At 38.0% G+C, this 72,089-nt stretch overlaps 1 protein-coding gene across 1 annotated transcript; it reads left to right on the forward strand.

The window, feature by feature from the left end:
- The first annotated feature begins 9,473 nt into the window (after nt 1-9,473).
- Nucleotides 9,474-40,075, forward strand: LOC145064748 (putative MO25-like protein At5g47540). Its single transcript, XM_079012124.1, has 12 exons — nt 9,474-9,570; nt 31,991-32,004; nt 32,143-32,307; nt 32,406-32,524; nt 32,778-32,852; nt 38,160-38,253; nt 38,458-38,517; nt 38,602-38,670; nt 38,758-38,856; nt 38,957-39,001; nt 39,605-39,704; nt 39,801-40,075. The coding sequence occupies exons 1-12, from the start codon at nt 9,474-9,476 to the stop codon at nt 39,863-39,865; spliced, it is 1,002 nt and encodes a 333-aa protein (XP_078868250.1). The 3' UTR covers nt 39,866-40,075.
- Nucleotides 40,076-72,089: the final 32,014 nt, after the last annotated feature.

Raw genomic sequence — 72,089 nt, forward strand, 5'->3', positions numbered from 1 at the left:
TTCAAGAGAAGATTGATTTGATGTCGATCTATAAATCATTTTGAAAGCATAAGTTGATAAAACAATTTAAGTATAAGAAGCATTTGATTGAATCACAGTCTATAAGTAAGTTTGGATAGTAAAACAGTTGTAAAATATTTCAAAGTAAGGCATTTTGATAAACAGTTTGAACAGTGTGAAAATCGTTGTTTTCCTAGTTATTAATCACATGTGATTAAACACAATCACATGTGATTGAAGTAATAACTTATAAGTATTTGACTTGTATTCCCCCCCCCCCCCCATAAAGTGTTATAAAACATTTAAAATCATTTCAAAGGTTGATTCAAGGGGTATGAACTCACTTGTGGTGAGTCGTCTGAATTGCAGTGTCGGACACCGTGCTAGATGGCAAACGGAGACTGGTTTACACGCACGAGCCTAGTTATCATATAATAAGCATATATATAACTAATTAGACAAATAATAACTTAATAAATAAGTTAAGACACTTAGAAAAACATTTAAACACTTTTATGAGTGTTTAAGGTTCAAATGGTTGCATCTAAGTTGCTACGGGACAAGGCAAAAGGGTTTGAAACATCAAAGGGCCTTGTATAGGAGTTCACCACCCAACAAACCCCACACCTTGGAGTTTACGGCCGTAAACTCATGGGTTTATGGCCGTGAACTCCTCAAATGGTGTTTTTGGGTGTTTTGTGGTGCTATCTTGATCCTAGAACACTCCTAGCTTTATTGGAATAACACATGAAGTAGTTTAAGGCTTTAGAACACTCCATATGGGAGTTTACAGCCTAAGGTCCTTCATCCTAGAGTTTACGGCCGTAAACTCTTGGAATTTAATTGTTTTGAGGCCCTTAAACATCAAGGATGGCTTCCATGAATTTATCTAAGGCTAATGGGGGCAAGAGGCACACTTTGGTGCCTTCACTTGGAGTTTACGGCCCAAGTCATGTTCCTTGGCCGTAAACTCCTTTCAAGGAGTGGTTTAGATGTGTTCTACTCTCCATTCTAGTCCCATAGGTGCAAGGTAAATTGTCTAAAGGCCTTAGGTGTGCTTGGAATGATTTTTGTCCCACAAAAAGGGGTTTACGGCCCAAGAGGGGTTCTTGGCCGTAAACTCCTACTAACTTGTGATTTTGATGAGCTTTTGGTGTTCTAAACAAGCACAAGTACTAGTAGTTAAAGTCCTTAAGCATTTGGGGAAGATTTTAGGGCATTTAAGCCCTTGAAAAGGGGTTTACGGCCCAAGGGAGTTCCTTGGCCGTAAACTCCTACAACTTGTGTTTCTTGGATGCATTTTGGCCTATAAAGATCATATCCTAACTCCTAAACAAGTTGTCTAACAAGGAACCGGGACTAGGGAGCCATAATGTTCCATTTTGGAGTTTACTCCCCAAGAACGTTCTTGGGCGGTAAACTCCCGGATCTTGATATCTAGACATGAAATTGATGCTAATAAGCATTAAGCAAGTATTGAAACACGTATAGAAAAGTAGACTCACAATCTGGGATGAAAACCCGAAGATCCGTCAGAGAGAATATGGCTTTTCTCTATTTGGAATTGTGAATAATGAATTAATTTAATTCAGAAAACTATTTATAGTCCTGGAATATTTTGGCAGAAAATATTTTCATTCCTGATATTGGACTGCAACAGTATGAAACTTGAAATGCCCAAGTTTCACAAAACCAAGAGTATCCACTCTCCTGATATCATCTAAGACATAAACCCTAATGTACACAAACTTGTTCGGAAAAGCTTGAAAATCACTGAAACTGAACTAGCTTCTATTGAATAGATGATGTTTGTACAAATGGAATTTCGGGTTGTCACATGCGGAGTGAACGCATGTATAAGATCGAATTAGAAGCCGGTTTGACAACTAGTCGGGGGTCCGGGGCAGCACCCCTAGGTCCGGGGTTTCCAAAGGGGCAGTGTCCCTTTGGCGGGGTCTAGGGGCAGCTCCCCTAGCAGGGTCCATGGGGCAGAGCCCCTGGTTGGGGTCTCGATAATGATGGCCCAACCCTAATGAAACCCTAATCTTGAGGGTGATTATGGTACCGAATTTTACATATGGGAACATAGTAGAAAATTCAATTTCTTGAGGGTGATTATGGTAAAACTAATGAAACTCGTTAGTTTTGGTAACCCTAAATCCTCATTAAATCCGGATTGACATTACCTGCTTCCAAAGCAACTAATGATGGCCCAACCCTAATGAAACCCTAATCTTGTTTAAAATATAAACAACTCTTCCTCTATAGAAGAGGGTGACAATCTTAAGCTCTCGTTTTATCACACTTTCACAGAATCCTCTAGCATATTGGCTTACGATTTATGTGCCTAGAATCATAAGTGTACACTTGGATTATATTAGGCTGAATTTCTTGTAACCCAGGCATAGGGTAGAAATATCAGTTCGGAAAGTGATATCACAATCCAAGTTGGTATCCAGATCTCCACTACAAACCCTAATTTTCCCAACAATCTAACTGATATTTATTATTTCTGGAGATGGGTGACTCAATCCGCTAGATGACCACTAAGTTTGCCAAGCTGGAGAAGTTTGAAGGTGTCGACTTCTGGCGTTGGAAGAAAAAGATGCACTTCATGCTAACCACTCTGAAAGCAGCATACGTGCTGACTACTCCAAGACCATCAAAGCCTCTGGAAGGTGTTGTTGAGACGGCTGAAGAGACAAGAAGGAGACAGAAGTGGGACAATGATGACTACATCTACAAAGCTCACATTCTGAACGGTATTTTTGATGCTTTATTTGATATCCATAGTGAAGCCTTGTGTCCCAAGGAGTTGTAGGACACCCTTAAACTGAAATACATTAATCAGGATGCTTCTAGCTAGAAGTTTCTAGTCAATGACTTTAATAATTATAAGATGGAAGATTCAAGGTCTATCATTGAACAGTACAATGAACTCCTTGGCATATACGGTCAGTTTAAACTGCACCGTATTAATATGGATGAATCCATTGTTGTGTCCACTATCATTGACAAACTGCCTCCATCCCGGAAAGACTTCAAACATAACTTGAAACATCAAAAGGAGGAACTGTTATTGTTTCAACTTGCTAGTCACATTCATATTGAAGAATCTCTTCGTGCGAAGGAAAGTGACAAATCTGAAAAACCCAAAGGAAAAGTTGAACCTAGACAGCCCTTGGTTCATATGGTTGAAAAAAAACCAAGGAACCAGAATCACAAAGGACATGACAAATGCAAGCATGAACATGTCCTAAGATACTCCAACAAAAAGAGAAAGGATCTGGTTTGTTGGAGGTGCAATCAAGTTGGGCATTGCAAGCATGATTGTCGTGCGAATTTGGGCAACAATGGTGTTGGAAATAGTGGAGCCAATGGGAAAGTGAACGGGTCTTCGGCCCAAGTTAAAGGAGGTCAGTTTTTGACTAACTTTGATAATTATAATCCGAATTATGTTTATTACGTTTCATTTATCCCAAAATCATTCTATGTGCAGGATGATGATGTTGCTTGGTGGATCGACTCCTGAGCAACGAACCATGCATGCAAGGATAAACAGATGTTTGAAACATTAAATCCGCTTGAAGATGGGTCGGTGCTAAAAATGGGAGACGATTCTTTTATTCCTATTTTTGGTTTAGGTGTCGTGTGTCTTGAATTTACTTATGGAAAGACAATTGAGTTATTTGATGTTTTGTTTGTTCCCAAGATTCGCAAGAATCTTGTTAGTTCTAGTTGTTTGAATTCAGCTGGTTTTAAACAAGTTATTGAGTCGGATAGGTTTTTTTTGTCTAAGGGTGGAATGTTTATTGGGTTTGTATATTTAAATAATAGAATGTTTCATTTAAATCTTGTTGACAAATTGTTATCTGTTAAGAATTCTGCATTTGTATCTTTTGCTTCTACTGTTGATAAATCTTTGCTTTGGCATGTAAGATTAGGTTATGTCAACTTTAGAAGGATACATGAGATGTCAAAAGGTGGATTAATTCCAGCCTTTGATATGACATCTGATAAATGTTAAACATGCATGCTTACAAAAGTGACAAAACAACCATTTCCTAGTGTCACTAGAAATTCGGTTGTTTTGGAACTTGTACACAGTGACCTATGTGATTTTCATTCCACTCCTTCTTTGGGAAATAAAAAGTATGTAGTCACCTTTATTGATGACTGCACTCGGTTTTGCTATGTGTATTTGTTATATTCTAAGGATGCAGCCTTAGATAAATTCAAAATATACAAAATCGAGGTGGAATTGCAATTGGGCATTCCGGTTAAATGTCTCAGGACTGATAGGGGAGTTGAATATATGGATCCCATATACTTCCAATCAGTGGGTATCATTCATGATACCACGGCACCTTACACGCCCCAACAGAATTGTATTGTTGAACGTGAAAATCGAGTTTTAAAGGAAATGGTAAACTCGATGTTGCCTTACTCAGGATTGAGTGAAGGATTCTGGGGAGAGGCCATGTTAACGGCATGCTATTTGTTGAATAGGGTTCCAAATAAAAGGAACAAAACAGTCCCATATGAACTTTGGTTCAAGAAAAAACCAAATTTGAGTTATTTCCGGGTTTGGGGATGTCGGGCAGTTGTAAAACTTACTGAGCCCAAAAAGAAAATTTTAGGAGAACGTGGAATTAATTGCATATTCATTGGATATGCTGAACATTCCAAGGCATATAGGTTTTATGTAATAGAACCTAATGATTCGTTTCAATTAACATTGTTATCGAATCACGGGATATAATTTTTGGTGCTAATAAAGAGCAAAATTCAGAAAGTCAAAATGGTGGTATCGTGCAAGAACCACAAGATATTCATAGAAGCAAAAGTTGCCAAATTGCAAAAAAAATCGGATTTGACTTCCAACTGTACTTGGTGGAAGGTTCAAGGGATGAAATTAATCTTGAATACTCTTATTGCTATAGTATTGAAGATGATCCTAAGGCTTATCAAGAGGCCATAGAGTCTCATGATAGTGCCTTTTGGAAGGAAGTAATTGATGATGAAATGTAATCAATTCTTGAGAACAACACATGGGTGTTGTCTGATTTGCCTCCGGGTTCTAAACCTCTTGGTTGCAAATGGATTTTCAAAAAGAAATGAATGTTAATGGGACTATTGAAAAAATTCAAAGCCCGATTAGTCATTCAAGGTTTTAGACAAAAACCCGGTATTGACTATTTTGATACGTATGCTCCAGTTGCACGTATTTCTACTATTAGACTGTTGGTTGCCTTGGCATGTATCCAAAATCTGGTTATTCACCAAATGGATGTGAAAACAACCTTTTTAAATGGTGATCTAGACGAGGAAGTTTACATGAAACAACTAGAAGGTTTCATTGTGCCTAGTAAAGAGCATACGGTTTGTAAACTTCTCAAATCTTTGTATGGGCCGAAACAAGCGCCTAAACAATGGCATCAAAAATTTGATGAGGTGATTTTGTCTGTTGGTTTCAAGACAAACCAATGTGAAAAATGTGTTTATAGTAGATTTAATGATGCTAATAGAGCTCGTGTGATCATTTGCTTATATGTAGATGACATGTTGATTTTTGGTACCGACCAAAATCAAGTAGATGAAACAAAGAAATTATTATCATGCAAGTTTTCCATGAAAGATTTAGGAGAGGCTGATGTAATTCTTGGAATAAGAATTAAGAGGATGAACAAAGGATTGGTAGTGACTGAAAGTCATTATATTGAGAAAGTTCTCAAACAGTTTTATTTCACCGATTGTTCTCCTGTGAGTACTCCTATGGACCCAAGTGTGAAATTAATGCCAAATAATGGCGTTTCCATTTCACAACTGGAATACTCTAAGGCTATTGGTAGCTTGATGTATGCCATGATAAGTACCAGACCTGATATTGTTTTTGTTGTGGGTAAGTTGAGCAGGTACACTAGCAATCCTAGTGCTTAACATTGGCAAGCAATGAATAGAGTGTTTAAGTATCTCAAGGGAACCATGAATTATGGCTTGAGTTACTTGGGGAGTCCTTCGATTTTAGAAGGTCATTCAGATGCAAGTTGGATAACCAACATGGAGGATCATTCCTCAACTTCTGGTTGGGTTTTCTTGCTTTGAGGGAGGTGCCATTTCGTGGGCTTCCAAGAAGCAATCTTGCATTACAAACTCGACAATGGAAACTGAGTTTGTTGCGTTAGCAGCTGCTGGTAAAGAAGCAGAGTGGCTAATGAATTTAGTCTATGAGATTCCTTTGTGGTCTAAACCGATAACACCAATTTCTATCCTTTGTGATAGTGCTGCCGCTTTGGCTAAGGCATATAGCTAGGTTTATAATGGCAAGTCTAGAAACTTAGGTGTTATACATAGTATGATTAGAGAATTAATCATGAATAGTATGATATTGGTTGAGTTTGTGAAATTGCAACAAAATTTGGCAGATCACTTGACTAGAGGTCTGACAAGAGACTTAGTGCACAAGTCTGTAATCAGGATGGGATTAAAGTCCATTTAATTCTATAATGAAGAGACACCCAATTCCCTCCTAATATAATGTTAGGAGTTAAATTCAATGTGGAAAGCTCATACTTATATATTAGAACACATGAAGTATTCATCCTAGGTATGTGTTCGGTTCTGCAAGTTAGCCAAGTTGACGTTTAACTTCTTAATAATTCCTTTGATAAATGTATGTGCAAATACATGGAAAGGAGTTACCTACATGATTGTGAAGTGTAGCCGCATTTCAAGAGGTTGTGGACTTGACCTTGATACGATCATGAGAGGACTGGGACACACAGCTTTATAATAGTGTGAAGTTGTATTATGCTAAAATTCAATAAACTAGTATGTATTTTACTTTCTGGTATTCAAACGGGTTGATGGGTTCAATTCTTAGAACACCCTGATTCTTGAGTATTTGAAAATGTATGATACTAAGTGGAAATTCAATCGTTTCGATATTTTCATTATGTACTAGTTTGGTTTGTTTTGATATGGTTATGTTTGTTCAAGGGTTACGCTAAAATGGGGGAGGATTATTGGTGATTTTAGTGTCACCATGTCATTTTAAGTAACTATAACTAACATGTGAGCTAAGGGGCTTCATAATTCGCACTCTAATATATGTAAGGAGTTGTGCAGAGTGCATACATGTATAAGATCGAACTAGAAGCCGGTTCGACGACTAGTCGGGGGTCCGGGGGAAACGCCCCCGGGTCCGGGGTTTCCAAAAGGGCAGCGCCCCTAGCGGGGTCCAAGGGGAAAAGCCCCTAGCTGGGGTCCCAGTAATGACGGTCCAACCCTAACGAGGACCCTAATCTTGAGGGTGATTATGGTAAAACTAACGAAACCTCATCTAATTTTACATATGGGAACATAGTGGAAAATTCAATTTCTTGAGGGTGATTATGGTAGAACTAATGAAACTCATTAGTTTTGTTAACCCTAAATCCTTATTAAATCCGGATTAACATTACTTGCTTCCAAAGCAACTAATAAATGCCCAACCCTAATGAAACTCTAATCTTGTTTAATATATAAACAACTCTTCCTCTACAGAAGAGGGTGATAATCTTAAGCTCTCGTTTTATCACACTTTCATAGAATCCTCTAGCATATTGGCTTAGGATTTCTGTGCCTAGAATCGTAAGTGTCCACTTGGATTATCCTATGCTGAATTTCTTGTAACCCAGACATAGGGTAGAAATATCAGTACGGAAAGTGATATCACAATCCAAGTTGGTATCCAGATCTCCACCATAAACCCTAATTTTCCCAACAAAACCTTCGTTTGATAATCCTAAACCATTTATTATGTGCTATAGTTGTCAAGAACATAACCATCTTTTCTTCAACGCTTATATGCCTACTACTTTGCAGCCAATTGTTTCGTCTAAAATGATTGCATAAAAGTACATACGCTTCATGTGAAAGACGTATCAGCTCATGACATTGTGTAGAAGTTTCATGTAACAATTCTTGTGTATGTTAATGACTGATCATTTCGAATCGTTATCAATTACCCTTCCAATTATTTCATCTAAAATGATTTCATAAAAATACATACACTTCAACCTTCCAACTAATCATATCCTTATTTTCTCCCATTTCATTGATCAATTCAACAAACAAATGCATGTTTTAGCAACAAGTTAAGCATTGCAAATACACATTTTCAGCAACAATTTAAGCAATACAAAGGCACATTTTCAACAACTACTTCAACAAAATAAATTCACAATTTAGCAAAACTAATGAATATTTCATGATAACAGCAAGAACATATATGATTTCACTATAACATCAAACACAAATATGATTTCAGCAACAACATTTCAACATAATAATCGAACATAGAAACATTGAACATAAAAAATTGAGTATAAAAAATCAAGCATAACATCAACATTTCATCATATCCATTGAACACATTTGGATTCAATCATATAACATCAAAATTGAGCATATAACATCAAAATTGAGCACATAACATCAAAATCGAGCATAACATCAAATATTGATTTCCATTGAACAGATCAGAAACTGATAGCATAACATCAAGACTTGATTTCGATTTTTCATTTTTGAGTTTGGGGGAAAAGAAGGAAGAAACAGAAGAAGAGCAACGAACACATTCTAATTTCAATTTTCGATATTCAGAAGAAGAGAAACGAACCTGCTTTATGGCATAATCCGAAAAAAAGAGTTGGAGACGGAGCGGGTGCGGCGGCGTCGGCGTTGCAGGGGTGCAGGGGCATCGACGTTGGGTGGGCGGCGTCCTTTCAGGCGGCGTCGTCGGAGATACGCCGCCTGAGATTTAGTGATGAAGAGAAGCAGACGTGAAGGGAAGAAGAGAAGAGGAGGTATTTTGTTCGATCGTGGTTTAGGGAAGATAAGAAACATGCCCATTTTTTAATTTTTCAGTCTGTTCAATATCTGAAAAAATAAGAAGCATTTAAAATTTTAAGAGATAAAAAATAATATGCAAACAAACAATCTGAATCTAAATTTTTAAGACATTATCTCTTAATTTTACAATTAAAATGTAACAAACGTAATCTAAAAATGTGGCGGTCTAAAAGCAGCTAAACCAAAAACACAAGTAAGATAAAAGTGTCTATTGTTTTTAAAATTTGATACATTAAGACATATCAAAAGGCTTTTTTCCCTATGTGCCAACGGAAATAATTTATTATTATTATTATTTTTACTTTATAATAATTTGTTTTTACCGATAAAACTTTTTTTTTTTTAATATTTGCTAAAAAAATAATTAGTTTTTAGTACAAATCATACATAAATATTATAGATGATATACAAATAATTATTTCTTTTTAAACAAATCGACAAATTGTCATAAACATCTGTTTGTTAAAATTTATTGATTAATTGTTATCTAATTTTGGAATGTACTGAGTTAATATCAACAAAATCCATTAAAGAGTTTCATATATGGTTTTTTGAAGTTTTGTTTTCGGCACCTGGTTATGGGACTTGTGTCTTCCGCCCTTGGTAATTGGAGATGGAAGTGGGAAAATGAGGCATATGCACAATGGTCGACTGGAAGACGAAGACGGCGGGCCGGTACCTTTAGCCGAAGTATGAATGTAACCGGCGTAGATATCCATGAAATATTATAATATATTTGATAAATGTTTGGATGTAAATTAACCGACCGATATTGCATTGTTTGACATCAATGTAGTAGACAATTGTCATTTTATAGTTAAGAAGAATAAAATGTTTATTTTTAATCTCTATCTCTATTCTTAAAAAGGAATCATAAACTGCCATATGTCACCCTTTTACACCACCTTCTTGCCACGTGTTTTTACCACCGTTGTGTTACCCACGAAGTCAAAACTCATCTCTCCTATTAATCACAACAAATTACTTTTAAGATCTTATTCTGGCTTCCAACTACAATTAATCTATCATTGGTAACAAATTTCCTAATTTTTTGGGATTATTATCAATTGCACCCGATTATTATAGGCAACAACTTTTTCAATTTAATGTGTTCCATGAGAAATTAATCTTCTTCAATTTTATATCAATTGATTTATATATGTAACTACATTTTCCGATCTTCCTCTCCTCTCAAAATGGTATCTACTTCTGTTGATGAGATTCAATCTTGAAATACCTAATTCTCGGCTTCCCTAATTCTTGGCTCCCCAAATCTCACTTCTTTCTATATATTTAGGGTTTTGATGTTGATTTGGAGAAGTAATTGAACATGCAGAGTGTTAAGGAAGAAGCAGGACCAGACCAAAGACGATTATGAAGTTTTTCTTTTATGTCTTTTATTCTTGATGACTGTAATCGCTGATATTTGTTTATTTATGACCATCCTCATTTTTTTTGTAGAGCGTACAAAGTAAGTTGTAATTTTCACTGTTTACTCTTCATATACACAGCTTCTGCTATTATCCTCACCGGTTTTTATGGATGCGATTACTATTTTCAACGAAGAAAGTCGTTGATAAGGTTTCTCTCTAATACCGCAACTACTAATCTATAATCGATAATCCCTCAAATGTTATCTGACATTTTAATCTATTCAATTTTACAATTTATGTAAGCTCTGATTCTTAATAACGTTTGCTCAGGAGAAATGGATTATTTTTTTTTTTCCCAATTTTCACTTTTATTTTTGTTTCTATTTATTGACTCCTTCGTCAAAACCCTCAAGGCACTCTCTCATGGCTATATATAATTGGTATAAGGTACAAGAGTTCATGTCCTCGATTTCACATTTTATAGAGTTTCTGTTGTTTTATTCCTCTAACCACAGATTACCAGGTCTGATGTTGAATTTAGGTGGCTTCTTCTTTTCCCAATTTCATTATAGTGGTCTTTTTTTCCACTTCGTCGATGTAATATTTGAACCGCATATTGTATGTTTTTTTTTCTAATTTTGGAAAAGATTCGAGGACTTCAAATTTCTATGAGAGGTTCCCTGATACGTTTCTTCAACATCACTCTCTTTCCATATGTCTCATTGTTTTTTCATTAGGAATTTCTCGTTTTTTTTTCTTTATAATAAACAAAGTTGAATATGATCATTGTCAATGCATTTTTTTGGTTAGTTTTTTGTAGCTTTTATTAAAAAGTGATTTTAAGTTGACGAGAGTGGTTTAATAACCATAAAGTTAAAACTTAGATATTTGTGATCAATATTGAAGTTTCTGTGATATTTTTGTTTTCTTTGATTTTGATGCATGAAATGGTTGGAAAAAATAGAATATATGGAACTTGATTGTAAATCTAGTGGAAAGGTATAATCTAGACAAATAAGTGACAATAGTTTTCTAATTTCTGTTGAATAACTATAAGCAATAGTTTTCTGATTTCTAATTTATGTTTTATATGTTATTTTATTTTGCCAAGTAGGTTCTACGGGATATATCCTAGTAACATAATATATATTATCGTCATAAGTGTATTCAGCGCAACACAAATATATTCGACTTGCCCAGATTGTTCAGCATAAAGTTACAAACAACAAACAAATTGTGAATATTTAAAACAAACAGAAAAGGTGGTATTTAATAGCGTACATCACAATGTCTCTCTCTTTTGTATCATTACATTGTTCCCACAACAACAACAACAAGAACTAGTTACTTATTCCTTGAAACCTTCATGCATGAATACCAACAACAAAAGAAACAAGATGTTATGTCTTTCCACGCTGGGAAAAACACTCATCAACACCAAGAAGCTTCAGACCCCCACAGAGGTGGTTCACAAGACTCGATCTCTTCTCCTCTATTCCAAAAACTATCCCAATGCAGCCTCCCAGGTTTCTTCCAATGCAAGTTTTTTTCTTTGCTTTTGTTGTTTCCATTCCAAATATATGCTTTCTTTTTGTTCCTTAATTAAATGATCTTGATCAAAGTCTCATAGAGGAGTACTCCTTTACGGATGAAAGGTTGTACATATAATATGCAAACCACACAAGCTATACTTTGGTTTTATATAATATGCCAACCAAATACTCGTTGTTGACTTTAGGATTTTGTAATCTGTTTCGGGTTGTTAGAAAAAATCGACCATGGCCGTCGTTACCACGTACAGATGATTGCACAATCGGTTAGTGGAGTTCATTTATTGGTCCGTAACCGTGCAACATTGTGTCACGTTATTCCATATCACTTACGACTCATAAACCTTAACATGTGCTTAGTTGCTTACTATCCATAATCATTTTATAAAACTAACAATAGTGTCACATATTAAATTATTTGACATACATCTTTTATAATTATAAAGAAAATAAAACATATTTAAATATCAAAGTGTTACTGTCTATCACTTCATTGACCATTTTCACCTTTTTTTTTATAGTACTAATTAAGAGGAATATTCTCAAAAACATTTAATTTTTTCTTAAAAACTAAAAAAGTTATATCAACATTTTTTGCTATTGCTGTTATTTTAATGTAATGACAAGATATGTTAATATCGTAATTCATCTTATATATTAAGTTACATATCTTTAACAATTAGGTTAAAGCACTCCAAGTCATGAGCTGGTTATCGCGATGAAAATTTCAATAGCGGCCACATATTGTTATTTGAAATCATGGTTATCGTGGTGGTATAACTGAAATATAGCAGTTTTTAATATTACGTATAATTTATAATTTTTATTATATATTTATAGCAGTTTTTATTATATATTAACTTACATATATTTATGTTCCAAAATGCTAAATCTCGTATTCACAGTGAGTGATTGATTGCTTCAATGTTTCATAAAGTCACAAATTGTATTGATTGCTTCATAAATTAACAAGTTCATAAGTATGAAGCATTGAAAGAGAAACATATAACATTAAAAGATTAAAGAAAACATCATATTTAACATCTAACATAGATTCAGAGTGAGTGATTGAAGCATTTGACAGTCACGACTTTATAAGTGTGAATTGTGAAGCATTGTATGTCACAGTGTGTGTGTAGAAAGGAAAGGAATAAAGGAAACAACACATACTGTGGAGTAGCCAATGGCCAAAATGTGAGCGAAAATGAAAAATCGGTTGTAGTGTCGTTATAGCAGCAATGTTTATCGCGGTAAATAGCACTCAAGAGCATCGCTGATCGTAAACACTATTTTGAAATAACAGTTATGTACCTCCGATAAACACTATAGCATTACTTTAACGATAGCATACTTCATAAGTGATGCTTGTGGGATAAACCTAGTGGGCCTTATGTTAAAGTTTAGCGAAGCCGTCCATTCACTCCATTGTAAATTTGGTGCTTCAGTAGTTCCATGACATAGCTACGTAAGTCTCAAGTTATCTCAATTTCTCAAACTGAGGCAGTGTTTGATACGTGTCACTCCTAAAACAAAACAAAAAGCAAGACTTCTTAAGTTAGTTTATTTGTTAGAAAATTGGTTTTAACCCAATTAAAAAAGTTTTTTATTTTACATTTTTAGCATGAATATGGAAGCCTAAATATAATCAAAGTCGATAAATGATTATATGTTTGTTCTTTTCCGTGATATCTTCGTTTTAATATATCAAGCGTCAAAAAAGCGTCAAAAACTGATTGAAGATGGATGAAAAATTGTATGATAAAATAACATGCTTGAAAGAAATTAACGAACGAATTAGGTGACTTTTATTTCATCCCATATGGATGGGAGTACGAAAAAAATATGATTATAACTACAAAGGCTTCTTATCCTTGTAAGTCTTATGGCACAAAAGTTCTTTTTTCGTGCGCTAAGGGGTTGCAAATGCTAACTAAATTGGTTTGAGCTCCCTGAACTTGTGTGCGAGCACACGCATCCTGCGGATAGGAATGCACCATCAATCGACCAAAAAAGTTCGTTTTAGGGACATTTTATGATTAATTCTATAACTAATGTAGGGACGGAACACGATACCAGCCGTCCAAAAACTATTAAAGATGGATAAGAAATTGTATGGTAAAATAAGGTGCTTGGAAGAAATTAACAAATGAATTAAGTGACTTTTATTTCATCCCATATGGTGGGAGTATGAAAAAAAATGTTTATAGCTACAAAGGCTTCTTATCCTTGTAAGACTTATGACATAAAAGTTCTTTTGTTGCGCGTAAGGGGTTGCAAATGCGAACCAAACTCGTTTGAGTTTACTGAATTTGTGTGCAAGCATGCACATCCTGCAGATAGGATTGCACCATCGGTCGATTAGAAAAATTCTTTTCAGGGATATTTTATGATTAATTCGATAATTAATGTAGGGACGAAACACATGCAGTTGCAATAGGAAACGGAAACCAAAACTTTACGAAAAACCATATAGACAAGTTGTATTCAATTCTAAGTTAAATCTTATAAAAAAATAAACAAAAAAATTAATATGAAATATTCTAACATCTCTCATTAAAGTGGAACTTGTGGACTTTAAAGTATTGGACAATTGTTTTTAAAATAACAGAAATTAAATATCATCTTATTTTTTCTCCTTATCCATTCTTCTATCATTTTTAGATAATGACAAATATAATAAAATTTTATTAATTTTAAAATTAACTATGATAAGTATCACAATTTTAAATGTGCAAGAAGATAGCAGAAACAAAATAAAAGGATATTTTATTTCTCTAAAAATAAATCTTTTCCACAAGCTTTATTTTGAAATACAAAATTAATGACTCGTTCAAAAACTTGCATGTTTTTTCATGAAATCCAACAATTGTTGATTGTTTTTTTATTTATTTTATTTATTTATTTATTTTTTGTTCATTTTGATTCAAGCTATATAACATAATTAACTAATAGCAAACCAATAACAATTACAATTTCAGTTTGACACACAACTATTTAGTTCATTGCAATTTATTTTATAAAATTTTAGATTTTACCATAAACAATTAATAATATCAATTAAAACTTAATAAACACAAAAAAAAAACAACTAACCCATATAATATTATTGTTTTGTACTTATACATTAGATTTATGTGTAGACATAAAACCTATTCGTACTCTTCTATTTACTAGATCAACAAATAAAAAATTATATTGTATAAGTTAAAGTTGTAGCCTTTAATTTGACAGCTATATACATATATTTTTCTTTTAAGTTTCAAACCATTATTAAGTAGATAGAGAAAGATAGAGAGAAGAAGAAAGAAACAAAAAGCTTATAGATCCGGAGGATATAAGAGTTTGGAGAGTCGCACCAGCGAAAACCATTATTAAGTAGATAGAGAAAGATAAAGAGAAGAAGAAAGAAACAAGAAGTTTATAGATTCGGAGGATATAAGAGTTTGGAGAGTCGCACCAGCGAAGTTGTAGGTAGTATACAAACAAGAAGCTTATAGTCATAGATTACTTGTTTGGATTTGTTTTTATAGACTTAGATCTGTTATCGATTTTTCAGGAAATTTTTGGTATTTGTTTAATAGTGATTTACTTGAATAATTTGTGAATCTTCTAATGAAATAATTAATCAAATAAAACTTATTTTCTAATTATTTAGAGTGAATTAGTTATTTAAATATTTTTTTCCAGTTATATATATATATATATATATATATATATATATATATATATATATATATATATAGGGTTACGTTCATGCGAGCCGACCTAATTTTATGAGACCGTGAGACACATTTTTTTATTTTTTTTTAATTTTTTTTAGTTAATTCAAGTTCCGAAAATAATATTTAAAAAAAAGAATTTTTGGATTATTCCATTTATTTTGCATTTTAAAATTATTTTTTAGAGTATGTACAATGTAATATTCTATTAGAATATTTCACGTATTTTTCAAAAAAAAAATGGAATTTTTTTTTAATTAATTCAAGTTCCGAAAATAATATTTAAAAAAAGAATTTTTAGATTTTTCCATTTATTTTGCATTTTAAAATTATTTTTTAGAATATGTCAGTGTAATATTCTATTAGAATATTTTACGTATTTTTCAAAAAAAAAAAAAACGGAATTTTTTTTATTTTTTTTTTAATTTTTTTAATTTTTTTCTAGTTAATTCAAGTTCCGAAAATAATATTTAAAAAAAAAAATTTTTGGATTTTCCCATTTATTTTGCATTTTAAATTAATTTTAGATTTGCTCTCACGGTCTCACAAAATTAGAACGGTCTCAAATAAACCTGAACCTTTTTATTTATATATATATATATATATATATATATATATATATATATATATATATATATATATATATATATATATATATATATATATATATATATATAACGGCCCAAAACTATAGTAAAACTTTTCTTTATTAAAATTTATGAAATCTTTCATTAAATCGTTAAGAATCAACATCAAGTCATAATATCCAAAACATCAAAGTACAAATATATCAAATGCGCAAATCGTAAAGGGAGGATGCTATGCCATTACGTCGGAACCTTCCATTTGGAACTGGACGTACCTAAAACCATAAACATAAACTGTAAGCATAAAACATAGTGAGTTCCCCAAAGTACCACATACCACACATGAAAAAAGATAAATGTTATCGGCCAAATCATAGTTATGTAATCGTTTCTAGCCATGGACCAAAGTCCAAACCATGGTCTTTCTGTTTAGTGCCGAGGGCCAAATCCCGGTCTTGCATACAAATGTCGGAGGCCAGATTATGGTCATTCATATAACTGTTAGGGGCCAGACCCTGGACTTTCATGCAAATGTTAGGGGCTAAATCTTGGTCTTCTATATATAATTATCACAAGGCATCTAACATCTACACAACAAGCAATGGGCTAACATTGGTTCCTTCGACCCATGGATCTAGTAAGGAAACTCACCTCAACTACTGAAAAACTAGATAAATGTTCGGGCTGCTGGACTGGAAAAATATGCGTGCTAACTTAACAAATAAAGACCAAATTAATAATTGGGGCATAACCCATAGTTGAAAACTTATATTACTTGCCTAATGTCGAAGGTAAAAAGGGCCAATTTATCCTTTTCTTTTAAGCCCAATAAAATCCTAGGCCCCATCCTAAAGATCATCCAAAGTACAAAATGGGCCCAAAATCAGAAGTGAACCATCACCATGAAAATCTATTGTCCAAGCCCAAGAAGAAAAGCCCACCGATTTAAGGCCCAAAATCACCAAAGCTGGACTGGGCCATATGCTTGACTTACCAACTGGTACGCGTAGTGTACTCGACCAATGCATGAATGGGTTGCGACTGAGGCGGAGTACGCGTGACGTACTGGGAATTACGCCAAGCGCGCACCCCTAAGGCAAAACCCATAATAAGGTCTTAGGGTCTTAAGACCCTACGACGAATGTTTAGATCTAAGCTTAATAAGACCCCTAAGGCCATATAGTTGCAAACTTTCTGCCTTTGCATGGCTACAAGAATCCCAACACTAAAATCCTACAATACTAAAACCTTTTCTACACCATAACTCTTGCATTGGGACTAATCAAGATCCAAGCTTGCATTTTTATGACTTAAAATGCCTTAAAAGGTATGAAAGGACACCTTAAAGGATTTGGAGTACCTCCTACTCATCATGCACTTGGGTTTGGGACAAAAAGGATGAAAATCAAGGCTTAACTAATATCTAAAGAAACATAAGCCAACATTGGAGCTTTATACTTCTAAATGGTGCACAATGAAGAGAAGATGTTGGATCCAAAGTCTTGAGAGAAAAGCCTACTCCTTAAAGCTCATTCTTCACAAATTAGGAAGCACACAACTCACTCCAAAAGGTCAAAATGCTCAAAATGAACTAGGGTTTGCAAGGAGGGTCGATCTTGGGATAGAGGATGATAAGGGGAAAGGTATTGTGGCTATAATGGTGCTTAAATAGTTCACAAACCCTAAATATTAGGGTTTTGGTCTGAACCACGTACACCCAACGTACTGAGTACGTGCAACATACCGGTGTGGGTCTCAGTACGTCCAATGTACACAAGCAGCTCCCAAAAGTCACAGAATTTCCATTGGAGACCCTTCTTGAAAACAATTTGTAACTCAAGGTTTAAAAAGCAAATACATGGAAAAATAGATGTTACAACTCTTCCCCACTTAAATTAGACTTCGCCCTCAAAGTCTGCTGTTGTAGACAAATCAGGTTAGTGCTCTCGCATCTCTGCCTCGGGTTCCCATATCTATTCGGAACCCTTTTGATGTTGCCATTGGACCTTGACCAATGACACTTCCTTGCTACGCAGAGCCTTCTTCTTCTGATCTAAGATCACCACTGGTCTTTCCATATAATTCAGGTGGTCATCAACCTGAATATCATCCAGAGGAACACTTGCGGACCCATCGGCCACATACTTCTAGAGCTGAGACACACGGAAAGTGTTATGGATTTGGCTGAGCTCATCAGGCAAATCCATTCGGTATGTAACCTTGTCCACTCGGGCCGAAATCCTGAAAGGTCCGATAAATTTGGGGCCCAACTTGTCCCGCTTCCGAAATCGTATGAAACCTTTCCAAGGTGACACCTTCAAAAGCACCAAGTCTCCTACCTGAAACTCGAGGTCCGAATGTTGTCGATCGACATAAATCTTCTGCCGGCTTTGCGCGACTCACAACCTGTCGTTCACCTATTGGATCAACTCGGTAGTCTTGAGTACCACCTCTATACTTCCCATGACTCGATGCCCGACCTCCCCCCCCCCCACCCCAGCAAAATGGGGTCCTACACCTCCTTCCATACAACATCTCATATGGTGGTCAGTAAATACTGGCATGATAATTGTTGTTGTATGAGAAATTAGCCAGTGGAAGGTAAGTATACCAACTCCATCCAAAATCCAAAACACAAGCCCGGAGCATATCCTTAAGCGTCTGAATCGTCCTCTCGCTTTGGCCATCGGTATGAGGGTGGTATGATGTAATAAAATGCAAATGAGTACTCAACTCCTCATGAAACTTCCTCCAAACCCTGGAGGTGAAACGAACATCTCGGTTCGAAACCACCAAGACTGGCACCCTATGTCGAACTACCACTTCGCAGACATAAATGTTATCTAACTTTTATGCGGACATGCTCTCGATAACCTGTATGAAATGCACACTCTTGGTTAGTCTGTCCATAATGACCCAGATAGAATCAACACCACGTGTCGTCCTTGGCATTTTTTTGATGAAATCCATGGTGATCTCCTCCCATTTCCACATGGGAATGGGTAAGGGTTGCATATTGTCATGGTGTCTCTAATGTTCGGCCTTGATTTTCCTGCAAGTCAAGCATCGATCAACATACCAAGCTATCTCCCTCTTCGTACAGGGCCACCAATAACTCATCCACATATCCTTGTACATCTTCGTGGCCCCTAGATGGATAGAAAACTTTGACTTATGCGCCTCCTCTAGAACCGTCTGCCTCACCCCACCTGATGTTGGAACCCAAACTCTACCGCACTAAGTCAACAACCCTCGGTTGTCCCTAACAAACAAGGGAATGTGTCCCGTGATTCACTCGACCTTCCAATTCTCCTTTTTCAAACCCTCTACCTAAGCTTCCTTGATTAAATCTAATAAAGGCGATGTGATAAACATCCTCAAGAAAATATCTCTCATAAAAGAACTCACCGCCTTGCGGCTCAAAGCATCGGCCACAACAGTGGCCCTCCTAGGGTGGTATAAGATTTCGCAATCATAATCCTTTACCACATCCAGCCATCTTCGTTGTCGCATATTAAGATTTAGCTTGTCCATCAAATACCTCAAACTCTTGTGATTGGTGTACATAGTACACCGAACCCTATACAGATAGTGCCCCCAGATCTTGAGGGAAAAAACTACGGCCCCCAAGTCTAAATCATGGGTAGGGTAGTTAGCCTCATGGGGCTTAAGCTGTTTCGAAGCATCAGTAATCACGTGACCTCTCTGCATAAGAACCACTCCCAAACACAAAATAGAGGCATCACAATAAAGTACAAAATCATCCAAACCTTCAGGGAGCCCTAGAATCGGGGCCTCGCACAATTTTTGCCATAGAGTCTCACAATTGCTGATTAGGCCCCCACAGAAAAGTCACATTCTTCTTTGTCAAATGAGTCAAAGGCACTGCGATCTTGGAGAAATCTAGATAAATATCCGGTAGTATCCTCCAAGACCTTAGAAACTTCGAACCTCAGATGCGGTCCTCGAAACTTCCCATTACATCACAGCCTCGATCTTGGCCAGGTCGACCTATATACCCTTCTGGTTGATGATGTTCCCTAAAAATTACAACTCACGCAACCAGAACTTGTTGGGATTTAGGTAAAACAAATAAACTAGAAAACAATTCCTAAGTTCACATGCAACCTACTTTGGATCTATGTTTTAACTATTGAACATATAACTTTGAATTGCAAAAAAGAAACCTAGAGGAGAGAGGCTATTTTTGAAAATAAATAACTAGGGTTTAAGAGTTACATACCTTTCAATTGTTATAGTAAACAATTGTTAATCCTCTTGAACTTGATCTTCTTGGAAGCCTAGCACCACAAATGTAATGCCTCTAATGGAATCACACCCAAGAACTATCAAGAAGGAAACCTGAAGGAGAGAGGGTAGGGTATGCAAAAAATCGGCCTAGGTTTTCTTCCAAGGTAGGAGTGGCCGAATTTAGGAGCTAGGAGGCTCCTTATACAACTGAGGGATCTAGGGTTTAGGGAAAACCCTAATGTTCCTTTGCTTGGGGCCTAAGCTTATCCAAAGGCCTTATCCAAGCCCCTTGGACGAAATCATTAGGGTTTCCCCTATAGATTTCGTCCACCCCCTCCCAAGAAGGTTCTGGAACCTTCCACTCAACTATCAGATAATTGCAAACTAGTCCCTGCACTTTACAATTATTACAGTTAACCCTAAAATTTATTCTAATTAATTTCTGGCTAACTATTAATCAAAAATTATGATTTCTATTTAATATATTAATCTTTTAACATATTAATAAATCATTTATATTAATTTGTTAATCTTATAATAAATCAATATCTCTCCTTTAATAATTTCCTTGTCCGGTTGCTAGGTTTGAGGGCAACCCAAAAGGACTGTGCTGCTATCAATTCAAGTACATAGCAATTATAGTTATGGGCTTAGACACCTAATCCAACAGAACTCACACTTCGAGAACTTAGCATAAAGCCTCTCCCTCTTCAGAGTCTCCAGTCCCTCTCGCAAATGCTCCTCAAGCTGCTCCTTGGTCTAAGAGCAGACCAGAATGTCATCGATGAATACAATTACGAACCAATCTAGCATCGGCCTGCAGACCCGGATCATGAGATCTATGAACATTGCTGGTGCATTGGTGAGCCCGAATGGAATCACCACAAACTCTTAATAACCATAACGAGTCCTAAAAGGTTGTCTTCTACACATCATTCTCCCTGACCCTGATCTTGTGGTACCTCGATCACAAATCAATTCTGGAGAACTAAGTTTCACCCTGAAGCTGGTCAAACAAATCGTCAATCCTTGGGAGTGGGTGACAGTTCTTCACCGTTAACTTATTCAACTCTCGGTAATCAATGCACATTTTGTGTGAACCATCCTTCTTTTTTTCACAAACAGAATCGGCACTCCCCATAAAGAACTACTCAGATGAGTGAAACCCTTTTCTAGTAGCTCCTGAAGCTGCATAGACAACTCCTGCATCTTAGATGGGGCTAGCATATACGACGCCTTGGCTATTGGAGCCGCACCAGGTACCAGATCAATCTGAAACTCAACCTGCCTCTTAGGAGGCACTCCTGGAAAATCCTGAGGAAACACATTAGGGAAATCCTGAACAATGGGCACCCCACTCAATCATGTCATGACATCAACTCGAATGTCTGCAACATACGCTAAGAACCTAGAACAACCTAGCTGCAGATACCTCTTGGCCCTCGCAGCTGAACAGAGATTTGGTCCATGCAAAACTCTCTAGACAAGAATAACTAGTTCTCCCCCACTTAGGGTTCTAACTCTCACCGACTGCCGCTCACAATCAATCATGGCCCCATTGGGGCCCAACCAATCCATCCCGATGATAACCTTTGATCCTCTCAAGGGGATCGACACCATATCAATAGATAATCTCTAACTAAACAGATTTAGGACACACCCATGGAAAACCCTTGAAGCACTCATAGTACGGTCATCCGCAATCTTAACCTCTAGTGGGGAATTCAAAGTCCGTGGAGCATCGTAAAACTTCTTGCTGAGTGCAGGAGATACAAACGATTAGGTAGCCCCCGAATCAAACAGAACATGAGCAGTCAAACCATTGACCAAAAAGGTCCCTATACAAGATCAAAATAAGCATAATCATAAACAAGGAAAGCAATTGAAGATAGAGATAAAACATATACGAGTAGCCACATCTGGTGTTGCACAATCCTCGTCGGTGGTCAGTTGAAAAGCCATGCTCTTCACCGTTGGAGCCTCCGTCTTGCCCTGGCAGCCATCAATAATCCTCAAGGTGGCTGGTGCAGGTACTGCCATTGCTCCCCATCACAATCTCAAACAATTGACCTTTTTATGGTCAGTCTGATTGCAATGAAAGCAAATTAGAGCCCTCTTGGGGAAATCTCTTCTCACGTGGTGCGACTGGCCACAACTAAAACATCCTAAACCTACTAATTGGCAACACTTATTGTGCAGATTGCCACACTTGCTGCAACGGCCCCAGCCTTGTTGGCCTCTCGTGTGAGCATCAGAGGTCGTGGGCCTCTTAGTCTGGCCCACTACTGTTTGTACCTGCTTCGAATTCCTTTTCGACCGAAGCTCTAACTCAATCTCCCATTCACGGACCTTCTAGATCATATCATTTAGGGTCTTACACCCTGAAAAGCTCACGAATTCTCTTATATCCTCCATCAACATGTCATGATATCTTGTCTTTCTCATCTCCTCATCCACAACATACTGTGGGATGAACAATGCCCTCTCCCAGAATTTGGTGGTAATCTCCGCCATGGTCTCAGTAATCTGGAAAAGGTCCTTGAACTCCCTCCCCAGCTGTTGCACCTCGATAGCCGGTGCAAACTCCCTCTGGAATCTCTAAACAAAATCCTCCCATGTCATCACTGCTACTGTCGCTGACCCTATAGCTCGGGTAACCTCCTTCCACTAGTCTAGTGCTTTGTCCCTCAGTAGGCAAGATGCAAATCCCACCTTTGATCCCTCAGGGAAAAAGATCGTTTGCTGAGCATTCTCTATGTCATCAATCCAACGACAGCTAGCGATGGGGTCCTTAACCCAAAGAACTCAGGAGCTCCACAAGCCTTGAACTCCCGAAATAAGGGAGTTTGAGCTCCAATTTGACCCACAACAATCTCGACTCAAAAAGACTTAAGTATCTCATCCATCAACTTCATAATCCCCTCCTTGATGGTGCCAAAATAACACCAGGGTAGCATCCACGATACCGCGAGTAACCTCGGCCAAAATAAACTCGCACAACCTCTCATCAATTGGCTCAACACCTGAACCCGAGCCTGAACCAGAACCCGAACGTGAAGCAAAACCCAAACCTCCTTGATTAGTCATCACCTTCCCCAAACTAAAACACAACATAAAATCAATCAACAAGGACTTGAGGGGACTCCTCTACACATGCATTCTTAGAGTTTCGTGATCTGCACTAGTCCTAGGTACATATCATGTGCTTCTAGTAGTACGACCCAATACTACCTTTCACACCTACTTGTACCTTCCTCAAGGTCAGTCCTAATTCCTCTAGGTCATCCCACTAAAACCATAAACCAATCTGATGCTATACAACAACATATCCTAGACTCTCCTAGGAATTCCCAACTCCCACCACTTGTAATACCAAGAACCTCAATCAACATCGTTGGTTACATCATGCATGCAAGTTATACACAAAATAGGATCATATAGACTATCAAATGATGATTCTACCCGAAGTCCACAACCAAACAAGGAAAAGTAAATGAGGCCAAATCGATCATTCTAGGGCTATACAATCTAAATATAAAAATTTGAAAGCATAAATTTAGCAAATAACTTAGCTGAAATCAATTCCATGTATTACATGGCATGAAGTCCTACTAGGCTATAAGGCATCACACAAATCAGGAAAATCTATCATATGATTCCTGAAGGTATCCTTAGCCCTAATCTTGCATGCACTTCTCATATCCAACATACTACTCATAATACATAGGTATGTGTAATTTAGGAACCACTTAGTTGAGCTCGACTAATTACACGCATCACAGTCCCTCTTCTTAATAAAAAACTTTGTTTTTTTAACTTGAACTCCATTTTTATTAAGAAAACTATCATTTCCTCAGTTTGAGTTCAGACACACCCAAAAGTATGCCAAAATCCCTCAAACCAAGGCTCGGATACCAACTTGTAACGAACTAAAACCATAGTAAAAATTTTCTTTTTAAAACTTATCGAATCATTCATTAAATTGTTCAGAATCAAAATCAAGTCATAATATCCAAAACATCATAGTACAAATATATCAAATGCGGAAATTGTGAGGGGAGGATGTTGTGCCATCACGCTGGGCCCTTCCCTTTAGATCTGGATGTATGTGAAGCTATAAACATAAATTGTAAGCATAAAGCTTAATAAGTTCCCCCAAGTACCACATACCACACATGAAAAAAGATAAATGCCATGGGCCAAATCATAGTCATGTAATCATTTCCTACCAGGGGCTAAACCATGGTCTTTTTGTTTAGTGCCGAGGGACAAATCTCAGTCTTGCATACAAATGCCAGGGGCCAGATCTTGGTCTTTCATATAACTATGAGGGTCCAGACCCTAGGCTTTCATGCAAATGCCAGGGGCCACATCTTGATCTTCAATATATAATTATCACAAGGCATCTAACATTCTACACAAAAAGCAATGAGCCGGCATTGGTGCCTCCGACCCATGGATCTAGTGAGGAAAATCACCTCAACTGCTGAAAAACCAGATATATGCTCATGCTGCTAGACTGGAAAAATCCATGTGCTAACTAAACAAACAAATCCCAATTAATAATCGGGACATAACCCATAGCTGAAAACTTATATTACTTGCCTATTGTCCGAGGTAAAAAGGGTCAATTTATCCTTTTCTTTTAAGCCCAATAAAATCCTATGCCCAACCCCAAAGATCGTTTAAAGTCCAAAATGAGCCCAAAATCAGAAGTGACCCATCACAATGAAAATATATGGTCCAAGCCCAATAAGCAAAGCCCAACAATTTAAGGCCTAAAATCACAAAAGTTGGACTGGGCCGTACAGTCGGCGTACCAACTAGTACCTGCAACGTACTCGACCAATGCGGGAATAGGTCGTGACTGAGGTGCCGTATGCGCGGTCTACTGGGAATTACGCCTAGCATACGCACCCTTAAGGCAAAACCCATAATAAGGTCTTAATGACTCAAGACCATACGAACAATTTTTATATCTAAGCTTAATAAGGTCCCTAAGGCCATAAAGTTGCAAACCTTATGCCTTTGCATCGCTACAAGAAGCCCAACACTATAATCCTAGCTTACTCAAACATTTTCTACATCATAACTCTTGCATAGGGAAAAAATCAAGATCCATGCTTGCATTTTATGATTTAAAATGCCTTTAAACATCTAAAAGGACACCTTAAAGGCTTTGGAGTACCTCCTACTCACCAAGCTCTAGGTTTTGGGACAAAAAGGATGAAAATTAAGGCTTAACTAAGATCTAAAGAGACATAAGCCATGTTTGGAGCTTTATACCTCCAAATGGTGCACAATGAAGAGAAGATGTTAAATCCAAAGTCTTGAGAGCAAAGCCTACTCCTTGAAGATCCTTCTTCACAAAAAGGAAGCACACAACTCACTCCAAAATCTCAAAATGCTAAACATGAACTAGGGTTTTCAAGGAGGGTCGATCTTTGTGACATCCCCATTTTCAAGACTAGAAAAGACCGATTTGTTTATGCTTATTTAAAAATCAGAGTATCTATTTCGAAGAATAATATTGTGGAGTTTGATCCTAGAAAACAGAATAATTATATTATCAAAGCATTTCCGAAGAAATTTATTTTATTTATTTTAATACATTAGGATGTCATCATCAATACAAAAACATAATCATAACGGAATATTACAAGCCTTACAATAATTAAACTAGTGGCCTAATACTCCTTGAATCTCTCAGCAGAATGTATCTTTAATAACGCTACCTGTGATACAATAAACTGAGTGGGTGAAGTTGAGAAACCTGGTGAATACATAGGGTTTTCAACCAATAATAATATAATTATTATGTTTAATCATCAAACAATTAACCCAATTTCCCATCCCCATTATCTTGTTTATTCTTAAGTATCTACCCCAAGGATCATCTATGTTGATAGTACTAGTTCAAGGATTCCTCCATGATACTTGTCAGTTGGTATTCTTCAATATTTATTCCTAAGGATTTGTCCTAAGTAATAGACACGAAGTCCATCGCTGCCAACGTTTAATAGGAACTAAGTCCCTAGCTTCCAGTGTTTATCTATAGGGCACTATGTCCATAGCTGCCAAGGTTCCTCTCCTTTATTGACAATATTATTATAGGGAGTCCACCCACAATACATATCAATGGGTTTATAGAGTACATCTGGTGAACACTTAGCTCAAAAACACCTACAGGCTGTGAGCATGCTAACGTTCCACTAGACTGTCTAGAATAGTATGTGGTTGTCATCTATACTCTGGTAGATGACGTCATATTTTAAAGTCAAGGCCTCTCATCATCTATTTCATTTTTCATCTACCCATCTTTACCCAATATATTTATAGGTATAAAAATACATATACAGTTTAAATCAAGTAAAAACATATATAAATCGTTCATCTAGCATAGATATCATGAACACGTATAATAAGCACATATACCATGTATTAATATTAGATACTTCATATATCTGTATAAGATGAAAGTAACTATGCACTCACTTGTTAAAGTGATGATTCCAAATTCGGGCAGCGCTTCGCTACTAGCAACTGTCTTTTCCTTTGACGAATTCTAGTATCATTATCACTAATTCTTAGTCTAATATTTATCGCAACTAATTATTAGTTCATATTCATCATTAAATCAAAGTCTACTTCAAGATCTATCAAGTAAGGAACAACCAGGTAGGATCATATCGGAGGTAGGGTTTCTTTAGTATACGAAGTATACTGTTTGGAAATTCCACTTTAAACACCTCACTAAATCCAGCCTAAACATCATCCCCATAAGTAGATCAATCAGCATAACGACTTGGAATCACTGAGAAATCTTTTTTTATAGGTTCATAATAACGATAATGAACTTAAACATAAGTTATACTTAAAGTATGGTAAGAATAACTCAACTTACAGGTGGTCTAGTGAGAAAGTGGACTCTGCACGGGCAAAACTTCTAAACTGAAAGCTATATTTACTAAGGCTTTTGGCACTTCGGAGCATTGCTACTAACACCTAGGAAGTGCCAGAGAAAAGAATTAACGTTGTTGGGGGGGGGGGGGGGGGGTTTGCGAGAGAGTTGGATAAAAAGGTGTGAAAAATGAAGTGATTTTCGCCATCTATTTATAGGCTGGAAATGGGTCGTACGATGGGCGTACTCCAATATTATGTTGGCTGTAATGTGCCACATGTCACCATCTGATCGCAAGCCTTGGGGAAGAAGTTATGGTTCTAGATTGCGCCACGTGTCCCCCTCTGGTTAATCTGAAAATTACTTGTCTTGTAAAATCTATAACTTTTGTATACGAGCTCCGTTTTTGACGTACTTTATATCCACGCGTAGCTATCAACGTGATCTACAACTTTCTTTTACACTTCATCAGCTAGTTTTGAATTTATTTTTAAAGTTATATTTTAACAGACTTATAAAGTTAAAGTCCGTTAAAAATTTATAATTTTGTCATCTGACGTCAGTTTTCGACTGTCTTTATATTGTTGAACTCCTATTAACTAGATCTTCAATTTTCGTTTAGATTGTGTTGGCTAATAATCGATCGATCTACAATTTGATTTTCGGGCTGTATATCGGTGCACTGAATATTCGAAAAATCATAACTTCCTCAAATGAAGTCAGATTTGGACGTTCTCTATATTCAATCTCTCGGTTTAACGAATACTACGAATTTTTTAGATTACTAAGGCTAAAAAGTATTTTATCAAAATTTTACTTTTTACGATAAGCAGAGTCATGCCGGTTTAATTGTGAAACTTGGACGGGTCATAACTTCTTCATTATAAGTCGAATTTCAACGTTCTTTATATGTACGGAATCCTTGTGACATATACTACAACTTTAGTTAAGATTATTTATTCTAAGAAATTTTCCATCAATAAGTCATTTTTAATGTTTATTATCTCTAAATTGATTAGCTCGAATCTGTGGACGTTATAATCTTGGGATGGAGGCTGATAAAGGGAAAGGTCTTGGGGCTATAATGGTGCTTAAATAGTGCACAAACCTAAAATATTAGAGTTTTGGTATGAACCACGTACACCCAGCGTACGGAAGTACGTGCAACGTACTAGCGCGGGTCTCAGTATGCCCAATTTACTCAAGCAACACCCAAAAGTCACGAAATTTCCCTTGGGACTGCTAATAATTCATAACTCAAGGGTCCAAAGGCAAATACCTGGAAAATAGATGTTATAATATATATATATATATATATATATATATATATATATATATATATATGTGTGTGTGTGTGTGTGTGTGTGTGTGTGTGTGTGTTAGAATGCTGGAAATTGGGGGCTCATGACCATCTGGCTCTCTCATAGCTCTGTCTTTAAATTAATGTTTTTTTTCAATTACGAGAAGAAAAAAATTTGCAAAAAGATACCTGAATTTTTCTGAAGAAGCATTTGTAGATATAAACTCATTTTTTTCGTACTTCAATCCATGTGGAATGACATAAAAATCATTTGTTAATTTTTCAAACACTTCAATTTATTATACCATTTCTCATTCATATTCAATCCGATTTGGATGCGTGATATATCAAAACAAATGTATCATGAATGAGAACATGAACATATAATCATTTGTCCATTTTGATTATATTTATGGTTTGAAATTCATGATGAACAAAGGAATTTTTTTTTTTTTAAATTCGTTAAAACCAATTTTCCAACAATATCTCAATTTTGTGCGACGTCATATGAGTGTCTACATATGTTGAAGTCTCTCTCTCTCTCTCTCTCTCTCTCTCTCTCTCTCTCTCTCTCTCTCTCTCTCTCTCTCTCTCTCTCTCTCTCTCTCTCTCTCTCTCTCTGGGCTTTTTTGAAGAGAAAATCATAAACTTCACGTATATCTTACATGATATCAGAGTCGGCATCCCGTACCCTCATGACTAAACATATCATTATCAATCCACATATAGCCTCCATCTTGAGGGAGGGGGAGCGCTAATGTATTGCATATTGCTACAATATGGTCCTAGAAGTGTCTCTATATGTTTTGGAGTCCCCTGTCTTTATAATAGCTTTTCTGGAAATGTTGGACTTCATATATATCTTACAAACTATAACTGAATTTCTTTAATTTAGTCCTTCCATCACATTCTTCTTTCATATCTAACATTCATAGTTCATCTCAATCTGCCTCCTGTTCCTGCTACCTCTCCCCCGAGACTTGTTTTTTCTTCTTCCATATAAATACCATCATATGTACACCTAACTTTGTCATCTCTAACCTGCAACTCATCTTTATATAACTCGTATTATTAAAAAAGTAGGTGCAAAAAAACCTCCCCACCCACTGTTCTATTGTTTCCACTTTATGCTTTCCTTTAGTTAATTGAAATACTTATAATTTAGTTGATATATACATATTAAAGTAGAAAATCAAAAAATATTCGACAATGACAATTGGTGGTGGGTGATCATCATCTTCAAAACCAATAAATAATAATCATGTAACTTAGTATCAGTTCGTAATGTTTATATATTTTTTTTTATAATTTATTAAATTTGATATAATGTTTCATTGATAATTAATCTGTTAAATATTATTAGTGACAACTTATGAAAAAAATATTATAGATAATTTGGTAATTTTATCATCTTGTTTTAATCATGTCTTAACTTAATTTATTAATTAACGCTAAATTAATAATCTCATCAATCTACTACTTTTCAGTTTTATCCCTTCCCATCCCATCCTGTACCAAACACTACAAAGTATAAAGATATATTAGTAGCTTATTTGAACCCGATTATATATATATATATATATATATATATATATATATATATATATATATATATATATATATATATATATATATATATATATATATATATGTGTGTGGTTCAATTGAGAAAATAAAAAAGGTTAAGAATGGGGGAATCATTTTCAGCCACTCATTTTATTCAAGCATAAAAAGACACGGTGGCAAACTTGTAAATATGAGAACAACCTTCAATCTCAAATACGTATTTGTAGTTCAAACTCATTCATCGTTCATCATTCAAATTTCTTCTCCAACTTTCAACAATCATCCAGATTTCTTCAATTAAACCATCATCAACATCATCCAATGCTAATCAATCATCGATCTTCGTCAATAATAAACACAATTCAACAGTTAACAACAAAAATTCGTTTTTGGTTCTTTTAATTCAACCTTCAATTGTATTTGAATACGATCAAATCTTCAACATCTATGATTAATTATACTCCCAGCGTTATTAGATCAACATCATCGATAATCAACAAAAATCCACTTCATATCATTCATTCAACATCGATTATCAAATAAAACTTGAAAATTGAGGTTAGAAAAATATCAAATCGTTTTTTTTTTTTGAAAAATTTCATATAATTCTCTATCAATCTACTCTTTTGTAGATTTAAATTGTCAAAATATCATGTTTTTAACATTTTTAAAAAAAGTTAAATTGTATGCACTCCAACTGTTTGATGAAATGTATGAACTAAATTAGCACATTATATTCATATATGAATATGTTTTCTCACTATATGATTATTAAAACAAAAAAAAAACAAATATGCAAGTATGTATGTTATTCATATGTGAATAACATATAAAAATTAAATGTATTTGTGAAAATACCTTGTAATCTTCATATGCGAATATACTGTGTAATATTCATAAGTGAATATATCATCAAATATTCACAAATGAATATACTATGTAATATTCACATGTGATATACCATGTACTACTATGTAATATACAGATATGAAAATATTATCTAATATTCACAAGTGAATATACTATGTAATATTCATAAGTGAATGCATCGTCTAATATTTAAATATGAATATATTATGTTTATTATATGCTATAATCATATACGAATGATACTTAAACTGTAAAAAAAAATAAAATAAAAAAAAAATTAATCGTAGTTTTTATTCATAACTGAATAACGAATGTACTGTAGTAAAAATCTGATTCATTTTTATTCACTTATGAATAACAATAGCTGAAAATATTAAAAAAAATTATTTTATCTTAAAACTATATCAATATGGATGTCTATTTGTAGAGAATAAAAAATCATGAATTTTTGTATATTTAAAATCATTTTTCGATAAAAATAGCTTCTTAAAAATTAAAAAAAAAACGAAAAAACTATTTTTTTGTATATATTAAGGTAATGATTAACATAGTTTAAGGAAACATGTTTTGTTGGAAAACACATGTCTATTCCTTTCCCATTTCTGCTGGTACGACGGAGGCTTTTACGGCAAAAATAAATGAGTGGCTGAGAATGATTCCCCCATTCTTAACTTTTTTTTTCTTAATTGAACCCTCATCTCTCTCTCTCTCTCTCTCTCTATATATATATATATATATATATATATATATATATATATATATATATATAACAATTTTAAATTTTAATTTTAATTAATATTTTATTTGAATAAAATATAACATCTCACCCAATTTTAATTAATATTTTTAATTTTACGTATTTAATAAATACAATTTATAATATCTTTAAAAAATATTTTTATTCAATTAATTAATTTTTTATTACCATTTATCTTTAGCTTATTAAATTGTGCAATCATTTAAATGTGTATTTTTCAGGTAGAGCAGAAGATGTGTGTTTATGCCTTAGTTTTCCATAATAATAAATGAATATTAGATATCATTATCGTGTTTTGTGAATTTTTAGGTAGTTGTCATATATTATGATAGACTTTTTACTTGAGAATCTATTAACTTATTATTATGTTCAGACGAAAGATGAATTGAACTCATTAGTTAAGGAGTTAAAGTTGATTCTCTACGGTGATGATGACTCCGAGCCTTGTGAGCAAGCATGTGCACAGTTGACTGAGGAGTTCTTTAGAGAAGACACAATGCGTCTTCTCATTATCTTTCTTCCCAAGTTGAACTTGGAGGTACATATTCTAACCATTACTCTCATTTGCATATATGGATTTTGTAGTTTCACTTTGATATATGATTTATTTTTTAAAAAAAGACTCTTATGTGATAGGCCCGTAAAGATGCAACCCAAGTTGTTGCAAGTTTGCAAAGGCAACCCTTGCCATCACGTTTCCAAGCTTCCAAATATTTAGAATCCAATCTAGATCTTGTTGATATTTTGATATCCGGGTATGTTTGCCAAGTCTTGTAGCTACCTGTTATATTATTACATAAGGTAATCTTGAAAAATCTCAAGAGCATTTACTTTTGTTTGCTTCTTTATTACTATGTTAAATTGTGCTTAAATCTATTACTAATTTTGTGCACGGATTTGAGTAAAAAACTTTTTTGTTTTATAATCAAGTCCTAGTAAATATTATGTCATGTCGAATAGAATTATAACATGCATTCTCTTAGCTTATGTTGATTCCATGTCTAATAGGTATGCAGATCCTTTATTAGCTCTCCATTATGGAAGGATGTTAAAAGAGTGCCTACGTCACCAAGTTGTTGCCAGGTAAGCAACACATAAATTATTAGAATTGAATATACATGCATATATCTGTAAACTAAAGGATAATAGGAGACATTTGAATGAAGATTAGATAGGATCTATTTAGTTGATTGTAGAGATAAGGATCCTAACTTATTGGGTTTATCTTTTGTCTCTGTTATTATATATATATATATATATATATATATATATATATATATATATATATATATATATATATATATATATATATATATATATATATTACATTTGATAATTTACATATATATAAGTATAAATATTATATGAGATTTTAAATTTAAAAATTGAAAAAACCATAAATTGACATGCATATATTATTTATTTAAAAAAAATCACAAAATAACAAGTGTCAAAATTAATTAGAGATTGACATCTGGCAAAATTATCTTCATTTATTATAGCGTGTGTGTGTGTGTGTATATATATATATATATATATATATATATATATATATGTTATAAAACTTTTGAGTGTTAAATCATAATTAAGAGAACTTTTAAGTTCCATTAGTTAAAAAAGGGGGTTTCAAATGTATGAAATTCAAGAAAAAATGCTAGCTTTATAAGTATGTATGATATATATATATATATATATATATATATATATATATATATATATATATATATATGTATGTATATATATATGGGATTTTACAAGGTATATATATAATTTTCCACTTGGTATCAGAGCCCGATCCCTAAGGGTTTCCAATGCATTTAGAAGTTCAGATCGTCACCTTCTCCTCATGGCTTCTTCTTCCACTAATGTAATCAATTCAGCCAAGATCGCCACAGCCATTACTTGGAAACTCATGTGTACCAATTTTCTTCTTTGGAAGGCACTGTCGTTCCTATTTTTCGCGGAGTTCGACTGTATGGTTTTCTAGATGGAACAACTAAAGCCCTAAAAACCAAGATCACTGTCGATACCAATGATCCAACAAAACAGGAAGATAACCCCGATTATGCAACATGGATTACTCAAGATCAGGCTATACTTGGAGGCCTGCTATCATCCATGACTGGAGAAGTTCTCTCGTAACTCACTCGCTGTACATACATGTCCAATTAACTATAGACGCCCATTCACACAATGTTTTATGCGCAACATAGGGGTAATTCCATTCAAATCCGCATAGAACTTTCGGACACCAAGAAGGGAGATATGAGTGCTTTTGAGTATTATTAGAAGATGACAGGACTTGCGGATACCATGGACAATATTGGTCATGTCAAGACTATTGAAGAAGTCATTGGATACATTTTAGCTAGGTCCAGGCCACGGATATCTATTCGCAGCAATTATAGTCCTTAGTAATCAGCACGAAGTGAAACTACCTAAGTTTTATTCATATCTAATTGCCCATGAGGCTCAATCGATGGCAACCAGAAGCCCCAAAGAGTTTGCTTCATTTGTCAACAGTGTTACTAAACAAGAACCAACCAATCCATGAAAAACCCACAACAATGAAGGGTACTTTAGAAATTCCAACAATTATTGAGGTGATAGTCAAAGAAACTATTCTCGAGATGGAAATCGTGGCCATAGACGTGGACTTGGGAGATACTATGGTGGCCCAAGGTTTCAAGTGTGTGGTATTCCAGGTCACATTTCTTTGGCATGTAGAAATCGATTCAATCACTCTTATCAAGCCGAGGAGTATCGTGGTGGAAATAGTGCCACATTTGGTAACTACAACAATGATCCAAACTGTTACATTGATACTAGAGCAACAGACCATCTCACAAGTGATCTTGATCGCTTGTCTCTACCTGAGCGCTATCATGGAAAAGATCAGGTCCAAGTAGCAAATGGAACAGGTTTGCATATTTCTCATGTTGGTGATTCACAAATCTATAGTTTAGGTCGTTCTCTGGTTCTTAAAAATGTCTTGTGTGTTACCCATATTAACAAGCATCTTCTTTCACCTGAAAAACTTGTTTCTGGTAATAATGTTTTCATTGAAATTTACCCACATGTTTTCTTTGTTAAGGATATATGCACGAAGAAAACACTTCTAATCGGTAAAAGTAAAAAGGGTCTATTTCCAGTGCCGATCAAGCGTACCCCTCTTTATGTTGGAGCCAACACTAAAAGTTTCCTCATCACAGTGGCATCAACGTCTTGGTCATCCTTCCCCGAAAGTTCTCAACTTAATTTTGAAGTCTACTAAATTAGATTTTTCCTTTAATAATGTTTCATCTGTATGTGATGCGTTTCAACGTGCCAATAGTCATCAAATGTCTTACAATAAATTTGTTCATGTCACTTCATCACCACTTGAGCATATCAACACCAATGTTTGGGAACCAACTCAAGTGTCTAGTGGAGGTTTTCATTATTATGTTGGTTTTTTGGATGATTATAGTCATAACACTTGGATCAATTTCATTAAACGTAAATCTGATGTTGAACAAGTTTTTTATGACTTTCAAAATCATGTTGAGCAACTCTTAAATACTAAAATTCATAGTGTTCAATCCGATTGGGGTGGCGAATACCACAAACTTCACAAATATTTTCAATAAACTGGTATTTTGCATCGTGTGTCATGCACTCATACTTCCCAACAAAATAGGTTGGCAGAAAGAAAGCATAGACATATTGTTGAAACCCGGCTAGCCTTGTTAGCTCACTCTTCACTCCCACTGCGTTTTTGGGATGAGGCTTTCTTAGCTGCTTGCTATCTTATAAATTGTATGCTAAGTCGAACTATAAACAACTCTACTCCTATCACATGACTTCTCAAAATCACACTTGATTAAACCTTCTTTCGAAACTTTGGATGTGCTTGTTGGTCAGGTCTTCGAAAATACAATCATTGCGAACTTTCTTTTCGATGCATAAGGGGTATAAGTGTCTAGATAGGCAAATGGGTCGAATTTATATTTCACAATATGTAATATTTAATGAGCCTGATTTTCTTTTTGCTTCATCCGTCATGAATGTGACTCCATCACCCACTGCTATAGGTTCCTCGTTTCCTCAAAACGAACCGAGTATCATGAATGAACACATGAGAAATTATGAATTATCATTATTGTTAGTTAACCAACCTGATGCAGCTGCAGCTTTACCTAACAATAACAAGAGCGAAAAAGACCGGACCATAAGACGTCATTTCATACAGTTCAACAGCCATCGTACCTTGCTACTGAACATAATAATACAACTCCGACTTCTCCAGATATGTCAATCGTCATTCCCTTCAACAATGATCATAATTCAGCCTTTCACAGTAACGAAGCTGATGCTAGTACTACTTCTTAATCTGCTGCCAAAGTGATAATCCATCTCATTCACCATCCCCACCGAGTCCTTCGTCACCACAACAATGTGTTGTTACACTGAGTCAAACAGGGAAGCATTTTCCTAAGACATAGGTTGGAACTGTTCGGTATGACCCTACTAAGCGAACATTTTTTGTTGAACCCAATTCTCATCAGGTGACATTGTCTCAAACAGATTATCATCTAAAAATGGAAGCAGAATTCAATTTCAAAAGAATAATACTTTGGTCTTGGTTCCACGTCCCAATGGGGTTAACATCGTTGGTTGTAAATGGATATTTAAACTTAAACAAAATCTAGATGACACCATTGCCAAACATAAGGCACGTATGGTCGCTAGTGGGTTCACTCAATAATATGGCATTGATTACCAAGATACATTCAGTCCTGTTGTGAAGCTATCCACAGTTCGGTTAATTCTTGCTCTTGTTTTATCAAAAAATTGGCAGCTTGATGTTAGTAATGCTTTCCTTCATGGTTTATTAAATGAATATGTTTATATGAAACATCCTCTAGGGTTTGAAGATCCTAGTAAGCCTCACTTTGTGTGTAAACTTCAAAATGTCATCTATGGTTTAAAACAGTCACCTTGTGCATGGTTCTCACGACTTAGTGATAAATTACATCAACTTGGTTTTTGCTCCTCCAAGGCTGACACCTTTCTTATTATGTTCATCATGGGAAGCATACTATCTACATGTTAGTGTATGTGGATGACATTTTCATTGCTGGTTCCTTTCAAAGGATTGTTGATCAGCTTGTGTGTAACCTCTCCAAATCCTTTCCTATCAAAGATATTGGCAAACTCAACTATTTTTTTTGGGAATTGAAGTCACTCACAATTCGGGGGGAATTACACTGTTGCAACATAAATATGCCTCCGATCTTCTTCATCAGGCTAATATGGCGAATTATAAGAGTGTCTCAACTCCCATGTCAGTCACTGATAAGCTCACAAAAGACTATGGTAAACTATTAACTGAGGATAAAGTGCTCAAGTATTGAAGAAACATAGTTGGAGGTTTGCAATATCTCACCTTAACTCGACCCGATATTTCCTTTGCTATAAACAAAGTTTCTTAATATCTATCTAAACCCAATGACATGAATTAGGAGGCTATAAAATAGATACTTAGATATATAAAGGGCACGATTACCACAGGCTGCACATTCGAAAGTCTAATTATAAATTGCTAAGTGTGTTTACAGATGCATATTGGGATGGATGTCTAGATTATCGTAGGTCAACTGGAGGTTTTTCAATGTTGTTTTTTTGACCAAATCTAATCTCATGTTGTTCACGTAAACAGCCCACAGTTTTACGGTCAAGTACGCAAGCTGAATACAAAGCTCTGGTGAATAGTACAACTGAAGTAACATGGGTACAATCCTTACTTAAAGAGCTTGGAGTTTGTTAACCGAGACCACCTATATTATGTTGTGATAATCTAGGAGCTACATACTTAACTGATAATCTGGTCTTTCATGCACAGACAAAGCATATAGAAGTTGATTTCCATTTTGTTAGAGAGATGGTTGCAATGGGGACGCTTGATGTTCGATTTATCTCAACCAATGACCAAATAGTTGATGGATCTACAATACCAATTACACGTAACATTCTGGATCGACTCAAGTACAATCTTAACCTCGTTACTGTTCAGATTGAGGGGGAATGTACACTAAAGAATAATACGAGACGTTTGAATGAAGATTAGATAGGATCATTTATATTTAGTTGATTGTATAGCTAAGGATCCTAACTTATAGGGTTTATTTGTGTATCTGTTATTGTATGTATATATATCATTCCATATTCGTGTGGGATTTTACAAGGCAAATATACTTTTCAACTATATCAATACGATGGGTAACTTCATGTGGAAAGAAGAAATCAACATGTTCGGAATTCCATTAGAGAACTCTTTTTCTTATATTATCTTTTCTTCTCCATGTTCAACCCGGTTGTTCCCATAATTTAATAATGTTTCTTTTGCAGTTATATATTAGAACCAATTCAACTAAAGAAACTTTTTGGTTACATACAACTTCCAAGTTTCGATATTTCTGCAGATGTCGCCGATGTATTCAAGGTTGGTTATTTGAGATACAATTATGAATTGTTCTAATCCATATAAGTATGTAAAACCATTCACAACTTCATTAATATTTAGTATATGGATTATGCATATTATGAAGCTTTAAATAGTTAGACAAGGATAACAAGTCTTCTTAACAAAATCTTGCATCTATTATGATTTTAAAGTAGTCTGATTGTCATTTATGATTCCTCACAGGATCTATTGACTAGGCATAAGTCCACTGTATCCGAATCACTATCCAAAAACTATTCTTGGGTAACAATCTCTTATATCTTTTTGATGGTATGGCAAATATTTTTATTGGTTAATCTGGGAAAAAAATTATATGGTTTTGGTTAGTTTTTTACAGAATATAACGAGAAACTATTGAAATCTTCAAACTATATCACTAAAAGACAAGCTGTCAAGGTATGTTACTTTAGTTTTACAATAGAAACATTACATGGGAATATTGATGTTCATTCAAATGATTACTTTTGGCTTTTAACTTAACAGCTATTAGGAAGCATATTGCTTGATCGTTCAAATTCTGCTTTTATGAGACGCTATGTTAGTTCAAAAGACAATCTGATTATTCTAATGAATCTTCTAAGGGTAATATATTATCTAAATGTTTGGATACTTGGAGACTTTATATTAAAAAAAAGACCTAAAATTTGAGATATTAGTATTAGTATTAACATTGTTGATGCAGGATACAAGTAGGAGCATCCAGATAGATGCTTTTCATGTGTTTAAGGTATCCACACACACACACACACACACACACATATATATATATATATATATATATATATATATATATATATATAGACAGAGAGAGAGAGAGAGAGAGAGAGAGAGAGAGAGAGATTAAATGAGAACTTGAAAACCATATAAGAACTCCACTAAAAATGAGAAATTATTTTTCTACATAATATTTTGCAAAAATATAATAGCAATATTACACTTACAAACCCTTTAAGAGAAGCACCCAAAAATTTTAATTTTTTTTTGTTACACGTACCAAAAAAAAGTTTGTTTTTCTTGATTTTTTTTTTCATAAATCTCTTTGACACATTTTATTAAAAATTTGGGTGTTTGTTGTTTTGAAATATATTATGTAGAAAAAAAGTTCTAAGTTTTTATGGTTTTTTAATTCTCACTAACTCAAATCTCTCCCTCTCTCTCTCTCTCTCTATATATATATATATATATATATATATATATATATATATATATGTATATATATATATATAGAGAGAGACACACACACACATATACATATATATATATATATATATATATATATATATATTCTATTTTTCTTGGTTCGTGACATTTGTTGTTATATATTTGATAGCTTTTTGTAGCTAATGAGGAGAAGCCTATTGAAATAGTAAGCATACTTATTACCAATAGAAATAAGCTTCTACGTTTACTTGGTGCCTTTGTCTATACAGGTATGAAGGGTGGTTCTCAATCAATCAAACTTGTCTCTAAACGGAAACTACTGTCATTACTATATCTTATTGATCTTTTTGTTATGGGTGTTATAGATGACCAAGTGTTTGAGACAGACAAAGATCAAGTGATCAACGAACTCACTTTACTGGAGATCTAAAACCAAATAAGAAAACACATCATTTCCTTGGACATTTAGTGATTTTAAGTGTGGTAGATAATGAAGAAAATTCATTTTTTTTATTATCACAACAAAAATGGCCTAGGAGAGAGGGCCTAAAAGAAACTGAAATGATCCACATAAAAGTGACATTACTTGATGTTGTACCAATTCCTATGATCGGTGGTAGTTTAACATACATTTTGCAAACATATTGTCAAAACATGTGAAGGGATACTTCAAGTAAAATAAAGATTATATATTACCCACCAAAAAAGAAGCCAACTATACACCTTATCTGCCTTAGGCTTATTACATCTAATGGAATATATCCTCTTTTCTAGACCATCTTTCAAATTATATGACCAAGATCCAATAGAGAAATATATTTGGTTCGTATTATTAAAATGTAAGTTTTTTCAGTCATTCCTAGCTAACAAAGAGCTACCGATTTTTGAAGAGACATCATACATACCCCAAATTGTTAACATATGGATGATAAATAACTAAGTAAAACTATTTTTTGTCAAAGTTAGGTGAACAATAAATGATATATAGATAGGACACACTATTGGGGTTTAAAGGTTACAAAAACAACGTGGAATCAGAATTTCACATAAACACTTATAGGTACATGCAACCTAAAAAAATTCTATGGAATTTCACTATTATAATAACATTCTTTATGAAACAAAACTACTATGTCTATTGTATTTGAAAATTAAAATAAAGAAATCATACATTTTCTTAAGTCGAATTAAGCTAAACAATTCTTCTTGAAATCTCTTTAGAAAGTCTAGCTCCAATAGTGTGGTAGCCTCTAATGTGTCACACCCAAACCCAAGGAAACCTTAAGATCAAAAAAGAAAAGATGGGAAAAATAGAAAAATCAAATTATATATATGTGAGGTGTGTGATCGGTTTTGGTTAGGATACACCCCTATTTATACCTGCCAAACAAAAAAGGAGAGAGGGCAAAGATAGAAAAGCCAAATTCTATATATATGAGGTGTGTGATAGGCTTTGGTTAGGGTACACCTGTATTTATACCTACCAGATAACCTAGAAACCCTAAATTTGAATAATAAAATAATAGTATTTTATTCCTTTTTAAATTATATTTCCTTATCTGATCATGAGCCTTCCAGAAGTATTTTAGTCCATGGATCTAGTCTTTCATGGTCTTCAGGTACTATGCTTGGAGTTAGAATCTTTTTTTGGTAATGTTTAACCTAGATTGGTGTGAGACATGCATTGGACATGCATGTCCATATGGTTACGATTTTTATGAGCTACGGGGGTGCATTAAGGTCTTCTGGAAAGTATGAGACTTAGACTTGTCAGATTAAACACGTAATGGATGAAGTGGTTCATTAGTGAGACCACGACATGGTGACTGGTCCTGTGTGACAACTCAAAATTTCCATTTTTTTTAACGTCGTAATTAAGCACGTCAAAAATTAGCCAAATTTATCCCAAAGATATTTTTGGCCGGATTTAAGCCCGTTGGAATATTTTAAATAATATTCGTCAAGCGAACCAAAAATAAGGAGGTATAATTTAAAATTTGCCGTGTTTAACGGAAGGCGCGAAAAAACCCCGTTTGGGTTGGTGTTGGGTGGACCCCCACCCAGGCTGTAAACGCAACCCTATATAAGGGTTGAGTGGGTTTCATCCTAACCTTTTTCACACCTTAGACACCTCCTCCCTTTACTTTCTCTCTCTCTACAAATCGGGTTTTGGTCAAAAATCGCCCCCTTCGAGCTTCAAATTTGGTAAGTTAACCTTCCTAGCTTGTTGTTTAGCTTATCACACTTGCAAATTCATGGCTTAAACATACAAAAACCCCAAGAACAAGAGTTTACGGTTTGGGAACATCCCAAAACCGTAAACACCTTGAAAGAGGGTTTTGATGCCCAAAAACCCTCCCAAAACCTTTCCAATGCTTAGTTATGACTTGGGGACTTGCACATATGAGCTTAGAACACCAAAACCTTGGCTTTTGAGGAGTAAACATGAGTTTATGGCCCAAGAACACTCTTGGACCGTAAACCCCTCTTCATGGGCCGTGAACACCAATCAAGTTGTTAAGTTTTCCTTTAAACACCTCCTTTGGCTTGGAATAATGTCTAGAACCAACCACCATTGCATTAGGGACCTTAAACTTGAAGGAAACCATGAATCTAGGAGTTTACGGTCGTAAACCCCCCAAGGATTGGTCCATGGGCCGTAAACTTCCTTAAAATGGTCAAATGGTGCCCTAACTTCCTTCCATGGCTTGTACATTGGACTAGAATCATTTGTGCTTAACCTAGAACCATCAAAACACAAAAGGAAAGGGCATGTAAGAGTTTACGTCCGTAAACTCATTGTTTACAGCCGTAAACTCCTTAAATTAATCCATTTGATGATTAAACCACTTCCAATGCCCTAGAATTGAACCTAGCCTAAGTCCACAAGTGTTGTAAGACCTTTATACATCCAAGAGCACACCACCCATGAGTTTACGGTCGTAAACTCATGGGGGATATGGTTCCAAAACCGTAAACACCCCTAGATACTACTATTTGAGGAGTAAACTCCAATGTGAGTCCATACACACCTTATATGCAACCCTTGGTACTCCTAGCACTTGTAGCAAAGTGTTTTCATGTAGGAGGACATCCTTACTTGCTTAATTAGTTATTAAATGACTAATTAGATACTTAAATGTATCATTAAATGTTAAATAGGATTCACGTGTGTGGTCAAGTCCACACTTGACACTTAGCATCCTATACCGTCCATTCATCCGAATAGCCAACGTCAGGTGAGTTCATGATGGGTTTTAGCCATAAGAACTTTCCTATGTGCGCATGCAAAACCCTAATGCTTGGATCTAAGCTTTCTAATTAAACATGCTTTGAATCCAAGACTTCTAATGACTAATTAGGAATAAGAACAATACTAAAACAGTTCTAGAATCATACCTTTGAATCTCTTGTTTGATCTTGTTGTCTTGGAGCTCTAGAGTCACAATTGTCACTCCTCTAATGGCTTACAAACACCAAATAGCAAGGAGGATGATTTGGGAGAGAGGAGAGGGGAGGAAATCGGCCAGGGGTTCTCTACTTTAGATCAAGTTCCGATTTCCCTTTGCCATAGGGTCTATTTATACTCGTAGACTCCTTAAGGGTTACAACCTAAACCCTAGTTGGATAATCTTCTCTTAAAGCTATCCAAATCCATTCCTTAGATAACCTTGGACGATTTGAAGCTATCCATAGCTTCTAGAATCCGTCCACTATCTATCCAACATGGATTTACAGTCTAAAGTTTAACTATCAAACAATTGACAGTTTATACCCTCTTATTTAATTAATCTCTTTAAGTCACTAAATTAATTCCAATTAATTCTATGACTTATATTAATCAAATAACAATATTATTATTCTTTATATTATTCTCATAATATATTAATAATATTTATTCTCTCTTAATAAATCATCCTACCAAGTTGCTATGGTGAAGGCAACAAAAGGACCATGCACAACCGGGTCAAATACTTGCCTAATATAGTTGCAGCCTTAGACACTATTCCAACAGTCTCCCACTTGGATAAGTCTAGTAACTATATGCACAAGTACAATTCGATTTGCAATCGTAGCTCTCAAAGACGCTTTCAAACTATGATCTAATCAATCTTGTCCTTTAGATAAGGGATCGTACAGTCCTCTGTTAGATATCATGCTGACAATTCTATGGAATGATTAGTCAAGCATTTATGTTTCTCGATCTCTGATTTATTTGACATAGAACTTAATCGAACACATCAATTCAGTTCTGACCGGGCCCGGCACATAAGTCAAATCAAATCATCGAGCGGCCGAGATATCGCTTTTACCTTCTTAGATAAAAGTTACAGATAAACTTCGACTTATATGCATTTACTTACTCATTAACCAACTATACACAACAATGTGTTTTATAACACCGAGTTACTGATGCGTTTTAACATTATCAATGTACAATCAATTAACAAATAACAAACTATATATCTAGGTTTTAAGACTATATGATATTATCGTCTTGCGATCACCCCTTTTATATCATATTCCATAAGGTGATTCTAGCAAGCGCGGGTTTGTTCCAATGCTCAAAACTAGTTCATAAGCACTCATGAACGTTGCAGCAACCCTTTGCTATGTCTAACACCATTTAGACAATCTACACACCAATTCATGACAATCTTCATTCATATCTACTTCCAACATATGAACGATTGTGGACAATTTGAATTAATTCGATTATTCCTAATAATCTTAATTATTCTGGAAGTCAAAACATGCAAAGTGAAACAATAGTTAAACAATTAACATAAGACAGTAACATTACTCATAAATAAAACTCCTTTATTTAATCATCAAATGTTAATTACATTTATCTATTACACGTTTCTAATACTATCTAATCTATGGTAATATCATCCTTCAGCCCAATACTCCTAGCATGCTGCAAGTGCTTAACCCTACTCAGTCCCTTCGTAAGCGGATCTGCTGGGTTATCTTCTGATGATATCCTCTTCACTACGAGTTGTCCTTCTTCTACACGATTTCTAATAAAGTGATATTTTCTGTCGATATGTCGAGATCTACCATGATCCCTTGGTTCCTTGGTCAAGGCAACCGCTCCTTCGTTATCACAGAAAATCTCCAAGGGCTCCTTTATGGTGGGTACAACTCCAAGATCACCAATGAAGTTCTTCAACCATATTGCCTCCTTCGACGCTTCACTCGCTGCAATGTATTATGATTCGCACGTTGAATCAGCTACGGTTTCCTGCTTGGAACTTTTCCAAGTCACTGCTCCTCCATTCAGGGTAAAGACCCAACCCGACTGTGAATGGTAGTTGTCCCTATCGGTTTGAAAGCTGGCGTCACTATACCCTCGCACCTTCAAGTCATTACTCCCTTCGAGGACTAAAAACCATTCCTTCGTCCTCCGAAGGTACTTAAGGATATTCTTCACCGCAATCCAATGAGCTCTGCCAGGGTTCCCTTGATATCTACTAACCATGCTCAAAGCAAAGGCTACATCAGGGCGAGTACAAGTCATAGCGTACATGATTGAGCCAATTGCGGAAGCGTATGGAACTCGGCTCATTTCTGCTATTTCAGCTTCGGTACTCGAACTTTGATTCTTACTCAACTTGGCATTACCTTGTATCGGTAATTCTCCCTTTTTCGAGTTTTCCATACTAAAATGTTTTAGTACCTTCTCTAAGTAAGTGTTCTGGCTAAGTCCTATTAGTCTCTTACTTCTCTCTCTTACTATCCTTATTCCCAAAATGTAAGAAGCCTCTCCGAGGTCCTTCATAGCGAAGCACTTCCCGAGCCAGGACTTAACTTCCTGCAGAGTTGGGATGTCGTTTCCTATGAGTAATATGTCAATGACATATAGAACGAGGAATCTTACTATACTCCCACTGGCTTTGACATATACACACGATTCATCATCGCTTCGTACAAATCCAAACTCTTTGACTTTCTCATCGAAGCAAAGATTCCATCTGCGAGATGCTTGCTTAAGTCCATAAATGGACTTCTCAAGCTTACACACTCTATTCGGATGCTTCGGATCCACAAACCCATCTGGCTGAGCCATGTAAACATCCTCAGCCAACTTTACATTAAGGAAAGCGGTCTTGACATCCATTTGCTAAATCTCATAATCATAAAATGCGGCAATCGCTAGAATCACTCTAATAGATTTTATCTTCACAACTGGTGAGAAGGTCTCATCATAGTCAACTCCGAGAGTTTGAGTAAATCCCTTCGCGACCAATCGCGCTTTATATGTGTGTAATTTTCCATCCACGTCGGTCTTCTTCGTGAAGATCCATTTGCACCCAACGGTCTTACGTCCGGGCACATAATCAACAAAATTCCAGACTTGGTTATCATACATGGATTGGATCTCGCTATCCATTGCCTCTTTCCATTTCGTAGACTCCGGGCCTGCCATGGCTTCCTTATAGCTATTAGGTTCATCAAGATTTATTAGTGTACCATCACTAATATACGTGTCCCCTTCGGTAGTAATATGAAAACCATAAAACTGGGAATGAACTCTAACTCTATCGGAACGTCTAAGAGGCAAGGACTCGTCAATCGGTTCAACCGGAGTTTCCTCCTCGGGTTGAGTGCCAGCGGTGGAGGTTCCTTCATCCATCTACTCTTGAATCTCTTCAAGCTCGATTTGCCTCCCACTGTCTCCTTGGCCTATGAGTTTTCGCTCTCGGAAAACTCCTCTCCTCGCCACAAAGACAACATTGTCCTTCGGTCTATAGAAGAGATATCCAAAGGATGTCTGCGGGTAGCCGATGAAAATACATCGCTCACTTCGAGGTTCGAGCTTGTCGTGAGTATCTCGTCTTACGAAAGCCTCGCAACCCCAAACCTTGATATGTGCTAACGAGGGAGCTTTCCATGTCCATATTTCGTGAGGTGTTTTGGCAACCTTCTTAGTAGGGACTCGGTTAAGGATATGGGCGGCAGTCTCTAAGGCATACCCCCAAAAGAGATTGATAGCGAAGCACGACTCATCATAGAGCGAACCATATCCAATAAGGTTCGATTACGCCTTTCTGCCACACCATTCAACTGCAGTGTCCTAGGAGGCGTCAATTGTGAAACTATTCCACACTCCTTGAGATAATCGTGGAATTCAAGACTTAGGTACTCTCCTCCTCGATCGGATCGAAGCATCTTGATTGTCCTGCCCAATTGATTCTCCACTTCATTCTTGAACTCTTTGAACTTTTCAAAGGTTTCTGACTTTTGTTTGATTAAATAGATATACCCATATCTACTATAATCATCGGTAAAGGTCACGTAGAAGCGGTTCCCATCCTTCGTGGTTGATCTAAACGGTCCACATACATCGGTATGTATTAGGTCCAATAGACCCTCACCCCTTTCACACGTACTCGTGAAGGGTCAGTTAGTCATCTTTCCAAGAAAACAAGACTCGCACGTGTCATCTTCCCTAAGGTCGAATGACTCCAACACTCCATCCTTTTGGAGTTGGGCTATGCGTTTCTTGTTGACATGTCCAAGACGACAATGCCACAAGGATGCTTTATCCATACTAGTGGAAGAATCTATGTTTAAAACATAATTTCCTAAGTTATCAACAATCATAACAGTTTCATAAATTCCATTATATGGTATAGCTTCAAAGTAAAAGACACCATTTAGATAAGCTAAAATAGAACCATTCTCATTATTAAAAGAAAATCTAAAACCTTGTCTAAACAAACCATGAAATGAAATGATGTTTCTAGCCATTTCTGGCGAATAGCAACAATTGTTCAAATCTAAACATAAATTATTCCTAAGCACTAAAGAATACACTCTAATCTTGGTCACAGGCGACGATCTTCTGTTCCCCATGATTAGATTGATCCTTCCTTGCTCCACATCCCTACTTCTTCTTAGTCCCTGCACATTAGAACAAATGTGATAACCACAACCGGTATCAAGAAGCCAAGAAATAGTATGATTAGAATCGCTAGATTTAATTGTGTATATACTTGCGAAAGATGGATTGATCTTTCCTTCCTTGATGGCTTGCAGGTACTCTGGGTAGCTTCTCTTCCAATGTCCTATCTTGTGGCAGTGGTGGCACTCTGCCTCCTTAGGGTTAGGGCAGGGTTTAGCAAGATCAACTTTGGTCCCACTAGAAGAGGCACCATCTCGGGCTTTAACCTTGCGATAGTTCTTAGAAAAAGCCTTCCTCTTCTTTCCCTTTCCTTGACCAATAGCCAAGATAGGAGCAGCGGGTGGATTGGGAGTTGGTGCAACAGACTTGTCTTTGAAGTTGCTCTCAGCGACCCTCAAGAGACCTTGGAGTTTGCTTAGGGTGACCTCCTCTTTGTTCATGTGGTAGGTCATCCTAAATTGATTGTACATCGGAGGCAAAGAGTGAAGCACCATGTCGATCGCCAAGTCTTCCCCAAAGTCAACATTTAACTTGCGAAGGCGGTCGACATACCTTTGCATCTTTTGCAGGTGCACGGTTAGAGACTCTCCATGACCCATCTTAGCGGAAATCATGTTAGTGAAAATCTCATAACGCTCTTGTCTCGCGTTTTGGTGGTATTTCTCCAATAAGTCTTGATGCATCTCGTACAGGTACATGTCCTCATAGGACTTTTGGAATTCAGAGTTCATGGTGGCTATCATGATGCAATGTACCTTCGTTGCATCGCGCTCATGGGTTTGAAAAGCGGTAATTTCAGCCGGGGTAGTGATTTCAGGGTTGATCTTCTCGAGCTTCTCATCGAGGACATACTCCTTATCCTCATAGCGAGCAATGGTGCGAATGTATCTTATCCATTCGCTAAAGTTCGTTCCATCGAAGGTGACCTTTTGGCAAAGGCTCATCAACGTGAAAGAACTAGCAGCAGCGTTGTTTGCATTCGACATCTACAAGTAGAAAGGACAAAGATAGATTAGAATATGAATCCCTAATTATCACCAAATAAGAAAAATTAGGGCTAGGATCCAACAACAACATTTACATATTAGAAAAGGGATGCCGTAATCTAACATGAAAATAAATTGAAGGTAAGTGAATGACGATTCACTAATTCTCCACCATAAAAAAACCTAACTATTAGTCCTAAATGTATTGAGAATTCCTAGATTCGGATGAGATTCATTGAAACTATTCAATGGCATGTTTAAATCTCGATATGCCCCTCTAGTTTTTGACTGGGATACCGAGGATCACAAAGCGGGTGTGAATTACCATGCAAATTCACATGGTGCCTTCATTGTAACGATCACCTATTCGATGTGCCGGTAAACCACACATGCTCCATCGAACTATGATAAACAATGAATCACCCTTTGCCACCTTTGCTTAGAACCAATTAGTGTGCCGGTAAACCACACACGCTCCACTAACTTCTTAGCAAGGGTGAAAAGTGTAATTTCATGGGATTGCATCAATTCACTTTTCCTAAAGTAACTAAGATTGGGAAATTTTATAATATGTGTAGTTACTTTGTATTACTTATTATACTTTTAATGAGAGGATGAGGTTGCCCTATCCTACTCGTTCGGCTAACGACCCTCCACCGATCAAGCAAGCGGTGGGTGTGAGTGTACACCCATTAAGCGCTATTTTATAGGCCGCAACCTTATACCCACCTTATAGATCGGCTTCGTGAATGAGGCCTACTAACAGTAAGACTAGAATTTTAGTTATACATATATATATTATTCTTGTAATATTATATTAGTATAGGGTTGTATTTTAAACCTTTTAAAATCTAGGGTTTGAAATTTAAATTGTCTAAATTAAAACTTTTAATCACAAAATATAAATTTCAAAACTTGAGGACAAGTTTTAAACATTTAAAACATGGAGGATCAAATAATAAATAATTTTAATTAACAATTAATTTCCTAATTATCTATATTTGATTTATTCAAGATTTCTTTCAAGATAATTACCAAATAATCAAAATAATTAACTAATTATCATATAAGGAAATTAAATATTTTATTAGTTGATAAATATCTTTAATTAGATCAAGATAATAGTCATATATATATATCAAAAAATCGGATTAGGGTTGATCTAATATGATTAAGGTAAGTTTCCATAAGATAATCATGAAGAAATCCCGAATCTGGCCATTCCTGACGCTTGGACTCGCTGAGTGCACCAAGGGACTCGCCGAGTCAGGCCAACTCGCCGAGTCCACTATGGAACTCGCCGATTCCATGACTCAGAAACACAAAATTGAATTTTGCACTTAAGTTTCAAACAAATAAGCAACAATTTAATGAAAACCAAGCTAGGCTCTGATACCACTGATGGGTTTTAGCCATAAGAACTTTCCTATGTGCGCATGCAAAACCCTAATGCTTGGATCTAGGCTTTCTAATTAAACATGCTTTGAATCCAAGACTTCTAATGACTAATTAGGAATAAGAACAATACTAAAACAGATCTAGAATCATACCTTTGAATCTCTTGTTTGATCTTGTTGTCTTGGAGCTCTAGAGTCACAATTGTCACTCCTCTAATGGCTTACAAACACCAAATAGCAAGGAGGATGATTTGGGAGAGAGGAGAGGGGAGGAAATCGGCCAGGGGTTCTCTACTTTAGATCAAGTTCCGATTTCCCTTTGCTATAGGGTCTATTTATACTTGTAGACTCCTTAAGGGTTACAACCTAAACCCTAGTTGGATAATCTTCTCTTAAAGCTATCCAAATCCATTCCTTAGATAACCTTGGACGATTTGAAGCTATCCATAGCTTCTAGAATCCGTCCACTATCTATCCAATATGGATTTACAGTCTAAAGTTTAACTATCAAACAATTGACAGTTTATACCCTCTTATTTAATTAATCTCTTTAAGTCACCAAATTAATTCCAATTAATTCTATCACTTATATTAATCAAATAACAATATTATTATTCTTTATATTATTCTCATAATATATTAATAATATTTATTCTCTCTTAATAAATCATCCTATCAAGTTGCTATGGTGAAGGCAACAAAAGGACCATGCACAACCGGGTCAAATACTTGCCTAATATAGTTGTAGCCTTAGACACTATTCCAACAGTTCATACCATTGATTAACCTTTTAATTGATTTTAACTGCTTTTATAGGGGGGGGGGGAATACAAGTTGAACTATACAATTATTAGATAAATCACGTGTGATTAATAACTGTATAGCAAAATAGATTTTCGCATGTTAAACTATTTATCCAGCTGATTAAAGGTTTCCAAATCATTTTTTCGAATCTTATTAAAATATGAATATCCCTTTTTAGATCATTAAAGGTTATTCAAAGTTTTTGAAGTTTGTTACTTAAGAGACATCCAGTCGTAATTCATCAGCAAAGGTTTTTTTCACTTAAACTGTTTTATAAAAATCATTTTCAAAGCTGTTTATGAAAGGTTTTTAAAAGGATTCCAAAGATTTTCAAAACTTGTTTTACAAAATGACATCAAGTCGTAAATTTCTTATGTATGAAAGTTTTTCCAAAGGTTGCATCAAAGTCTTCCTTCTATGCTTCTACTTCCTTAAATGCATGCCTATATTTGTATAGTTATATAAATAATGTTTAAAGGACTTAGGAATGCTAGTTCGCCTTATTTCCTTTTCCTCGTTGGGATGTGGTCTGGTGGGTATCAGTTATCCGTCTGAAGGTCGTTTAAACATTAGTTATATATCATGTATACATGTATGGACATAAAGGTTTACATCGACCAGTTCATTTCCCTTGGGTAGCAAGGGCATCCTTCCATTCATCTTTCATAGACCAGAAACACTAGTAACTATAATAGGAATAGTTAGGAGGTTCTATTTACTCTCTCTAGTACAAAGAATTCCAAAGGATTCAGTTCATTTGTGAGCCTATATCATTATTCCAGTACTTATAATAGAATTCAAAACACGAGATGCATCTTCAGGACACAGATCTCCCCATTGTCAAGTTGGTAACCAGAGTCTCCTGGAGGGAGAGCGGGCATTGTGTGTATAGATCTATACGGGACTGACACTCTTACACCCTGACTGCTAGCTACGTCCCTGGCAGACAAAGCCAAGGGGTGACAAATGTCACATTCATTCTGACACTTGTAGGATGTCAAGTACTCTATTGTCAATCAGTATGGTTATGAGTATCTCCATGTTTACCTTGTAATTCATGACCTTAAGGTAACACAATATTTTTGAAACAACCCACTTAGGATTAATGGATGTTTTAGACTTTGCTAGCTGTTTCGTTCATTCGATACTGTCTTGAGTCTATGCTTCCTTTTGTTAGACTGAGCCAGGCGTATCATTCATTCGATACTCTCCTAGAGTCTATGATTTCTTTTGCCTTAGTCAGCAGTATTACTGCTGAGGCATATGTTATTTTTCCCCTAGTATTTTTACTAGTGATATTCTCATTTTTGCTTTAAAGTCAATACCGTATTTTGGTAATGATAGTATTTCGGGGAAAATTACTCCTTAAAACATAAGTCTGTCGGGTCTTGGTAAAAGACTGCTTTTATTTAGAAAATATAAGATTTTCTGGAAAGGACACTAACACACCGTAGATTCTAAACTACTATCTTTCATAAAGTTATTTTGAATAAAAATGTGTACTTATACAAATGACACTAAATGCTTATGAACTCACCAGCATTGTAAAATGCTGATACCCGCTTTCAAAATAACTTGTATTCTCAGGTCATCGATAGACAAGTGTATCCCGGGAGCTTTTGCCAAGACAGCCTAGAATCAAGCTGCATCTTGTTATGTTCTGTATTTACTTTGATGTTGCTATGGCATGTAACCTCTCTAAAATTATTACTATTAATGCAATGGTTGTTGTACTTTGATTACTATATTGCATATGTTGTGATACTTGACATGACGTCATCCACCCCAGAACGTTTCCGCCATTCAGGTTTTGGGGTGTGACAGATTGGTATCAGAGAATTGTTTATAGTGAGCTCAGTATATCAATTCATAAAAGATATACAGCCTATAAATACATAGGGATAAAACACTCTGACCAAGAATTATACTTTAAAATATAACCATATTTGACCAAAGTATAAGAACATCCAGAATCTAAACACTCGAACAAAAGTATCACAAGAAGAACAAAATAAAAGTCTTTGGATATTGAGCATTACCGTTAAACCTGGGCAGTTATGTAATCGTAAGTTGGAAAAAATGTAACCTGATCAACTACATTTATTCGAGATGCGATGAACATGTGCTTGGGATTGATAGTGGTGTTGGAACAGGTCTGAATCTTACCAAATAGGAATGCTAGATCCAAACATAAAGTTTAAAATACTATGGGAGTATTTTGGAATACTAAAAGACTCACATTAATCCCAGAATCATATTCAGAAGTTAAGAATCAAATAAGAAATTAAAATACCATAGGGGTATTTTAGGATCCATAGATAACCTTATGTGAAAAACTAAAAAGATCCTTATTGATATACCTATGATTACAGAAGGTATACTTCCAAGGTTATATATGATAAGGATCCCATAGACTAAGAATGTGTGGTTTCGCTCTACTTACTTTTCCTTGTTTGGATGTGGATATAGAGTAGTATGACATATTCGAAGGCCTATCGGATCTAAGTTATATATAATTTGTGTACCCTATGGAATTGTAGCATGACTCGGTGTGGATCATCCAGTGAAATGTTTTAATAATCTCTCAGGATTCCTTAGACATTTCCATTCTCGCACGGACCCTATAGAAAACCTTATCCACTTCAGTATTCGACCGAAGAGTTGATTCAGACCCAGAAGAAGTTCATTGAGAAGATTTCCAGTTCGGAAATAAATGAACCAGGACAAGACTATTGAAACCACCAAGTGCATATACCTTTTAGGGAAACCGGTGAGAAATTTGCCTGAACTTCCGAGATTTCCAGTCATCCATCATGAAGTGATGACACTCAGAGTCAGGACCGGAAGTAAGACAGAGTAGAAATTCAATATGTCTTCACGAGAAGAGAACCCTAGGTAACTACCCGAAGAAAACCAACGCCTGTCCCAGTCAAGGATAAGAGGTAGACAGAGGGAGCCGATACATGGAACCCGAGAAGTGTATTTTCCTCGTATTCGTCACACTAATACACCCATAAAATAATACAATTTAGTGAGTTAGTGATTACACTACTCACACTATGTGTTAGGTAAATCGCCATTTCCCGTCGCAAGTAATACGATTAAATCGGAACCCAAAACCTCAATTGAGAGTGTTTATCCATAAGTCTTCATGAGCCTTTTCTTCCGCGATCTTCGTTCCGAACTGTCCTTAGATCTTTCCAAACCTGGAGAGCGAGTCTCTCCAGTATAAAGATAACGTAGTAGGAACGACTCCCATCTTATGGCTTTCCGATATTCTTACTCCTACCTTGATACCCAGACTACATCATAGGGATGTAGGTCGACACTCAGATAACCGATATCCAGGGCACGGGAAAAATTATTGCCTATTATAGTAAGGATAGATACATCCAGAGTTAACCATCGTCCCTCATCAGCTTGTGTTCCTTTTCGTGTAGGAAAAACCATGCCTCCGAAGAAACGTAACCAATCCGCTGGCAAGAAACCGACTCTCCTATTCGATGAAGCTATGTTCCAAGCTGTAGTCTCAGTAGCCGTGGCAGCTGTCATGGCTCATCTGAATGCTAACAACGCCAATGTTAGCAGGAGCCCTATCGGGATTCCCGATCAAAGCAATGGATAGCAGCAACCAACACCTATGTACCCAGCCACCCAAGAACCTCAACCAAATCCATTGAAGAGAAAGTTCAAGAACGACGAGGGAAGTACCTCGGCTCAAGGACCTTCCGAAGGGCAAGGAGCTGAGACATTCAATACCCTTGCCAGCCCTTCCATCCCGACACCTGGAAGACCATACCTAGGAAGCCTCCCCTACTACAGCAAGTGTAGCTACTATCATCATGGTATCTGTCTAGAACTCTTGTGCGCTAGGTGCAACAGGAAGGGACGTACATCTCGTACCTACAGTGCCCCGGTTGAGTTCATTACATCAACGACCAATGTGGGGGCCAGTCCAGTATGCCACCCATGTGGTGGAATTGGACACTTCAAGTGGGACTGCCCAACTGAAAGAAACGACAAAGGCGCAGGAGGAGTTTAACTCTAATACCTAGGAAGAAACATCAAGGAACCCGGTAGACATTTTGGTACGTCTCTCAATCCTAGATAACTAACAGAAAACATTAAAAGTCTAATTCTAAATATACGTTAAGGCGAAATTCGCAACACTGTTGTAAGAATTCAAAATTTCATCAGGTAAATCTATAATGGCTCGGTATATACGTTAAGGCCATGTATAATTAAGATGGATAGACCTCGAGTGAGTGATGCTGCCTTATTTCCTGTTCCTCGTTTGGTTGTGGATTTAGGGCGGAGTCGCTCAGTCAACAGTCCTTCCCACCTAAATTATACATGACTAGTGTATGCTAAGCGATTATAGAAAGACCTCGTGAGAATCCATTCATGAGAAGTACATTATTTCGAAACCTCAGTACCCTCTATAGTTCCACGTCGACTCTGTCAGTCCAAGTATCCGCGGCAGTGATACATGGGACGAAACCCAAGATGCCAAGAACTTGTGTGCCCGTTCAGCACATGGCCCTATGGACCCTCATTCTATGTCATGTCGATGTATACCATCTTCGACGCCTCTATCCATCATGGTTCGAATTAGTGCAACCATGTCTAAATTCCTAGTTTCGTGTAAAAAGAACTTTCACCGTAGCCATTTCGGCGAATACAGGTTCTTTCAAACCTAATAATAAAACTTAATGCGACCCGCCAGTCGTCTCTCTTATCTAAAACTTTCCGAAATACCCCTAAGTAGGGTATCGCGCGCTATTATCCAACCCTTCCTTAGACAAATAGAACCCGAAGCGAAAGACACTGCAGGCATTTCAGAAGACGATAACCACCCGAAACCAACTCCGTAGATCCCCCAGAAATACCCTTAGTACCTCACAAACAGGTTTGTGAATCAAGAGGAAAGAACTCATGGGATTGACTACTATTAACTAAGTATATGCATAAGAGTGGTATATAATTGAGATCAAAAATATTTAAGATGTGTGCTTACTCCCTACTCCCTGTTCCTCGTTGGGTTGTGGGTCTGGGTGGAGCTGCACAACTGAACATCCCATCGATCTCAATTATATACGGCTTGCATACACCAAGTATTAGTGGTTAAGCCAAGTATGAGCTCTACCACGAACCTCATAGTAAAACCCTCCATCCTATCCCATAGAATAGGAAATAGAGTTTAGAAAACCACTGTGGGTTGAGCTACTAAAATGACCACAAATCCGAAATTTGTTGTCATCCCGGTTAAGCCAAAATAGTAGCTAATACCCTCAGTTGGTAAAGAAATCTGAGTCGTAAGAGGCAAGGACATTGACTACGACCATTCATTCACGCTTAATCCCACGAATTAAGCAGCTCAAGAGATATCTCAGAAACCTAGAAGATGCGATAAGATAAGCTCTGAGAAGAGTGGATGAGGAAATTAGAAGTTCCGAGTGACGAAACCCTATACTTCTAGACTTAATCTAAATCAAGGAAACTCATAACCACCTGAAGAGTAGTTACCGAAGATGCTCGTACTACTCAGGCACTTCGTCTACCCTGTTATTGACGAGTAGTGCCTAGGATACTCCACCTCCTCACATAGAAGTAGTCACCGTCGCCTTGTAGACGATAGACTGCATTCTCCGAAGTGAATACTAGAATGCCAAGAACCACAGGATAACCCCTGCAGCCAAGAATATTTGTATAAAGTACGAAAGTAGGTGGCGTTAAGCCTTATAACCCTGATCCCGAAGAGATTATAGACTTGACACCAACCTAGGTGTTAGTCGATGGGTTATACAGGAGCACGCGCTTTCTGCAACTGAAATAAACCAACACCTTAGAGAATAGGGCATGTCTTAGAAATTCATTGGACTACTAGGTGTTCCAAGAATACTATCTCACACAGAAATAGTAGAACCACCTCCCAAGATAGTCCAACACTTCAGAAAATCTCTAAGTACTGAGTTAGCCCTGAGCAGAGATTGCTATTCATGAAACAACAAAGCAAGTAAGAGCATGATTCTTTCCTGTTAGGAATCATATTGTGAAAGTGTCAACTAGACAATGATGAGGAGTTTGAAAAACCTCCTGAACATCGTCTGGTAAAACCCTATCTCACTAACTTTGAGAGTTTCCGTTAGAAACACCTCAAGAATCAGAAGTGCAGGTCCATTTTGCACTAGGTCGAGATAGATGCCACGAAAGCCTATTACATGCAGTGTGTAGCCAATACAACCAATGATTCAGAAAATCTCTGAAAGCTAATCGGCAGGAAACACGAATTTCAGGATAACCCGAGCCCTCTATGAACCAACCCGAAGAACAACACCCCCGGTATGAGAGAACGTTTGGAACTTCAAAATGGCGATCACGCCAGTGATGATCTCACCATAGAAATACATTATGTTTTTTTGTACTGAAAAGCTCTATCTTTCCGAGAGCTTAGGACCATCCGAGATTCTTATAAGAATTGGTCCAACCCTTGTCAGACCACGACTACTTTCGGAATTCCATAAGTTTCACCCCAAATCGATCCACATCTTAGACTTGAAAAAGTGCTTGCCCAACGTGACTCTCGAAATCCCACTCGTCGAGATAGGAATATGCAATTCCCGGTAGGGTCCATTGTGGTGGAAGTTACATTTGTTGCACTTTGTCAAGTTTCCAGCGTATTGCTTTATCGGAGCAGCAGTGGCAGGTGCTATCGCGGCATGAACCGCCACAACCTACTGCTTTTTGGCAGCTTTTTGCTTCTTTTTGTCATCCCAGAACTTCTGCTTGTTGTCACCGGCTTTGGAGGGTTCGGAGATAGCTAGGTTTCTTGTTCATGATGGGGTACGAACCCCATGGTCAATAAGTCGTTGTGCCAATCTTTTGGCACTATCGAAGGTAATGGGGTTTGAAGATAAGACATTTCCCTGAAATGGAGGCACCAGCCCCCAGATGTACATCTCTATTTTCTTTCCCTCCGTGGGAACCATGTTGGGACATAGGGCCACCAGCTCGTTGAATCTGGCGGTATAGGAAACTATGTCGGAGCCCTTCATTGTTACGCTCCATAGTTCTTGTTCTAATTTTTGGATTTCGCCCTGTGGGTAGTATTCTTCAATCATGAGGTCTTTCAGAGTTTCCCATCCCATATCGTTTGCCACTATTAGAGTTAGTGACTTGACATGGCTATTCCACCATGTCAGGGCTTTTTCCTCGAAGGTGCAAGCAGCAAATTTGACCTTGCTCCTTGCTGGGTAGGAGCAGATCTCGAAGATCGACTCTGTCTTTTCAAACCATTGCGAGAGGGCAATGACTCAGCACGTCCCTTTAAAGGACTTCGGTTTGCAATTAGTGAAGTCCTTGTAGGAGCACTCTCTCGAGCGCACGAGGATTTCACCTTGAGTAGAATGAACGGGCGTTCCACCTCCGCTGGCACTGGTAGAGTGATATTGAGCCATGGTTATTGCCACAGCCGCAACTACTGCAGCATTTTGATCTGCCATATTGATTAGTGGAGGAGGTGGTGGAGTTGTTTCAACGCTCGGAGGATTATGCCTTGTTGATTTGCAAGGAGGCATCTTTCAACTATAAGTTTAACAGATGAACTTAATGGTAAGAATTCAATAGTGAAATAATGATCGAGTCCCATGAACTGAATCGCCACAACTCAACAACTAGATGAGAGTATGAGTTCTGGTGATACAAGAATGAAAGCATTTGGATAAATATTTCTAGATGGTGAGATATCTGTCAATAATATTGGTATTAATGATGTAATAAGTTCGGGGAAAATAACCTAACAGTAGGTCTTACATCAAACCATATTGGGAAAAGTTGACATATTAGAAGTCTAGTTAATGTACTTACAAGACAAGGATATTTTACAGACAAGTTCTTCATAGAGCATAGATAAGAAAAGCTATTCCTTAACCCAAAAGAAAAGATGAGTCAATATCTTCTACCGACGATAGTTACCCCTCGGGTGAACCCTCAAGCTTGCCAGTTGACGTTCAATGTCAAGGAGGTGTCGTTCATAAACTCTCTGGCGTACCTGGAGTTCTATGAATTCAGGCCGAGTTGCATCGAGCTCTTGTTGTAGGGCCTCGTGGTCTCTCCTAGACCTCTCACGAGCATCCTCAAGATGAATGGTGCAAATGGTATGCATTCTCGCATTGGCATCAACCTCCGTGATGCGATGGAGAGTTGTCCTGCCCTGGATTTCGTTCCGGGAAACTCTGCGGACTAGGATTGGCAAGACCCTGTCTGCTGAGCCTCCTTCGCTCAGGTAGTAAAAGCTTCGGTCTCCATTGAATGGCATTGGCTAATTCTGCTCTTGGCTCCATGTTTCCAAGCTTTCTACCCATGGAGGCGTCAGGCCTTGAAAAGTCGTACAAGGGTTAGGATTTAGAACAGGAGCCACAGGAGGTAGGTTATTGACTTCAAGCTCAGAGTCGGAACTATAAGAAAAGCCTTCAGCATGGTGATCGTCCTAAGGGATTGGATGATAATCTTCTGGCTCTTCTTAGAGCCATCCAACATTGACTTGATTTGGGAAGTACGGATCGCCAGGAGGATGGAATCCAGCCATGTTCTCTACGCGAGAAAAGGGATAAAGAAATCATTAATAGACGTACTAATTAGATAATTATAAGATCATCTTTATCAGCTTCTTCAATACATACATAGTGCATACCAGATATATGTAAGCAAAACAGGATAGACCTTCGAATAAGTGACCCTAACTCCAAATCCACAACAACACAAGGAACAGGAAGTAAAGCAAAGATCACAGATTCTAAGTCTATGACATCCTAGTCACATATAACCTTAGAGTATCCACTTAGCAACTATTGACCTACTAATAAAGACCTTTAGTTCTCAGATAAGGGTTTTAGTAACACACAATACTCCTATAGTATGTTAGGTTTATGTTATGTACTAATGTTTTCATTATAGTAGTGTTGGTAAGTTTTTAGACTTGTTTCCATATCCCAACCATTCTTGGGCATATGCTAATCACTTCTCGAACCAATATAGTTTATCAGACTATGTCACTCCTAGAACTGACCATACATCCCCAAGCCTACTTGTGATATTCAACAATTGTAATACTTTTTTTTATGTCCTAGTGACACTGATTTTAGTATGAATGCAGGTATGTATACTTGGTTAAATATTTTAGTATTTAAAAGTATAAACTCTTGATCAGAGTATTTTAATCCCATTGTGTTTATAGTTTGTATATCTTTTATGGGTAGATATACTCAATTCACGATAAACAATGCTCTGATACCAATCAGACACACCCCAAAACCGGAACAACGGAAACTGTAATGACCCAATTTTCAAGTCCAAAAATTTATTTTTAATTTACTGACTCATAAAAAAATTTATAAGAAAATAATGTGAAATCACATCATCTCATAAAACAATGTATCATGTCTGAAAACCTGATTCATAAAATAATAACATGTCAGAGTACAATCCCAGAATATCCATAGTGCGGAAAACAATGAGTGTGTGTATGATGTGCCATTCTGGGGTGCCGTCCTACCCATGCGGCCATTCTGGGGTGCCGTCCTACCCGTGTCAAGCCATTTTGGGGTGCTGACCTACCCATGTCAAGCTGTTCTGGGGTGCCGACCTACCCGTCAGTCCTAACAACCGACCCTTGGGGATTATTCCACCCCTACTGCTACTATCACATAGATCATAACATAAACATACTATCAGACATATATGGGGTGTCGGAACTACCCTTCGGTCCTAACAACCAAACTTGGGGACTATTCCCCTACTACTACCACTATCACATATAACGTATCATGCCAGCATATAAACATATCAGGTAGTAGCAAACCTAGACGATATCACAAAGACAATCATCTAACATACAACTCCTACTGGTGGGCCGGCATTGTGGCCGTAGACCCACCACTACTGGAAGGTAACTCACCTCGAACGAGTAGCTGCTGATAATCTATGCGGGAAAACTATGTCTGCCACTACTCCGGAAATCCTCCGGCTATAATCCCCACAAAACACTGAGTCAGAATTTGATATATACCATTAAGGTAAAATGAATATTTTACCCCCAACCAAGTCCAAGTCAAAGTCAACTGCCAGTTGACCCGACTCACCTAGTTGGGTCGTCAACTCGTCGAGTCCCTAACCCTTTACCCGTCCTTATCCACGACTCGACTCGTCGAGTTAGGCGACGACTCAACGAGTTCCTCCTCTATATGAACATCGAATGAACCTTCATCCGACTCGCCGAGTTGTATGAACAACTCGTCGAGTTCACCTTCATCTGATGAACAAGTTTTGACCTTGACTTGCCGAGTTGTATGAACAACTTGTCGAGTTCATCTTCAACCATCTGGAGATTGCCTTGGACTCGCTGAGTCTGTTCTAGCACTCGTCGAGTCCCATGAACTCCAGGTCTAAGGCTAAGTCCAAAACATTGGGTCACTCCTTCGGACCTTCTACAAGCCTTCTAACACCCAACTGAGTTCTTTTGACCCTCAACAGATATGGGAATTTATGCCTTGGACTCGTCGAGTCCCAAGAACAGACTCGTCGAGTCGATAACCTCCATACCCGAAATCCTCGATTTCTGATGTACAACCTTTGACCAAAAGATAGGTCCAAGCCCCTAAGCTTGATCTAGCACGTAAGGTTTCGAGCTTTACATGCATGCATGGGACTTTTGAGCCTAAAAGGCTCTAGAATGGCTCATATGTTGCATGGGACCTTCCTTGCGTGCAAAAGCAACCCAATTCTGCTTTGTGACTCCTTCCAAGACTTAGATTTGAAGTCTTGACTCACAACCATGTTTGCAATCATGGTTGGCTACCTCATATGGCTTAAAAAGCCCTAAATCTTCCCCAAAAAGGGATCTAACAAACAAGCAAGCAAAGTACAGACTTTATACCTTTCAAAGACTGCAAATGATGAACCAAACTTGAATCCTTCAATCTCCTTTTGATCCTTCTATGCTCTTCCTTCTTCCTTGAGGTCAAAACCCACAAAAATCACTGAAATGCCTTAGATCTTGCACCAAAACACTTAGGGTTTGCTATGGAGGGTCTCTGGGAGCATTATGGACGAGTGGTAGCTGAAAGAGATGATTAAATAGGGTGCAAACCCTCAGATTAGGGTTTTGTCCAGTCAAGGCCTACTCGTCGAGTCCGGGACTCGACTCGACGAGTCCATCACTTAAATCCCGCGTCCCATCCCGCTTCTACTCGGCGAGTTGGTCCTTCAACTCGCCGAGTCCAAGGAAAAAAATGCAAAATACTTAACGGGGCCCCAACTTGCCCCTTTCCTGAATCGGATCACTCCTTTCCAAGGAGAGACCTTCAGGAGAACAAAGTCGCCGACCTGGAATTCAAGCTCGGACCGGCGCCTGTCCGCATAACTCTTTTGACGACTCTGGGCGGTCAATAACCTCTGTCTGACCTGCTGTATCTACTCAGTCATCTGCAGCACAATCTCCGTACTACCCATAACATGTTGCCCGACCTCTCCCCAGCAAATGGGGGTCCGACACCTCCTCCCATACAACAGCTCAAAGGGTGGCATACCAATGCTCGAATAATGGCTGTTGTTGTAGGAAAACTCTACCAAGGGAAAATACGTGTCCCAACTCCCCCCCAAAATCCAACACACATGCCCGAAGCATGTCCTCGAGCATCTGAATCGTCCGCTCACTCCGTCCGTCAGTCTGGGGGTGATATGCGGTACTAAAATGCAGCCTAGTACCCAACTCCTCGTGAAACTTCTTCCAGAATCTGGAAGTGAAACGCACATCTCGGTCTGAGACAATCGAGATCGGCACTCCATGCCGTGATACCACTTCCCTCACGTACATCTCTGCTAACTTCTCTGCGAAAGAGCTCTCACTGATAGCAAGGAAGTGGACGCTCTTTGTCAACCTGTCCACAATCACCCAAATTGCATCGACTCCCCTAGCAGTCCTTGGCGATTTGGTGATAAAATCCATGGTAATCTGTTCCCACTTCCATTCGGGAACCTCCAACGGTTGCAACTTACCATGCGGTCTCTGGTGCTCGGCCTTAACCCTACGGCAGGTTAAGCACCTCTCAACAAACCACACGGCATCCCTTTTCATACAGTACCACCAATACTCCCTCTTCAGGTCTAAATACATCTTAGTGGCCCTAGGATGGATCGAGAACTTCGACCGATGAGCCTCTTCCATCAAGATGGCACGCGTCCCTCCCAAAAACAGTACCCAGATACGCCCCTGAAATGTCAAAAGCCCCCGACCATCAGTAACGAACTCCGATACCAACTCAACAACTCGCTCTTTCTTCTGCATCTCAGGCTACACAGCCTCAACCTGTGCCCCACGAATGGTGTCCAACACTGGAGCTATCATGGTCAATCTCAAACATACATCCCGCAACGGGGTGCTCTCCGCCCTGCGGCTCAGTGCATCGGCTACAACATTAGCCTTGCTCGGGTGGTACAGGATCTCACAATCATAATCCTTGACCACATCCAACCACCTCCTCTGTCACATGTTTAGGTTGGGCTGATCCATCAAATACTTCAGGCTCTTGTGGTCCGTGTATATCGTACGTACACTGAACCCCGTCCAGATAGTGACGCCAAATCTTGAGGGCGAACACTACTGCCCCCAACTCAAGATCGTGGGTGGGATACCTCATCTCATGAGGCTTCAGCTGCCTCGATGCGTATGCTATCACATGCCCTCTCTGCATCAGCACCGCTCCCAACCCCAATATCGACGCATCACAATACACCACAAAGTCCTCCATCCCCAATGGAAGGGCTAACACTGGGGCTTCACATAGCCTCTGGCGAAGCGTCTTAAAGGAGGTCTGTTGCTCTAGTCCCCATGAAAAAGCGACACCCTTCCGGGTTAACCTGGTGAGTGGCACGGCGATCTTGGAGAAATCCCTGATAAATCTCCAATAATAACTTGCCAACCCCAAGAAACTCCTGATCTCGGACGGTGCCCTCAGCACCTCCCAACTCATCACTGCCTCCACCTTGGCCGGGTCGACCAAAATCCCCTTCTGGTTAACGAGGTGCCCTAGGAACTGGACCTCTCGCAACCAGAAATCACACTTGGAGAATTTGGCGTAAACCCTCTCCGATCTCAGAACTCCGAGGATCTCCCTCAAATGCTCCTCATGCTGCTCTCTGGATCTCGAATACACCAAAATATTGTCGATGAACACGATCACCGACCGATCCAACATCGGCCTGCACACTCTGTTCATGAGATCCATGAATACTGCCGGGGCATTGGTGAGTCCAAAAGGCATCACCACAAACTCATAATGCCCATAACGAGTCTTGAACATTGTCTTCTGGATATCCTCATCTCACACCCTTACCTGATGATACCCCGACCTCAAATCGATCTTGGAGAACCAAGATGCTCCCTACAACTGATCGAACAAATTATCGATCCTCGGCAACGGGTAACGGTTCTTGACCGTCAGCTTATTCAACTCCCGGTAATCAATGCACATCCGGTGTGAACCATCCTTCTTTTTGACAAAAAGGGTAGGCGCTCCCCACGGCGAGCTGCTAGGCCGAATAAACCTCTTTCCCAATAGCTCCTAATGCAGCGAGGATAACTCTTGCATCTCTGGAGGTGCAAGGCGATAGGGCACCTTGGAGATAGGTGTGGCCCCCGGAACCAAATCGATACTGAACTCCACTTGCCTCACGGGAGGCACACCCGACAACTATCAGAACCTCCTTAACTGACCTCGGCCTCTTTGAATCAACCCGCGTATCCATCACATACACCACAAAGCCCTTACAGCCCTGCTGTAGACACTGCCTCGCTCTAGCGGCCGAACAAAACGCTGACCCATAACGTGTACCCTTGCCATACATCGTAAGAACTCCCCCACTAGGGTCTCGTATGGTCACCAGCTGTCGCTCACAGTCGATAACCGTGTCGAATCTACTCAACCAGTCCATGCCCACAATGACACAGACATCACCCATCGCAATAGGAACCAAATCAATCGGGAACTCAACACCAAAAATCTCGAATACGCACCCACGGATCACCTCCAAGGCATATATCACCCTCTCTTCAGCTATGGAAACTCTCAGAGGCCGACTCAATGCCTCACGACTAACACTGATATGCTGACTAAAAGCCAAAGATACAAAAGACCGACTCGCACCCGAGTCAAGTAACACCAAGGCAGGTACAGAATTCACAAGAAAAGTACCTATGCATAACATAATATAAGCACAATATCTCAACATCAAAATAAATACACGAAAGAATACATACCAGCCACGACATCGAGCGTTGCGCGGACCTCTTCCGCGGTCAACTGAAAGGCTCTCCCTCGTTCCCTCGGCGCCTCGGCCTTCACTGGCCAACTCTCGGTAGCTCTGATCGCGGCAGGGACAGATCCCTGAGGTGCTCCCTGTGCTGATCCCCGCAACTGCGAACACTCTGCCTTCCGGTGTCCGGTCTGGTTGCAGTGAAAACATATTGCAAACCCCTTGGGGCAGTCGTTGGCCATATGCCCCTCCTTTCCACATTTGTAGCAAGACCCTGCTCTGCATATACCGTCGTGGCTCTTGCCGCACTTGCCACAAGTGCGGCCCCTCTGGCTCCCTGATCTCGAATTGGCGGGCTTGGCTCGCTTGGTTACCGGCTGAGACTGCACCGGTCGCCGATCCCTCCCCTGAGACTCAGCCTCCTCCCTAGCCTGAGTCTCCAGCTCTATCTCCTTCTTCCGGGCATTTGCCTGAAGCTCGGCAAACGTCCGGTACGTCGAGTTTGCCACGAAATCACGTATGTCCCTCTTCAGAATGCTCAAATATCGACTCATACGTGCCTACTCAGAGGACATGTGCTCTGGGCAGAACATCGCCCGCTCATGAAACATCCTCGTAATCACCGTATCAGACTCGGTACCCTGCTTGAGGGTCAGAAACTCCTGGGCCAAACGCTCCCTCTCCAGCTGGGGAACATACTCATCTTGGAACATAGCAGTGAACCTCTCCCAGGTCACTGCTGCAAGCTCAGCAGACGTATAATGCGTTGTCACAAATTTCCACCAGTCCTTCGCTCCCAAGCGAAGCTGGTTCAGCGCGAACTGGACTCTCAAATGCTCAGGAGATGAGCAAGTAAAAAAACACCCCTCTATGTCTGAAATCCATCTCATCGCCGCAATCGGGTCCTGGGTCCCGTCAAACTCCGGTGGTTTTGTGTTGCTGAACTCTCAGAACAGCAACGCATCACCACCCTGCGGCCTCGTCGCAGCTATAGCTGCAATGGCTGCAGCAACAGCAGCCTCAGAAAGAGCAGCGTACTTCTCATCAAATGTCTCTATCAATGTGGTCTTGATAGACCCGAACATCTCTGGTATCTCTGCCCTGATGGCCGCAACCACCTCCTCCTGGATGATCCTACGGATCTCCTCATCCCTCGTATCACTGGTCCCTGGCGTGTGGCGAGTCCCAACCATGATCTCGCTCTCTGAAATACAATATAAGAATAAGATCAGGGACTCGCTCGAGTATACTCACACTCGAGTACTCCATCGTACTTGTTCCTTGGTACTCCAAGGATTCTTACTTGGACTGTGCACTGACCTTGTGTCTACAGTAGTACGGGCCCAATACTACCGTCCACACCGCATCAGCATCCACCCCAAGTCCTCCTCCCAGAGTCCCAAGTCCCAAGCACTCTACTCTCTCTAATCAAATGATACTCGCAAACAGATCTCTCACAATCTCCTCGCTTTTACCTAACCACTCTGAAATATTCATAGCAGCAAGACTCCTAGATTTAGGCATCACATATCAGGCCACTCTAGTCCTAATAAGAATACCTAGTCTACTCTAGCATGCATATCATAGCTCATCAGATAACATATCACATCATATCTCATAACACTAATAATAATGGTATTTTGGGAAATCACCGTTCGGGCGCTGGCTGTTCGTACACACGACTCTGCTCTGTTTGTCTCGCAAGTTCTTCTTTTGAAAACTTGTTTTATTATCAAAATTTTCACAAATCCTCGGTTTGAGTTCAGATACGCCCAAAGGTGCACCCGAATCCCTCAAACCTAGGCTCTGATACCAACTTGTAACACCGTAAAAAAATTAAAACAATTTTTCATATTTGAAAACACATTTTGAAATAAACCATTCATTCATAAAATGTCATAACATCATGTTTTTAAATCACAAATGTCTCCCAAGATCAAAACACATCCAATCCCATATGTGTGTACAAATCAAGCCGGCGCCTTCCCGCGGTCATCACTGGTACCTGAAACACATAACACTAAACACTGTAAGCATAAGCTTAGTGAGTTCCCCAAAATACCACACTAATCACATAATAGCCACTCGAGGCTGTAACTCTGTTGACCCTCTGGTCAATGTGTCTCAGTGGGGCTCTCCAGCCCCAACTCTCTGTGGGCCCTCTGGCCCTAACTCTAGGGACCCGAAAGTCCCAACTCTGTAACTCTGAATCATGCATATAACATATCACATAAATCACTACACATAATAACATGCAATCACACTGGCATATAACTCTATAATACTCTGTCTCTTAACTCTATTACCACACTAGGTAAAGTATAGTGAGAAGACTCACCTCGGGTATCTCGGTAAATCTCTGACTCGGTAAACGCTGGCCTAGCCTCCGCCTAATCATATGAAAATAACACTCTATTTAATATAACTTTCAAAGGCTAGACTATGTTCTCTTATGACACTCTCAGAAGGGTAAAAGACCATTTTAACCCTCTCATAGCTCAAAGGCCCCACAATAGACCATACCCTAAAAGTCAACCAAAAGTCAACTCTCCGGGTTACGCTGCGCGTACCAGATGTGTACGTTGGACGTACCCGGCTGCACCATAGAATCAGGGAGCACCACCCAATACGCGGCACGTACTAGGGATTACGCCCGGCGTACTCCCCTGCTTCAGCCCTTTGCTCTTGAGGTCTTAAGCAGTTAAGACCTATGTCCATCTTTTAGATCTGACCCCTTCTAAGCCCCTTAATCCATAAAGTTGATGACTTTAAGCCTTTGCATGGCTGAACAAGTCACTAACTCCCAAAATGATCCAACCTTCAACTCTAAAAGGCTTAAAACACATGCATCACTCCAAAGTAACATCCAACATGTGAACTTTATGGCTCTGCATCACTAATAACACTGAAATGGGACAGATCTCGGACCATGGAGCACTTTACACTCATAAAGTCTCCACCTTTGGGGTTTTTAGCCCTAAAAAGGCCACATACAACAACAACCTAAAGAAGAGGAAGTTTTGAACTTTATACCTCCAATAGTAGCTCTTTCCTCTGTAGATCCCAGATCCAAAATGGCACCTCAAGCTTTAGCCTCCAAGATCTCCTTTCCTCCTTCTTCTCCAAGCCACTAAAGCACCAACAAGCTCAAATCAACACTCTCTCACTCTAAGAACGATGGGGCTCTCTTTTAGGGTTTCACTCACTGATATGGAGGCTAAGGAATGAGCCATAACACCCTTTAAATAGTGCACAAGGAGGATTAGGGTTCTTGCACCTAGGCCGGGTACGCCCGGCGTAACTCTAGGTACGCCCAGCATACCATGGTGACTTCGCGTCCAAATTAAGCGCATGAGTACGCGCAGCGTCCCCTCTGGTACGCCCAGCGTACTCACTTGCTACACATCCTCCACTCAAGGACTAAATATGAGAATTCAATAACGAAAAAGGATGAAAGAAATGCACCTGAATCTCGGGGTGTTACATACAACCATGAAGCAAGCAACATTCAGACACAGGAAACTACTCAAGCAACTCTATTCTCCTAATGAGAAACTGTACCAGCATACAATGCTGAGCTCATACTACCAGGCATAACCTAAACAGGCTATCATATTACCGTCTACTTAATACTAGCATGAAATTCTCATAAGCTGGACCACATAAATCGGGCACATAAGGCATCGTTCCTAGATCCTTAGTCCGATTCTAGCATGTTGTTCTATTGAAACTGATAAACATAACATAAACTTATATGGGTACTTTGGGGAATACTTACTTGAGCTCGGCCGGTCGCGCACATCACACACTTTGTTCTTTCTCAAAACTCTTTTATCTTAGCTTTTAGGAAACCATTTTTCTTGTAAAAATCTTTTAATCCCTCGATTTGAGTCCAGACACCCCAAAGGGTGTGTCCGAATCCCTCAAACCAGGGCTCTGATACTAACTTGTAACGACCCAATTTTCAAGTCCAAAAATTTCTTTTTAATTAGCTGACTCATAAAAACATTCATAATAAAATACTGTGAAATCACATCATTTCATAAAACAAGGTATCACGTCTGAAAAGCCGAGTCATAAAATAATAACATGTCAGAGTACATTCCCAGAATATCCATAGTGCGGAAAACAATAAGTGTGTATGATGTGCCGCTACTGCCCGGCTTCTTCCCCTGCGCTGAAGAAGTACCTGAAACCAAACCTGTAAACTATAAGCACGAAGATTAATGAGTTCCCCCATCGTACCGCATACCATGCAATCACATAGCATACATACTGTCGGGCAATTCATGGGTGCCCGACCTACCCGGTACGACCATTCTGGGGTGCCGACCTACCCGTACGGCCATTCTGCGGTGGCGACCTACCCATGCGGCCATTCTAGGGTGTCGTCTTACCCGTGTCAAGCCATTTTGGGGTGCTGACCTACCCATTTCAAGTCGTTATGGGGTGGTGACCTACCTGACAGTCCTAACAACTGACCCTCGGGGACTATTCCACCTCCTACTGCTACTATTACATATATTATAACATAAACATACTATCATACATATCTGGGTTGTCCGAACTACCCTTCGGTCCTAACAACCGAACATGGGGACTATTCCCCTCCTACTACCACTATCACATATAATGTATCATGCCAGCATATAAACATATTAGGTAGTAGCAAACCTAGAATATATCACAAAGACAATCTTCTAACATACAACTCCTACTGGTGGGCCGACATTGTGGCCGTAGACCCACCGCTACTGGAAGGTAACTCACCTCGAACGAGTAGCTACTGATAATCTGTGCGGGAAACCTCTGTCTGCTGCTGCTGCTCCAGAAGTCCTCCGGCTATAATCCCCACAAAACTTTCAGTCAGAATCTGATATCTATTCTTAGGGTAAAATGACTATTTTACCCCCAACCAAGTCCAAGTCAAAGTCAACTGCCAGTTGACCCGACTCACCGAGTTGGGCTGTTAACTCGTCGAGTCCCTAACCCTTTACCCGTCCTTATCCACGACTCGACGAGTTCCTCCTCTATAAGAACATCGAATGAACCTTCATCCGACTCGTCGAGTTGTATGAACAACTCGTCGAGTTCACCTTCATCTGATGAACAAGTTCTTAACTTGACTCGCCGAGTTGTATGAACAACTCTTTGAGTTCATCTTCAACCATAAGGAGATTGCCTTGGACTCACCGAGTCTGTTCTAGCACTCGTCGAGTCCCATGAACTCTAGGACTAAGGCTAAGTCCAAAACATTGGGTCACTCCTTCGGACCTTCTAAAACCCTTCTAACACCCAACTGAGTTCTTTTGACCCTCAACAGATATGGGACTTTATGCCTTGGACTCATCGAGTCCCAAGAACGGACTCGCCGAGTCGTTAACGTTCATACCCTAAATCCTTGATTTCTGATGTACAACCTTTGACCAAAAGATAGATCCAAGCCCTTATGCTCGATCTAGCGCGTAAAGTTTTGAACTTTACGTGCATGCATGGGACTTTTGAGCCTAAAAGGAGCTAAAATGGCTCTTATGTTGCATGGGACCTTCCTTGGGTGCAAAATCAACCCAAATCTGCCTTGTGACTCCTCCTAAGACTTAGATCCGAAGCCTTGACCCACAACCATGTTTGCAATCATGGTTGGCTACCTTATATGGCTTAAAAAGCCGTAAATCTTCCCCAAAAAGGGATCTAACAAACAAGCAAGCAAGGTACAGACTTTATACCTTTCAAAGACTGCAAATGATGAACCAAACTCGAATCCTTCAGTCTCCTCTTGATCCTTCTATGCTCTTCCTTCTTCCTTGAGGTCAAAACCCACAAAAATCACTCAAAAGCCTTAGATCTTGCACCAAAACACTTAGGTTTTGCTATAGAGGGTCTCTGGGAGCATTAGGGATGAGTGGTGGCTGAAAGAGATGGTTAAATAGGGTGCAAACCCTCAGATTAGGGTTTTATCCAGTCAGGGCCTACTCGTCGAGTCCGGGACCCGACTCTATGAGTACTTCACTTAAATCCCGCGTCCCAGCCCGCTTCTACTCAGCGAGTTGGTCCTTCAACTCGTCGAGTCCAAGGCCAAAAATGCAAAATACTTAAATAAAAATACATACCAAGAATCAGGTGCTATAGAAACGTTCTGGGGCGGAGGACGTCATGTACAATATCGCAACATAGAATAATAGGAAACAAGCAAACAACATCATCCATTGCATTAATAATGTATTTTAATACAAGTGTGTTCTCTATAGTTTATAAGACATTAAAAATATAAATCAAAATAAGAGATGAATCTTGAATGTGCTCCATCTTCTCAAAAGCTTGCCTCGATACTTATCTACTGATGACCTGTGAATACAAGTTATTTTGAAAGAGTTTATCAGCTTTAAAGCTGGTGAGTTCATAAGCATTTTAGTGTCATTGTTTGTATGAGAATGTTTGTAAGTGGTTGAATGTATAAGTTTGTAAAAGTTGGTAGTAAGTGTTTGTATCTCCTAGAAAATCCTATATTTTCTACTAAAAGTAGCCCTCTACCAAGCCATCAAATGTGATGTATGTTTGTTTATTATAAAAGTGAGTATTCCTCCCAAATGTGACTATCATTAATAAAATATAGTTTTTACATTACCGTTTATGTGAGAAGATCACAAAGTGAATGCAATGGGAAAAATAATAAAGTACTATAGTATTGTGTTATAGTAACTACTGTTGTAACTACCTTAAACCGTTTGTTAATTAAGGTATAATGTGATATAATTGTAACCATACTTAATCGACCTAGTAAAACACGACGCTCGAAGACGTCGAAATGGTATGACATTCATCACGTGAAAACCTACAGGTCCCACTGTATCTAGCAGCAAGGTGTAGGACGGTCAGTCCAGTATAGATCTATACACGAATTCATGCTCTCCCTTCAGAAGACTCTGGTTACAAAACGAGCCATGGCAGAGATGCCATGTCCCGAAGTAGTGCCTAACATTTATGTTATAGTATGTATGTATTGTATGTATTAGTGTAGTGTATGTTCTCTCTGTCTAATATGTAGTATGTTCTCTCTGATTCTCGTCATAGTATATTCTCTTGTATAGTATATAGTATGTATTGTTCCTCATTATAGTATTCTCTTTATAGTATGTATTGACTCGTGTATGAACTGAATCTTTGTATGCTTCATTGTACTAGAAGATAGTAAGTAGTATACCTCTAAACAATGGTGTTTGAATGACTTAGTAAATTTATACACCT

This window comes from Lactuca serriola, chromosome 7, assembly GCF_051521515.1.
Source record: "Lactuca serriola cultivar US96UC23 chromosome 7, Lser_US96UC23_V15, whole genome shotgun sequence".
Taxonomy (NCBI): Eukaryota; Viridiplantae; Streptophyta; class Magnoliopsida; order Asterales; family Asteraceae; genus Lactuca; species Lactuca serriola.

Excerpts from the sequence above, each read along its gene's own strand:
- LOC145064748 (XM_079012124.1), top strand. The coding sequence starts at position 9,474 with ATGGGACTTGTGTCTTCCGCCCTTGGTAATTGGAGATGGAAGTGGGAA. Across the intron at positions 32,308-32,405 it reads TTCCCAAGTTGAACTTGGAG|GCCCGTAAAGATGCAACCCA; the intron begins GTACATATTCTA and ends CTTATGTGATAG. Across the intron at positions 32,525-32,777 it reads GTTGATATTTTGATATCCGG|GTATGCAGATCCTTTATTAG; the intron begins GTATGTTTGCCA and ends CATGTCTAATAG.